Source organism: Lissotriton vulgaris, chromosome 3_2 (assembly GCF_964263255.1).
Source record: "Lissotriton vulgaris chromosome 3_2, aLisVul1.2, whole genome shotgun sequence".
NCBI classification, from domain to species: Eukaryota; Metazoa; Chordata; class Amphibia; order Caudata; family Salamandridae; genus Lissotriton; species Lissotriton vulgaris.
Genome location: NC_141690.1, coordinates 128,881,529 through 128,953,617, shown reverse-complemented (window position 1 = coordinate 128,953,617; position 72,089 = coordinate 128,881,529).

Genomic DNA, 72,089 nt, shown 5'->3' with positions numbered 1-72,089 from the left:
GAGACATCAATGCGGAAAAGTTCATCAGCGAGCGTAACTGGGTCGAAGATATCATCATCATCCCGTAAATCCTTGGTCCAGAGCAACATTAAAAAGATGTTGTTTACAGAAGCGCAATATGAACGCAACCACCCACTGACGCGTCTGTATAACACTAAGCTGGCTAAAATGCTAGCTCTGGACCTTCTCCCTTTTTCTTTTGTAGAAGGGGTTGGTTTTCTAGAATTAGTGGCAGAGCTCTGCCCTAAATGGAAGGTTCCTAGCCGGTTCTATTTTGCCCGAGTTGCGGTTCCAGCACTACATGAAGATGTTCTGAAGGTGATTGGGGCAGCTTTGCAGAAGAGTGGTGTTCACACTATACATCTGACAACAGACATGTGGACCAGTGGCGCAGGCGCTGATTACATGTGCATCACTGCACACTGGGTCTCTTTTTCAGGGGCTAAAGCAAAGCTAAACACAGGTGTTGACACGGACATTGTTTTTAAAGCTGCTCGGAAACATGCAACACTAGCCATGTTTGGTTTGGAGAAACGTCAAACAGCAGAAAACATTTTGGATGTCTTTAACACAAAGGTCCTTAACTGGCTGTCCCCACTAAAACGCCAGGTTGGTTATGTTTCCACGGACAATGGCGCCAATATAGTTAAGGCCATGAGGAAGGGTAACTATTTCAGAGTGCCGTGTTTGGCGCACTGTATAAACCTGGTTGTCCAAAAATTCTTGGGTAATAAAGGCAGTGCAGCGTACAGAGTATTGGACACCTGCCGAAAAATGTGCAACCATTTCAGCCATTCTTTTAAGGCCCGGAAGCAGCTGAGGAGCCTGCTATATCAACGTCAAATGCCAGTGAAAGCACTCATCCAGGAGGTGGTAACACTTTGGAACTCAACCTTCTACATGCTTGAGTGTCTGTATGAGCAGTATACAGTACTCGATCAATATTTCTTGACAGAGGGTACAGAGGACCTGAGGATGGGTGCGGCGCAATGGAACATAGTTCAAAGCCTGACACGCATGCTTCGTCCTTTTGAGTTCTTCACGCGTGCAGTCAGCAAGGAGGACTGTAATTTGGGAAAAGCTATCCCATTGTTGTACATGCTGGAGGACCAACTGAAGGAGGTGTGTTCTGTGTTTGAAAAAGATGTAAAAAACCAAGACTCTTTTGTTCTGGCTGAGAAATTATTAGCGCTCCTACAAGGTGATGAACGTCTTAAAACGATCCACTCAGAAGAGCATTACATTTGTGCTACTATTCTGGATCCACGCTACAAAAAGGCGCTGGCAGGCCAAGCATTCTTTCCTTTTGATGATGAACATGTTCCAAAGTACAAACATTGGCTAGCCTTGTCAGCCAAGAGGTTTGAAAGAGAACGGCTGAAAATTGAAGGAAATGGCAGTACATCAGCAGGCCATCCCCAGTCAAAACAATCCACTTCTGCACCTGTGGCTGTGGCACAAGTGACCTCTCAGCCGTTAAAGACACCGGCAACCGGATCATCTGCACCAGACACAACAGAAACATTGGAGGCTGAAGAGGATTGGCTAGCTCTGCGTGGGTTTGGTTCTCAAAAGGTCAGAGGCACAGCAAGAGCTAAGCAAAGTGGAGGAACCTTGGATGAGGACCTTGAGTCGATGGTGAAGGACTATCTGAATGACTCAACAGAGGTCTATGTTAATTCTGACCCATTGGCGTATTGGCATGCGAAAAAAGAATTGTGGCCACAGCTCACCAACCTGGCTTTAAACTACTTGTCTTGCCCACTCGCAAGCGTGTCTTCTGAACGTGTTTTCAGTGCTGCTGGTGGCATTGTAACTCCCAAACGGAGCCGCCTCTTGCCCAAAAATGTGGAGAGGTTAACAATGATCAAGATGAATCAGCACCTCATACCACCAGATTTCAGAGTACGAGAAATCACGCCGGGTGAAGACGAGGTGGCCAGCAACATAGATGAGGGAATTTCTACTCTGTCAGGTGACACTGAGCTCACCCTGCCTGAATTCGCAGAGTATGATGACGAAGGCTTATTCTCATTCCTGGACCGTGATACTGAGCCCTGAAAATGAGACAACGAATCAATAACTTTCTTTTTCGTCCTTATTCACTTTTATTCCTGTGTGTCTGTCTTTCTTTGTTGTGCACAGTTAATATATTTCAAACTTTAATCAGATAATCACAAAAACAAGCCCATCAGCAGAACTGTCTTCACTGGTTTGCTAATTGATTTGAAGTTTCCGCAGTCTGCATTCCTCAGGTTCACAAGTTCAGAAGAACATGCTCCTCTATCCTCCTCCTTCAGACTCCTATTTCCATCAAACCAGAGGGCTGGTTTACGCCCAATGAAGAAAGACTCAGCACTTGTGGGGGTGTTGTTCTACCTCTTTGCAGGTGAGTTGATGGCTCTGGGACCATTGTTGGGAAGCTCTAATACCGGATAAAAGTGTTTTGGACCAAATCCGAGGCGCAAATTTGTTAGTGTTTTTGCTGACTTGCTTGCCTTTGAGGTGCTCTTAGGGGGGTTCCGTCTGTTTGTGGGTGAGTTTTGGGGTCTGGGAGCACTGCTGGGACACTCTAATCTTGATTGCATTTGCTTTTCAGGAAATCCGTGGTGGCAACCCCGACTTATGGCCTAGCTACGCAGCGCGTTTGGACCGAAGGCCGAGAAATATTGCAAGTATGAGATTTTGCTTTTGGCCTGTTTGGGGGTGTTATGCTTCTTGGCATGTGGGTTGGCGGGTCTTGGGGCATTCCTGGGAAGGTCTAATACCAGTTAGAAGTGGTTGGGACAAAATCCAGGCCGATTTTTTTTTTGCTATTTCTGACATTTTGCTCAATGTAGCGTTTTCGGGGGCCTGTTTGTGGGGCTTCCTGGTGTTTGTGGGTGAGTTTCGGGGTCTGGGAGCACTGCTGGGACACTCTAATCTTGATTGCATTTGCTTTTCAGGAAATCCGTGGTGGCAACCCCGACTTATGGCCTAGCTACGCAGCGTGTTTGGACCGAAGGCCGAGAAATATTGCAAGTATGAGATTTTGCTTTTGGCCTGTTTGGGGGTGTTATGCTTCTTGACGGGTGGGTTGGTGGGTCTTGGGGCATTCCTGGGAAGGTCTAATACCGGGTAGAAGTGGTTGGGACAAAATCCAGGCCGGTTTTTTTTAGGCTATTTCTGACATTTTGCTCAATGTAGCGTTTTTGGGGGCCTGTTTGGGGGGATTCCTGGTGTTTGTGGGTGAGTTTCGGGGTCTGGGAGCACTGCTGGGACACTAATCTTGATTGCATTTGCTTTTCAGGCAATCCGTGGTGGCAACCCCGACTTATGGCCTAACTACGCAGTGCGTTTGGACCGAAGGCCGAGAAATATTGCAAGTATGAGATTTTGCTTTTGGCCTGTTTGGGGGTGTTATGCTTCTTGGCGGGTGGGTTGGTGGGTCTTGGGGCATTCCTGGGAAGGTCTAATACCGGGTAGAAGTGGTTGGGACAAAATCCTCGCGGAAAAGCCTTTTGGCACTTTTTGTAACTTAGGTTCGTTAGGGTTAGCCCTAGCAGCAGGATTGCATGTGTTTCGGGGTGTTCTAGATTTTTGAAACTGAGTTCTGGGGTCTTAGAGAACTCGTGAAAATGTGAAATTTTGGTTGCAAGTCATTTGAAGAAAATCCATGGTGGGAAAGGGGGGATTTGGCATAGTTAAATAAAGCCTTTGCCACTATTCTTAACTTAGGGTTCGTTAGGGTTAGCAGTATTTCTATTGCATGTGTTTGGGGGGGGGGGGGTTCGAGTCTTGGAGCGATGCTGGCTATGGATACTTTTGCTTGGTTGCTTGCAAGTGGTTTCAATGCAATCCACGGTGGGTAAGGGGGTACTTGGGCCTACTTTTACTTTCAAAGTACGTTTTGTCACCAGTTTTCTGCTAGGCCTAGTTTTTTGAGATTTGATTGGGGGTCTTCTACATTTTTGCGACTGGCTTTAGTAAGGGTCTGGGTGGGAGCACTGCTGGGAAGATCTAATTTTGTTCTAAAACACAGTTTACAGGACACCTAGCTTGAGGGGAAAGATCCGCTACATTAATTTGCCAATACTTATTTATCCTTCAAAAGGTGACTCTGACAGAGTACGCACTTTCAAAAATATAGTACTGTCTACTAGGAAAATCAAAGTGTGACTTTTTGCACTCCACAGCCTACATACCTTATATTTATTTATCAGTGGTGTTGTAATATTATATCACTTCCTGTTTTTCGTTGAATAATTACAGGCCGGGTTTCAGTCTGTGCAATGGGGAAAAAAGGATGGAGTCAGGCTTCACATTAGCGAGCCACAATTCAGCATCAGGCAGGCAGTGGACAGGGTGTCTTCTGGTCACCAACATCGATGGACGAAGCGTCAGCTGCAATGGAGGAGTGCCGCTAATAAGAGGATTTTTTTCCTGCAGGCAACTTACTTACCAAATTCAACAGGACAACTATAACAACATACAGATACAGTATCCTTTATCTTTTTCTCTGACTGTGACTGCATTTCTTGGATCTCTCTCTGCTTCTAAATTGATCCCTTAACACATCACTTAGTCCACTCCACTATCACATCTGCACCACACATAGTCATTTGTAAGTGCTCCTACGTAATTCGCAAGTCGCAGCACGCCCCAGCCCGTAGAGGACTGGGATGGCCCCAATGATGAAGCATGTCACCAAGGGGCAACCCTGGTGAGTGAGGGGACACCTAGAAAAAGAGCAATTTCTCCTTTTCTATCTACTATACCTTCCAGACCAACCCCATTGAGTGTTGTGAATGGATTTATAGTGACCAGCAAGGCTCTCAGGTATCTGGCAACAGAGACCTTATGTTGAATATAGTTATCAATAATTCCACACACGCCCTGTACTGTCGCATTCTTTCTTCCACAGTTGTCGAAAGTACTACTTACTTTTCACTGACATGCATCCAGTAGTGCATGCACTTTCAAAGATTGATGGATAGGTTTGTACCCAAAGATTTGTTTATGTTCAATTGTTTGTCCATGCTGTGCTTTTTTTACAGGGTGTCTTCTGGTGGTGACCAACATCGATGGACGAAGCGTCGGCTGCAATGGAGGAGTGCCACTAATAAGAGGATTTTTTTTCTGCAGGCAACTTACTTACCAAATTCAACAGGACAACTACAACAACATACAGATACAGTATCCTTTGTCTTTTTCTCTGACTGTGACTGCATTTCTTGGATCTCTCTCTGCTTCTAAATTGATCCCTTAACACATCACTTAGTCCACTCCACTATCACATCTGCACCACACATAGTCATTTGTAAGTGCTCCTACGTAATTCGCAAGTCGCAGCACGCCCCAGCCCGTAGAGGACTGGCATGGCCCCAATGATGAAGCGTGTCACCAAGGGGCAACCCTGGTGAGTGAGGGGACACCTAGAAAAAGAGCAATTTCTCCTTTTCTATCTACTATACCTTCCAGACCAACCCCATTGAGTGTTGTGAATGGATTTATAGTGACCAGCAAGGCTCTCAGGTATCTGGCAACAGAGACCTTATGTTGATTATAGTTATCAATAATTCCACACACGCCCTGTACTGTCGCATTCTTTCTTCCACAGTTGTCGAAAGTACTACTTACTTTTCACTGACATGCATCCAGTAGTGCATGCACTTTCAAAGATTGATGGATAGGTTTGTACCCAAAGATTTGTTTATGTTCACAATTGTTTGTCCATGCTGTGCTATTTTTTCTTGTCTCCCGAAACCTTTCCCAAAAACCCCCGTACCCATCCATTTTTCAAACCCTAACCCTCTTCCCCCGGGCTTTTGTGGTTTTCATTGATGTGTGACTAAATTACAGCAATAAATCCACACACTTGCTGGGGAGGATAAGGTGATAGCAACAGGCTGGTGAAGAAATCCGAGGATATATTCTTACTCTGATTGACAAAGACCCATGGCTAATGTCAAAGAACTTCAACCGAATTAGTTATACTTTAACATTTGTTAGGCTACAATGTGGCACTGTTCTAGTGTACTTCTGTCACCTGCTATATTCTCTATTGTACCGTTGTATTGCTCAGGAGGACAAACCAGATTTCATTTTCTTTTTTTTCATAGGCATGCAACTGCCACTGTGTCACACCACTAGTACCACCGCTATGAGGAAATTTTATCCGCCCAGGATTGCCAACCTTATTCGCTGTTTCCCGTGGAGCCAGCCCTGGGCCTAGCCCTACTTGCAAACAGAAATTACAGGTAAGATAGGCGTTTGGTTGGAGGTAGTATAATGGAGTATTAGGAGTGACGAGAGATTGGATTGACGGTAGTACTACTAAAGTCCTAGGACTATTCAGGAAAACAAACTTACTGTTAAACCCCCACCCACCAGACTCAAAAGCAGTAAAAAACAGGTATGGTCAGATAAAGTTTCAAAAAGTATATTTTTATAGCCCTAACAAAATAATCTCCCGCAAGACCCTCCCTAACCCCAACGATTGTCCTTCAAAAGTCCCCAAAAATCCCAACTCCCAATTCCCACCCCCCAAAAGTCTCTAAAAAAGGGGCAAGGGACACTATGGCAGGGTGCTGTTGGAATTAGCAGCCAGGGCATCATGCTCCTTGCGGAGGGTGGCAAGTTCAAAGCGGAGGCCCTCCACCACGTTCTTATAGTTATGGACCTCCTGCTCCAGGTAGGACAGTCTGAGGGATAAGCGGCGCCGGTGTGCCTTGCAAATCCTGTGAGGGGAAGCTGCTTTCTTTGCTGCTGGGCGGTGGCGTTTGGCTTTGGTAGCCCGGCTCCGTACCGCTGGAGCACTGCGCTGGCTGGCAGCCCGCACGGAGGAGGATGCAGCTGTCCCAGTGGACGTTGTTGTTGTACCAGACTGCGTCTACTCCTCCTCCAGGGCCACCAGCCGCCGATATTCAGCGACAGTGGCATCCAGCCTCCGTTGCCGGGCCATTCGAGCCAGCTCCTTCCTCCTTGATGGTGTCTTGGATTTGGAAGGAGCAACTACATGAAAAAAGAAAGACATAGTCTGTAACCAATGCTCCTTAAGATTAACACAAAATGATTGAGCAGAAAGTTGTCACAGTACAAGTAGCAAATTGAAAGCACAGTACATAACTATTGAGGACAGTATCTATGTAACCTCCGACTTCTTCATCCTTGCTCTAACATTAGTGGGAGTTTCAGGAACAAATTCTACTAGCACTATGGACTTCCATTACAGTCGACTATGACAGTACACCACTCTTATTCTTCTTCTTCTCTCTTGTTTAGGAAAATTGGTACGTTATCTTATGCAAGCCGGCATAATGCCAGCGCAGTGAACTTGCACCCGAGAAAAACAGACGCACACCATGGTGAGTGAGACAGACTTGCGTTACTGTACCGGTCCAGTACATGCAGGTGGTGAAGCTCTTACTTTTCTATTACGGGTGGCACTGAGAATACTCTGTTAAAAGGGCTACTGCTTAATTAATTTAGCTTTCACCCTACAGTGCAAATGAGTATTAGAAAAGGAAAATGAAGAAGCTAAATTATCTGATTATCTATCACTTCACATGGGATGTATTTGATGACATATGGGATGACTTTAGGTGCTTTGCTTATTATTGAGTGAACAGTGATACCCCCACACATGAATGACGTACTACTACTAAACTAAAGTTATTAAGAGAGGTAGGGAGTGTCCACCGTAATAACCGGATATATGCTGTGCTTGCAGTTGCAATACAAACTACTGCTACTATTCATGGTAGTATTTGGACAACGTTACAACTTCTTTTCCTTGCCTTTCCTACACTGGAACGGACGTGCGGGTGCGGTGTTACATGCTCTTCAAAGTAACACTTAGTTCATCCAGTGACCGTCTACTCTCTCTAGATACACATATGCTATCTAAGAGTCAGATAGTACCATGAATGATCCAGGCATCCATCCATTCAAAGTATATTGCACACATACAGTTTCTGTCTCACCCACCCAGGCTGTTCTCCTTCCACCCATCCTTGCTTCATCATTCACCCAGCCATGCACCATACCATTTTCTTACCTTCCCAGCAACCTCGGGGACCAAGCAAACACATATCATTCTTCTTTGCCAGTCATCATTACATTTCTCGTGCTTCCACACTTACTTACACCCTTCTTTCGCTTTTCGTTCATCCCATCCATCAAGTTCACCTCAGATCCGATTGGGATTCTTCTCGCCAAAAACTTCACAGCTAAGTCGAAGTACATTTAGAGGAGGCTACTACCTGCTTTTTTTATAATACACCCGTGCAGAAAGCACACTCTGCAGTCTTCAATCTTAATGACTAAGGAATGTATAGCTTACCTCTGCCCGCCACCACCGTGTGAACCCTCACAGGCATGTCCTTGTCCGGCACTTGCACCGCCTCCTCCCCAGAGTTGTCCTCCTCGTCCAATGCCACCACCACCTCCGCGCTGGCCCCGTCTCCAGATGTTCCACCTACAAAGTACATTTAATAATGTTAGAATACACCACTCACTACTATATAATATTTGGTCTAGGAGGAAGAAAGAAATGTGAAAAAAACAGTATACAATTTAATAATTTATGACTGTGTACTCTAGAGTAAAAATGTCCCTTTTTCCAGGGAAGGCTGTTGTCTTGCTGCACTTTTTGGCACAACTGATGAATGTTTGCTTTTTACTTTTTAACACTCACCACTTTTTCTCCTAACAGACAGAACCTTGACTTCCAAGAACACAAGCAGGATCAAGTTCAAACCAGGTGAGAGCTCGGCTCGACCACAAGAAATGTGTCCAATTAATCGTCAGCACTAAGCACTTTTCCATTTTCAGTTACACGTTCACTTTTATGACAAACTTGAATTTAATAAATGTGTTTACGTTTAATAAAGCTTTTAAACTTAAATAGACTCTGTGGTTTTTGGTCCTCCAGACTTTAGTGGATGAGCTAAAGGTTTTCGAATTTTTGCAAGCATGAGTCCGTGCCTCTGCCATCGGTGACTTTGGGAGCTAAATGACTCTGCCACACTATCTAGTCAGTAAGGAGATTGGGGGTTCAACTACAAAGTCTGTTATCACTGAGGTATGTGGAAAGTCTAACAGTTACAGCACCTATTATAATTGATAAGCAAAGCGATGCATTATTTAGTGTCCATAGTTCTGTTTGTGCAGATTTGTCCCTGCAACAGTAGTAGAATGGATTGTCCTCCTATCCAAACCAAAAGTAAAGTAGTATCTTATTCTTTCTTGGTGGTCATTCACCTTTTTATTGTTGGCAATGGTCAAAGCATAAACATTTAGAATACTTGAAAAGACATTATGGACAATCCCAGAGGACTGCACTCAGTGCATAGAGCTATTGCTGACTAGAATGGGAGTCCAATGGAAATGCCAAATGTGCAATCTTAGTTAGCTACACAGACAGACTAATGAGAATAATCTAGTAATACCACACGGAGTCATAGTCGAGGCAGGATAAGAATTTAGATCCTGTCTACAAGAAGATCAAAGACGATTTAGAAAAACCGAATGAGGAACGCTAGGAAAAAATAAGTACTCTATATTAAAATTAAAACTTACTGGGGCCAGCAAAGGAGCCCTCGCCTGCCCGGTCCTGGCCTGCATCGTCAACAGCACCCTCCTCCTCCTCCTCCTGTGTCCTCCTCTTGCCCCTGGGGGAAGCTGATGTACAACATGAAAGAAAGAAAAACAGAAAACATGGATGATATTTCTCAACCAAATCAAACATTTCAAAAGAACTAACAAAGTAACAAAATATTTTTGCGAAATAGCAAATAGGGAACGACTCCACGGGATATATTATTGACCAATCTCATGTGGTCGACTACGTCATTACTTTAGTATTGCTTGATTTGCGGACCGTCGAATTAGAAACTACCCTATGTAACTCACTAAACAAAGTACTAAAAAGGTTTGCCTAGGATTGGCAGGCAGCAGTCCGCAGCACGCAAAGTGACAGCCAAAGTCCATCGTGATTGAAGATCAGCGACAACACTAAAGTTTCCTACTACATTAACCAGTCATTAAAATACTCAAACTATTAATCCACCACCACTATTTCTTCTTATCGCCATGTGTACAAAGGAAGGACTGGACTTGAGTCTGTAGGGGCTGATTTAGAAGGCCCTTGCGGCTCTTTTGCTCCATTGTTGCGTGACTTTTGTGAAGCAGCGACAGCACAAAAGAGGCGCAATGGTGGGGCGTATATTAACAACGTGACGCATATGGGAGATGCATCACGTTGTAAAGCCCTGCGCCAATAGGGGGCGTTCCGGCGCAAGGGAGGGCGTTCCTGCGCAGGAACGCATCCTAAAAGTGGCTGAGGGAAATCTACAAGATTTCAATCAGTCACTTTGAGGACAATGATGTGTGACTCAAACCCTGCGCCTGCTTGAAGCACACGTACGGCTTGACGCAGCATTGGGGAGATAGGGCACCCCAGAGCATTGATGGAGCTGCACCATCGTTGCGACGCAACTCCAGCAGTGCGCCGCCTTTACGGCACAGATGCGTAACGCTTTGGTGACGTTTTGGGCCCATGGTGCGCCGCATTGTAAATACGGCGCACCATGGGTGATGGTGGCGTGACGCACAATTACTGGCGCATCCCTGCTACTTTGCAGGGATGCGCCGGTAATTAAAAATCTGAACCTTAGTGTGTAGCATTACGCAGTTCTTTCAACTACACTCATACATAATTTCACAGGCCAATGAAATGAACACAAAATCTAAAACAAATAAGCATAGTAGCAACACTACTGAGAAGAAGGAGAGCAGTGTACTTGAAATGCACAGAAGATTTTGAAATATAATTTACCTACAATGTAATGAGCAGCATTATTGCTCTTGGTAAAAAACAAAAATTTGCAATATAATAACACAGCAGGAGAAAACATAGTAGTAAAGACATAGCTACTACTACTCACCAAGCCCGGGGATCTCAAGGCCAAGGAGGTCGAGCAGATCTCGCTCAGGACAGGACGGGTCAGGACATCCGTCCAGCGGTGGGTGGCCTGGTTGTAGGTGCGCCAGACCCGAGAGTGGTGGTAAATGGCCTGGCACACCTTCTCCCACCGCTTCCGGCGCTCCCGGGCCCCGTACCCGGCACTGATCTTGCCGCCTCCCATGATGGTCCTGGGGAGGTGGCGCTGAACATAAAAAACGAGTTGGCCCACCTCCTCCGGGGTAAAGATCTCCCGTGGCATCACTAGCTCCCCCCTCAAACGCCCGCACGGGAGCCGGACACGGGGTGCGGGACCCTTCCCCTTCTCGGGATGCTTCCCGGCTCCCTTCACCACGGTCTGGGCGGAAAGGAATAAAGAAAATAGAATAGGGAAGAGAAGAAAAGAAAAGAGTTTACAAAAGTAGTTTAAAATTAACCAAAAGTAGCAGTAAACACAAAAATATAGGGCTAGAAAAATAGAGGGATAGATAATAAGTAAAATAGATTAAAAAAAACTTCAAACAAGCAAAGGATGGCAGAGATTGACAGAGGATACAAAGACCATGCCCAGAACCATAGCAATGAATGAGAAACAAGATGGCCGCGCCCGTTCACGACCGCGCGGGTAACTTCGCGCAAGATTTTCCTTGCGAACACATGCAAAACTGTACTGGCAAGCCGCAGACTTTGCGAGATTACACTTCGCGCCCGGAAACGGAAATACGTCAGGCAAACAAGATGGCTGCGCCCTTGAACGACCGCGAGGGTAACTTCGCGCCTTGCGCTACGAGCGGCTCGCAAAAACGCACAAAACCTTGCCAACTAACACGCCGCAAAAAAAACAAATTGCATATTCGCACGAATTTGCGGCTTCCGAATCCGATCTCGCGCGTGTTCGCGCCCCACGAACCCCGCGAAATTGCAGAACAACGAGTTTTTCAAAACTGAAAGCACTCGGCAGGGGCAAGAGTTCAAACTCATCATTAGTAACAATTCCCGGTAGTGCTTCCTGACTGGGGCCCCTCCAGAATTCAGTTGCTAGTTGCAACAATTGTATGACCCTGCTCTGACCCTCACAGCAGGCTCATAGAATAGCTACAAGTAGGCCACAAAGGTCCTGGGGAAAAAAAATGCACTGCAACAGAAAGCAAAATTACAGATAAGGAAGCAGGTGCCAGACTGGAATTTAAAAACAGTAACACATTAATAAACTAACCCCAAATTCATCTCAGTTGAAGCAGGGCTGGTGTGCTTGCTTTTCCCCCCCATAATCTACAGTAATGATGAACCAGAGGGTGGCATTGATGTAACAGAGGGTTGCAGTGGTGAAACAGAGGGTGCTGGGAACCTGTGATGATGAACCAGACGTAGAAACAACATAATTCGCGACCGTTGCGCGCCAAAATGTAAGTTCGCAATTGCGAACTGGTACGAAACCCTCGCGAACTGGCAGAAATCCTTGCGAACACAAAAAAAAAATCCGCAAATTCGCAAGAATTCGCGGATTTTGCGGATTGCGAGTTCGCAAATCCGCAAAATTCGCGAACGCGAGATTCGCAAAATTCGCCCATACTTAGTCTGTGGTTGCGAGGGTACCGCTGATTCTAGGTTTGTCAGTTGCTGCTCTGCAACCTGGCTTTGAGTGCATGAGCACGGGTTGCCTCTGACAGACTTAAAAAAATTTTTTTTTGCAAATGTAGGTAGTAAAGCGTGCAGCGCCTTTATTTTATTATTTGCAGTGCCGAATGCAGCAGTATGCATTTATTTTTCTGTTTATTATTTGACATTTTATTTTTCAATTGCGGCGCTATACGTTAGCTTTATACGTCTCAAGTTAAAACTGGGGTGCCGCGATTGCTTTAAAACTGGGGTGCCGCGATTTCTAAAGGGATAGAAAAATAAAATGTGCTTTTTTTCTATTTCTTTATTTTTAAATCAATTGTTTTACTTTTGTTACAAGTGCGGTACCTGCGCTTTAGCTTTTCACAGATTAAGCTAAAGCGTGGGTGCAACAATTGTTTCAAAAGTAAGGAAATAGAAAAAAACCAGATTTTTCTATTTATTTACTTTTGAAGAAATGACAGCCCCTGCGATTTAGCTTATGATGTATAAAGCTAAAGCATGAGTGCTGCGATGGCATTGCAACACAAGCATTTGCAATACAATAGGTCTATCATTTGCAAGAGTTTGAAATATTGGCATTGCAAATGCGAAACCTATTGCATTGCAAATTCATGTTTACTGGGCTGCTGCAGCAACTTAGAAACTTCAGAGACTATATGAAGTCAAAAGGAAGTGGTGCCTTACCTTCAGGACTGGTTTCTGGTAGGTTACAGAACCCTCATCCACCTCTCCCTCTTAGGCACACTAAGTCATCCATCTACCTTCCTGCAGAAATGTTCTCTTTTTTCAGACATCAAGGACCTTTTTTCACTGTATGGGCCTTCCTCTGTCTCTCCTGCATTTTGTGAAGTCAACATGGCCAGGCACACTCACAAGACATGTCATGGATCACCTTGGAGAAGTGTGGCTAAATGGTTAGAGCGGCAGACCCTGATGCAGAGGTCTAGCCCGGGACCAGGGTTCAATTCCCCGCCTCGGCGGGTCTTGGGCTCAAAATTCCAGGGACCTGATAATTCTCGCCTCTGTACCTATTCCAATCATGGAGTCCCACTCTGCAACTCTGGGCAATAGCTTGCTTAATCTCCACAACGGCCCCCACAACGCTAAGGATGCCTGGCCTTCACCCTGGGGGTGCCCAGGAGTGGACGCCTCACAGGGAAAGCCAGGACGGGTTCCACAGCGGTATTCGTACAAGCGCCTTGAGACCCTTGCGGGTGAGTAGTGCGCTATACAAGTATCAATTTACATTTACATTTAATTTACATTTCCTGTGTCCTTCATGGTGTTTGTGAGAGTCATAGGCACTATTCCTTTTCATTCTAGAATCTCAAGTCCAGTGCATGGTGAAAAAGATGTCTCGAGGCCTACAACAAACATCGTGGCAGGAGTCCTCCTATGATTTCTCCTACTGCTTTGTTGGCTTCTCCTTGATCTGTTTCTTCCCCCTCATCTGTAACTTCATGGGCCTCTCTAGAGTATGACGATGAGGTGGTAATTTTTCCTTTTGACTCTTCTTCTAGAGGAAAGTAAATCTTGAGGGAGGACGTGGAGCCAGTTGTTTCTTATCTTTTCTTTTAATCTTCAACTACCTAGCAATCATGTTGATCAGCCTAGTACGAGCGGGGAATGGTTCAGACAATTCCAGAGGTCTGCGATCCCTAACATTCCTGTTATTCCTGCCATTAAGAACTTGTTTAAGCAGAAATGGAGAGAAGCATTGAGAGTCTCTGTACCTAGTTTTATTGGGAGATTATATCAATTATCAAAAGAGACTGACTTGCCACAGGTTCTTACTCTTGATACTCTTCTCTCTAACCTTGCTAGAAAGCCTTCATTTCGGTCTAAAGACATTACCTTGAGTGACCCTGTGGATAGGAAGGTGGAGACAGCATTAAAGAGTGCCCTTACTGGTCTTAGCTTGTCCTTAAGATCAGAGAAATTGATGCTGTGTCTCAGTCTTTGGCCAAGGACTTCTACATGCTCTTTTTCTATCCAAGAGGGAGAGATTTTTTTTACAGCTGTTGGGGCATATGGAGGTCCAGGAAAAATGTCTTTCTGACATCACTTACATATTCTTAGAGCCTGAACTATTGCTTCCGCCAGTTCTGTAACTGCAAGAACCTGTTTACACCTGCAAGATTGGAAAGTGGAAGCGGGACAAAAGAATTATTTATTGAGAATGCCTTTTCCAGGCAAGAAACTTTTTTGATGAAAAAGTGCAGGAAGTACTTGAAAGGTCACTCAAAAGTCAGAAACATGTCCAACCTTTCCATCATAGACAGAAGTACTGGATGTCTGGCAGAGGTAGATCTGACCAGTTCAGAAGAAGGAAGACCAGTTTCAAGCAGCATCTGTCTCATTTTTCAGCAGCAATTGCAACTGTCAGAATCCTCTCGGCAACCTGCTACGAAAGATGATCCAAAGCAAGCTTCCTGACTAGGCATGCCCCTCCAACCTTCCTGTTGGGGGTCAACTCTTAGTATTTCAGGAGATATGGAAAGCTTACATTTGCGACAATTGGGTTTCTCAAGTTATATCACAAAGTTATGGACTTGATGTTTCTTCAGACTTTCAGGAACCTTGGTTTTTCCAGCCCTAGTGCCTCAGGGAGGAGACTTTAGAAAACTGCTGCAAAAGAAAACCATAGCAGAAGTTCCCTCTCGGGAGAGAGGTTACAGCTTTATTCTAGAGTATTCCTTGTAAAGAAGATCTCAGGCTATTTTCGAATGATATTAACCTTTCTTTTTAAAACAAGTTCCTTCAAACAGTACATTTCAAGAAAAGTCTCCAAAGCAAGTGATTGCGCTTGTGTCTCCAGGAGATTTTTTGACGAAAATTGACCTCTAGGATGCTTGTTCCAGTAGCTTTGATCTCACATAGGTTTTTCAGATTCTCTCTCAGAGCACACCACTGGCCGTTTCAGGTGCTCCCATTTTGACTCGAGATGTCTCCTTGGTTCTTTACAAAAGTTATTGTTCCAGTATTGAGTCTCTTGCACTTCCAGTCAATGATTGTTCATCCTTATCTGGATGGCTTGTTAATCCAATCTCCCTCTGCAGAAAACCCAGGATGCCACTTCTCAAACTCTGGGGAAGTTTGTTTTTCTGATCAACCAGGCAAAGTCCATTCTTCTCAGTGTTCAGAGATTCGAATATATAGGGGCTGTCTTCAACACTCTCCAAGGAATGGTCTTCCAGATTGCAAATGCTCTTGTACTCCCTTCTACTGGACTAAGAAGCTTCAGCAAGCAATTAGTTATAATGCCAAGGGCATTTGCTAAGCGGAGTACTTACCTTCCCTTTTATGTTGCTTTCTTTTTATCAGCTGTATGTTTTTTTTTCTGTCTTTCCTTTTAGGCAGCACCTGTGGACGTTGTTCCATGGTCTCATCGCCTGCTGGGACATGTGATTCAACATATACGTACCCATTGAAATGCAGTTCAGGAGAACTACAAGGAGATGATTCTGGTTTCTACATTAATCCATCAGGAGAGACTCTCCTCTTCTTCAAACACAACCTGTGATATGGTCTACTGATACCAGAAGTTGGGGGTCGGGTGTTTTGCTTGAGGGTCAGACAGATCATGGTCTAGACACTCTTTGAACTGGAAAGTGTTGAGTGCAGTTATAAAAGTTCTTCTTTTCTTTTCAACTCTCCTAAAGGGTTGGGCTGTGTTGGTTGGCATCGACAACAGTATGGCAATGACTTACATAAATCACCAGTTTCTCTGTCTTTTCTCAACACATAGCGTCTCCTTATCTTCAAATGGGCAGGGAACATCCTGCTGACTCTCTGGGCCATTCTCATTCAGAGGACTCTCATCATTCAAGCAGAACATTTAAACAGAGCATTTCACTCTTCTCAGGAGTTTGTTTTGAATCCCCAGGTATTTCAGCAGATCTGCCACAGGTAGGGCACTTTGGTAGTAGATGACTTTTCCTCACCTCAGAACACACAACTTTTAACATTTCCTTTCAAGGTCCCAGACTCAGGGGACATTAGGAGTTGATGCTTTAGCAAGCCCCTGGCCACCAGGCCTTCTGTACACCTTTCCTGCCATTTGCCCGATCCCCAGGTTCCTTCCTCGCCTTTCTAAGGAAACCTGTCAAAATAATTTTGATTCTTCTTCTTTGTCTCAGAAGACCTTGGTTTCCCCATCTTAAACTCATGTCCCTGGAACAGGAGTGTCTTTTTCCCTTGAATCGATCTTCCCTGAACAAGCCTGTTCTACCTACTTAGACTCTAATCAAGTAAAAACCATTGGGCTGGAGGTTAAGATGAAAGGTCTCTTTAAAAAGCGAATATTTCTGTCATTTTCCCACTTCCTTCAGTCTTCCAGAAGGCTTTCTTCTAATAAAGCATGTGATCATCATTGGGGTTCTTTTGATCGTTGGTGTAGGGAGAGATCATTATCTTCGGTCTCTGCTCCAATGCCTGATCTGATTTTTTTTAATTTTTACAGGAAGGGTTTGAGATGGGTCTTTCTGTTTTCACCCTTAAACTTCCATGGTTTTCCACCATGACTTTTCAATCCCGACGGGACAATCTATCTTCCATTCAGCAATTGGTCTCCAGATTATTTAAGGCTTTTCAGATTTTACCACCTAAGGTCCGTCCCTCTTTTCCTGCTGTGGATCTTCCTTTAGTCCTCTCACACCTTCAGAAGCATCTATACTGGGCAGGGAACCAATAGCCATAGCAGTACTTCCGTTGGAAAGTAACTGGTCCACATCAGGAAAACTTCCAATATCCTCTAGAGTTTTGCTAATCTTCTTTTCAAAGAAGATGGCCAAATCATCACACAGATTCTGCAAATATATTGTTTCTTGATTCAACAATGGGGGTTGGATAGGTCACAGAAAATGTCAAAGACCTTTTTTGCACTATTTGAAGCAGCTAAAATATAGTTTGTGTAAAAGCCTTTCCTTTACAGACCTCCTTTTTGTAATCATTCAAAGCAGTCTTAAGATATTGTTTATCTTCTACTTTATAATGCAGACACTATTTCCTTTCCAATTGCCTACACACTAACTATGCTGCTTTTAATAACTTGCTGTATCACAGGGCAGATGGTCTGTGGTGGGGATCCTTTAATCAAAATCTGCTGTCATTTCTCAACAAAGACAGTGAAGTTAGTTTCTACTGAATTCTTAGGATCAATAAAATTATAGATGTCAAAGAAAGGACCATTTGGAGCCCGAATGAGTTCATGCCATGCCTTTCTCTTTTTCCCAGAGAGTGAAGCCCTCGTTGGGGGGGAGTGCTTCCTGAATATGCAAGTGAAAGAATATTAGTGCATAGTCAGTTCTGCAAAGGGGTATGATCTCATTCACCAATATCTACCATCTGGGGCAAGTACAATGAGGATATAGTATGAGCTTTGAGAATTTATCTTATCAGGTCAACTGAATATCGTCAATCTTACAGTCTTTTTGTGAATTTTGGGCCTATGAAGAAAGGATAAAAGCCGTCTTCCTCAACCCTATCCAGATGGGTGTAGACTGTTGTTTTCAGCTTCCTTGGCATAGAATGAAGAGATACCTGGTGGAGTCAAGGCTTGCTCTACTAGATGGATGGCCGGGTCTTGTGCTGGCAGGTCTGGTGTCTCTATAAAAGACAATTGTTGAGCTGCAACTTTGTCTTCCCCTTTCACCTTTATTTGTAATTATAGGCTGAATATTGCCTAAGGGTCCAAACTGGATTTCGGTACGAGTGTCTTGAAAGTTTTCATGAATTCTTAGAGCATTTTTTTTGTGCTACTTTCTTTATTTTTGGAATTTTCTCTATTATGAGAACCTTTTGAGTTTGTCTTTTGCATTTTAACATTAGGGCTGTGTATGACAATAAAATGAATTATTTCTATGTGTTTGATATGCATGTTTCTTCTTTTGGCTGAATGAAGTTTTTATACAACATAAAGAAGGGGGGGACCAGGAGCTCGTTATGGTCCAGTGTCGGGGCTCCTCAAATGTTAGCTAGATCATAAGGGACACTGTTCCTGGTGTACGGTGCGGTATGTCACCCAACCTGAAAGAGGGGATAAAGTCTAGGATAGGGGAGAGGTATAGAAAAGGGGGTGAAAAAAGGAGAGAGGCAGAGGATCATCACCAGTATCAAGGATCCAATCCCGAAGGTGAGGGCCAGGTCTTGCCTCTTAGTTGTCCTCACACACCCAGAAGGATGTGATGCTTCATCATCTGGCTTTTTTTGCTCCATGCCGGGCCGGCGCTGCAATGCTTGACGGGCCCCCGAAGGGTCTCTTTTACGAAGATCTTTTAAAGAGAAAAGCTGTTTGGTGAGTGGGGGTGTGTGGGGGGGGGGATCCAGAGCGAAGGGATGATGAGGTGCGTGCGGAGGTGGATAAAATTACCTAGGGGTTTCCACTAGTGGGTTATTTATTTGTGTGGTACCCCTGGTAGTCTAAAAAAACAATGGTTAGTGAGTCACAATAAGGCATAATGTGCCAGTGTATCTAAACACAAGGTCAACATGTTTCACGCTATGTATGTCCTAGTGATCTGTAGCATTTCTTCAGGACCTAAAAAGGAAAGTGAAAGTGCATGTCAGAAAGAGGGGGATTCCGTGGTGGTAACCCCATTGCTGTATGAGGTAGCTTGGGTGAACCCTAGGAAGGTATACCTAGAGGGGTCTACAATCTCGGTGAGTAGATGTGTCCAAGAGGTACCTACAAAGCATTGAAACAAAGGGAAGAAAAAAGGAAACTCATGCGTCAGGTGCTTGTTGGCCCAGCGATGCTACTGATAAGATCACTGGAAAGAGGACTAGACAGCGTGACCAGACCAGAGTATATTTGAATACAAACACGTACATAACAGTTAATACAGCGTTGCAGTGGTAACGGCGTTGCAGTGAGAATACAGCACATACCAAGAGCCCAGAGGCCGGGAGATCAGGTCACATACTGTCATAGTATGGCGTGCTGAAGAAAGGACAGCAGTACCCCTGATTCCCCATCTGTGCACCTGTAAATGTTGCTAATTAGCCATAATTGCCTTCGCGGTAAGGGGCGCAGAGTGGTCAAGGGCACAGGGTGCCTTGCTTGCCCCCAGCCACAGCAGAGTGGCCACTGTTGATGCCACAGTGTGTAGCAGTCAAATCCCGAACTTCAGCTGCATCACCTGTTCCAGTGTACACCCCGAACTGCCCAGGTGGCAAACTTGCTAGACGTTAGACAGAACATGTTAAAAGTTAGAAAAGCCCCGTTCTTAGATGGGGGTGTGTTACTGCTTACCCTCTTACTACACGGAGAAGTATCGCACGGCTACGCATGGCTGGTTAAGCCCGTATCATAGAGTCTAAAGATAGGAGTAAAAAGACAATCCAGGCAATATTAAAATACAGGCTGGCCCCATAAATGCCAAGTTGTAATAGTCGAAGTTTGAGGAGTGCAGCAGGTGGCGCACCTATCCCAACCAAAAGGTTGTAGTTTACTCATTGTTATGACAAATGCCTGGTCCTGTGCACCTACCCTCGCCAGTGGCTGCCTGATTGTAAGGGTACTGGGGGTCTCCATATGCACTAAAATAGGAGGCTGGGATCGGAGCCGGAGGCGTCTCCTGCTTCCGGTTCTCACAAGATGTTTTGCCTCGTCATGCGTGAAAGACAGGTGTACATGTGCCAGAGAGTTACTCAACTACTCAGCGCATGCGCTGAGCTAGAACAGTGTGTGCAATAGTGGCAGCACCTGGTGCCCCCAGGGGACGGCCAGTGTTAGGTAGCCCGTGGTTGATAATACATTAATGCTCATATGTGAGCTAATGGCGAAAGTAAGATAGGTGTGCCCAGGGATAGGGCGTGACACGTTGGGAGGATGCTGCTATCATTGTGATTTGTGCACATTAATGGCCCTCTATGAGAGGCAGAGCATTTCAGTCCAAGATGTTAACCAGCAGATTGGCAATAACTCTACATGGGGGGGTGATTTGTGCTTGGCCTGCTTCCTTATACATACCAAGTGACCAATGTCCTTTCCTTGCAGGATGGATCCCACAAACGTGTTCACCATTGTGCAATCACCCCCCCATGTAGAGTTAATGCTAATCTGCTGGTTAACATCTTGGACTGAAGTTTACTGCCCCTCATACAGGGCCACTGAGGCAGCCCAGTGGTGAATAGAGAGATCTGCATCAAGATGGGAGGGAGGAGTTGAACCTGTGACCTGAATAGGGCTGGGCCTTCTCTCTACAATGCTGGCTTCACCTCCTGTGGCTTGTCTGATGTCTCTGTGAAAGGAGAGGAGGAATCATGTCAACAGAGTGCTCCAGAGCTGTATCTTCCCTCCCCTGTGCTGGCTCCACCTCCTGTGGGACTCCAGTCACTTACGTGCCGCTGGGACCTGGAAGGGCGACGCATCGAGAAGAAGCGTGTTGCCGCCACAGCTGAAATCATCGCAACGCCGGAGAAGCGAGCCTTCGTCGCATCTCCCTGAAAGCGTGTGTTCATCGAAGCTGCCTGCTGTCGCATCACCGGAGAAGCAGGATGCCATCGTGAGAGTCGCTATCGCATCACTGGAGAAGCGTGTCTCAGGGTCTGTCGCGGCTCCAATGTAAAAAGTCATCGCAAGGCTGCCAGGGCGTCATTGCATCGTCATCGCATCACCGCATCAAGGGCGCCATCTTCTCGCATCGCAACCGGATCATCGCATCGCATCAAGGTGCCATCTTGCGCACCACAACGGGCCCGCAGACTAAATCTACGCATCACCTCCGCACTGGTAAGGCTCACGACGAGTCCCCTACTCTGCGCAAGCATTGAGAAAGGACGCAACGATTCCCCTGGGTCACGGAACTGACGCATCTCACCTTTTGCAAGCCTTTTATTCACTTTGTGTTACGCATCCAGGTACTTTGTTGAGAACTTTGTCGCATTTACTGAACTAAGAGACTTTAATCATCTTTTAAGTGTAGTATTGTGGATTTTTGTAGTTTGTGGTCTTGTGTTTAAGTCTATATAAAGAATACTTTTTTTTTTACGAACCTGTGTTGTGTCCTTCTGCAGTGTTATCACTGTTTTACTGTGTATATTCACAAATGCTTAACACACTGCCTCTAATATAAGCCTGTCTGCTCGTGCCAAGCTACCAAGGGGGTGAGCAGGGGTTATTAAGGAGTGTAGTCCCCTTATCCTGACTTAGAAGTAAGGGTCCCTATTTGGACAAAGGTGTATACCATTGCCAACTAGAGACCCCCAAATCTAACATTGGTGGTCAGCAGTAAGGATTTGGACTTTGCATTTGTGTTTCATATACAGCGATTGGTGTACACTACTAGTGAGTGCAGACCAAACGCGACCACATACTTTTTTTTAGAATCCTTTTTCCTTGGACTGTTAGTTTTTCCTGAAAACTCCCATTTTTTATTACCATGAGTAAATCAGCATCTGTTACAGCTATGGATCTTGATTTTGAGGAAGAGAGGTTGGAAACCTACACTGTAAAACAGCTCAAGTATCTCTCCAGGAAATTGAAAGTTGCTACACCAGGCATTTCTAATAAGGAAGACTACCAAACGGTGTGAGGGCCTGGGAAGAAGCTAGACATGTCCCTGATCTTGTGGTGGAGCCTGTTGGGGATACAGATGGGCAAATTGATGGGCCAGAATTACCAGCGAGGGGAGGGGTGCCATCTCCGCCTGGCAGCAGCATCCCTTCCAAAGACCTGTCACCCAGACAATTGGAAGACAGGGAGAGAAATAGGGGCACTTAAGCTGGAGTTGGCTAAGCTTTAAATGGAGAGTTAGAGGGAAACAGAAAATAATAGGTTGTCCTTGGAAAGGGAGAGAATGAGAATGGAGCATGAGAGAATGTTGAGGGAGTTAGAAATCAATCCGTCTGGTGGCAGCGCATCATCTGTGCCTTCAGAAGGCAGGGTAGATATTCTCAAGGATGTCATCAAAAATTTCCACAAAGGTGTAGACATTGGACAGTGGTTTGCAGCCTATGCAATAGCAATGTCGGCCCACCAGGTCCCTGAGAAGGATTGGGGAGCGGGGTTGTGGGGCCGCTTTTTAACTGAAGGTAGGGATACTTTGTTAGACTTGCCCAGTACTCATAGGATGTCTTATGCCCACATGAAAGAAGCACTGATGACAAGGTATGGGTTAACTCCAGAACTATATAGACAGAGGTTCAGGAATTGTATGTGTCTTTCTTTTGCAGAGCTACAGACCACCGGTCCATGCCCCCAATTCAGCTAACACATTGCCGACTTCGTCAGCACGCACACCCTTGCCACCACAGCCTACATCCTCCTGGGGGACCTGAACTTCCACCTGGAGAACAACAACAACAACACCACCACTCTGCTCAACAATCTCTCCAGATTCGGAGTGAAGCAACTAGTGAACACCCCGATGCACCACGCAGGCCACACGCTAGACCCCATCTTCTCCGCCAGCATCAACTTCACGATCAGCAACACCACCACTCTCCACTGGACCGACCACTGATGCATCCACTTCTCCTACAAGACACTCACTGCACACATCCAACCGCTGCAGATCCTCCAAAGATGCTGTAGCAAAGTCACCACTGACCAGCTGACCACCTCCCTCCCCCAGGGCCCCCCGGCCAATGCCTCGGACACCAACACCGCCGCCCCAAACCTCACACAGTGGATCAGCAACTGCGCCGACACCCTCGCCCCTATCAAGAACCCTCCGAACAAGCACAACAGCAGGAGAATGACATGGTTCACCACAGACCTCAAGGACTCCAAAAAATCCTGCTGCACTCTAGAGAAAGCCTAGCGCCAAGAACGGACAGCGGAAAACCTCTAGGCCCTTAAGACTGCCACACGCAGACACCACCAGCTCATCCGTATCACCAAGAGAACGGCCTTCAGAGAGCGCCTAGACAACAAAGCACACAACAGCAAGGACCTCTTCAGCATCGTGAAGGAACTCTCCAACCCAAGCTCCAACTCCAATGACATCCTCCCTCACAGGACCTCTGTGACTCCCTCGCAGCCTTCTTCCACCGCAAGATCACGACATACAGGACAGCTTCGCAAACCAAACGCCTCCACCAGCCGCAGTACCAATGCGCCCCCGCCCTCCTCAGTCGATGGACCTCCATCAACACCGAAGACGTCACCCAGATCATGAACACCATCCACTTCGGCTCTCCATCCGAACCCTGCCCTCACCACATCTTCAACAAAGCAGACACCATCATCGCACCCCACCTCCGAGACATCATCAACAGCTCCTTCGAATCTGCCACCTTCCCTTAGAGTTTGAAACACGCTGAAATCAACGTCCTCCTTAAGAAGCCGACAGCAGACCCCAAGGACCTCAAGAATTTCCCGCCCATCTCCCTGCTCCCCCCCGGCGAAGGTCACAGAGAAAGCAGTCAACAAGCAACTGACCAAATTCCTCGGAACCAACGGCTCCCTCGACCCATCCCAGTCTGGCTTCCGCAGCAACCACAGCACAAGACTGCCCTCATCGCCGCCACCGACGACATCAGAACCCTGCTTGACAACGGAGAAACCGCAGCCCTCATCCTCCTAGACCTTTCAGCTGCCTTCGACACAGTCTGCCATTGCACCCTAAAAACACGTCTCCACAACACAGGGATCCAGGGAAAGGCCCTGAACGGGATCTCCTCCTTCCTTACCGACAGAACCCAGAGAGTCCGCCTACCCCTGTTCCACTCAGAGGCCACCAAGATCAGCTGCGGCGTACCCCAAGGCTCTTCACTCAGCCCAACGCTCTTCAACATCTACATGAGCCCCCTCGCCGACATCGTCCGCGCACACGACCTCAACATCATCTCCTACGCCGATGACACCCAGCTGATCCTCTCCCTGACCAAAGACCCAGTTACCGCCAAATCCAACTTACAAGAAGGAATGAGTTCCGTCAACGAATGGATGAAGATCAGCCGCCTATAACTGAACACAGACAAGACGGAGGTCCTCGTCGTTGGACAATCCCCCTCCGCTTAGAACGACTCCTGGTGGCCCGCCGCCCTGGGCACAGCACCAACTCCGACACACCACGCAAGCAACCTTGGGTTCGTCCTGGACTCATCGCTCACTATGACCAAGCAAGTCAATGCCATCTCCTCCCCTGATTCAACACCCTCCACATGCTACAAAAGATCTTATATGGATTTCCACAGAAACAAGAAGGACTGTCACCCAAGCCCTCGTCACAAGCCGGCTGGACTATGGCAACGCACTCTATGCAGGGACAACGGCCAAGCTACAGAAAAGACTACAACACATACAGAATGCCGCTGCACGCCTCATCCTGGACATCCCCCACCACAGCCACATCACCACCCACCTGAGAGACCTACACTGTCTCCCCGTCAACAAGAGGATCGCGTTCAAGCTCCTCACCCGTGCACACAAAGCGCTCCCCATCGCCGGACCCGAATACCTCAACAAACTACTCTCGTTCTACACTTGACTCACCAAGTCCGCTCGGCCAGCCTCGCCCTCGCCATCGTACCACGCACCAGAAGAACAATAGGTGGCAGATCTTTCTCCTACCTCGCCGCCAAGACCTGGAACTCCCTCCCCACCCACCTCCGACTGATCCCAAGAACTTCTCACCTTCAGGAGACACCTCAAGACTCGAGCAGCAGCAGCACCCCCCCCCCCCCACCCTCAGCGCCTTGAAATCCTCACGGGTGAGTAGTGTGCTCTATAGATGTACTGATTGATTGATGGTTGGGTGAGGGGTAGCAATGTTGATAATTTTCAATCGCTCTATGATTTGATTGCTATGGAGCACTTGTCTGCTAATTGTTTTCCAGAGCTAAGCCAGCACCTTATTGATAGCAAGTTGACTAACCCTAGAAAGCTTGCTGAAGAGGTGGACCGCTGGGTCAGTACCAGGGTCCACAAGGGTCTTGTGGGAGACTTCGTCAAGGGTGGGCAGGGTCCCCAGCAGAAGTGTGGGGGGGACAAGGGTAATCAGAGGGAGTTCCAAAAAGGTACCCAACATAATTCCCAAGGGAACCAAGTTAAGGCTTCCCAGCCACCCCCTGAAAAGATGTCAGGACCCCTGACAGGTAAACCTGTTCATAGGGGACCTGTTACCTGCTTTCAGTGTAAGCAGGTGGGACACCGTTGGTATGATCCCCAGTATCCTCCGAAAGGACAGTATGTGCCACCCCATGCACCACCCCGTCAGATGGCCAGTGTAGCCCTGGGTGGGGAGGAAATGGGTGCCCAAGGTGAGTGGGGTCCCGCAGAAATGTCCCTTGTCTCATTAGTAGACTTTGAGATGGTCCCTAAAACTCAGCTGCCTGCTAACACTAAGAAATAGTGGCGAGGCGAGGTACAGGAGCTGAAGTGCAGTGTTCGCGGACCCGGAAATGCAGAAAAATCGCTGCACCGCGTCTGGAAAGAGACGCTGACTGCTGGGAGTGTAGCACTGCCCAGGAGACGGGTGGCAGAAAGCTACAGTGTGGTAGCTCGTCCGATCTCTCATGGACCTTCTCGCCACTCTCTATGTTTGTAGCGGCTTGAGGCTTGGAGCAGCCTGTGGCCAAACTCTATTGCCACGTTTTGTGAAGAGCACAGAGTGGGGAGAGCGAGAGTGAGCTCTGAGAGGCTGCCGCCTGCGTTTGAGCAACGAGCACCATAGAAAGGCTGGAGGCAACGCGGACTGGTCTGGCCCCCACCTGCCCCCCCAATCGGTCCACAGTTCTCTGTGCCTCTCTGTGCAGCGCCTGAGTACTTGAACATTGAGCGCCAGGGCAGGAGCGGGGAGGAGAAGGAGTGGGAGAGAGATGGCTCTACAGATCTACGGCTTTTGATTCTGCCGTGATACCACGGTGTGTGGTACAGCCTACAGCCCTACCGCTCCGTGCCTGCCTGCGTGCCTTGCTTGCCACTTGTTGCTGCGAGGGGAGCAAACAACGGATAAGGAGGGAAGTCGGACAACGTGGGCGGCTACAGTGATACATCGACAGCGAGGTGAGCTGCTGGGTGCGCTTATGGGATCCTACTTCATCTCTTTATGCTAAACCAGGAGAAACATCTGGTCTAATGACTCCCCTAACCCCGCAAAAGATATCGCAGTGGGTAAATCAGGGGAGGATGGATATAAACAGAAAAACTAACCCAACAGAATCAGCAGAAATCTCAAATCTAAACCTCATTGAGACATTAGATACATTAGACCTAAGCCAACTAAAGGAAGCAGAACTCCGAGACATCAAAGATGCGGCTGCTATTCACCTTACAAGTAATACCATCCTAACAACAGTAACAGTGCACGTAAATGGAAGTGGTACCAGCAATACTCATACAAATTTGGAATATCTACATTATGCCTCACCGATGGCTCCAAAAACAATGTACGGCGAAAGCACTCCCTATAGCACAGCCATAAAGATAAGCAATGACCCTACAATTGTAGTAGAGCACGTCAAGAAACCAGCACACATGACTTGCATCTAAAAACAGATGAATCGGTGCATCAATGGTCAAGAATTGAGCAAGCGATAGTCAATTCGGAGGACTCAAGTCTGGGTACACGTGTGGAAACTACACATGCTAGGAAACTGGAAATTGATGGGAAGGAAGATGAGGTACTATTCACGTCATGGGAGAGAATACCGATGGTAGACCTATATGCGGAAACCGATAAGGGACAGGGGCAAGAGAAAAGAGATGAGCAATTACTAAGATCAAATGATACGGAAGGAAAAGGCATGATCCTAAATCAGAAAATAAAAACCAAATCAACTACAGTGGATAAACCAGGACAAACATCAGAAACAGAGACAAGAAACTTTGAAAGTAACAAGAATGAACAAACTGAAATAATCTCGAAAACTCTGCAGGCACTTCAAATGTCCTCAGCAACATTGATAATGCAGTCAGATAAGCTGGACATACAGATAGATCGAATGAACGTCATCGCATCATACATAGCGGTAATAAACACAAAACTTGAAGATTTAACCAAATTAATTAAAAGGGTACAATCAGTTTATACCCCGCAGGAATCAACTTGTACATGTGGTCCTATAATAGATAAATTAGGTTTTCTACCTAAAATAATGGAACAGTTGCTCTGTTTAAATAAGGGCTTGGTCCTACCTGGTGAGAACCTGGAGCCCACGTTTACATCAGTAATTGAGGAAGACACAATTCAAAACAACGTCCAGGGACCAGTAAAAACTGACCAGGACCAAACGAAAGATCTTCAAACTAACACCTGTGAGATGGGGACAGCAAACCAATCAGAGTGCCAGCACCACACAACCTGGGAAACCAAGGCTACAGTCTTGACGACAAAAAAAGAAAGACAGAAAGGCAAGAAATAGGCTTAATGAACTTAACACTAATGCAGATAAGAAGGTATTTCCCATCTTTGCCATAACAACAGCAAAAGAACATCAAAAGGAACAGTCTCCAGAATTAATTCAGGATACCGACACAAGAGATGAAATCCCTGTCTTTAACAAAAATAAGGAGACTGTTAAAGACATAGTTGAAGCCTCCGGGAATGATACTAATAAAACCACCACACGGGAACCTACTGATTCTAATGACCGGAAGTCAAAAGCAAGGAGAATTGCATATGCTGAGAAAGCAAATTTGAGGCCCATAAAAGGCCATATAACAAAAGAAGAGGACATCCAATGTTTTCTAGGAGTGCCTCAAAATCCTGTACAAACCAGGGATGATAATTCAGAAGGCAGTCAACTTAGTGTCTGCATCCCTAACCAAGTCAGAACCCAGATTAAGGAAGTGTAGGATAAAGATACTGTAACAGGAAGAACAATCAAAGACCAGGTAGATCATCAGTTGATATGGACACCGGAATATGAAGCGCAGGGAAGCTGTGATATTCTAAACAGAGGCAACATCCTGAAGCTCCTGGCTGAAATAGAGGAACTAAAACACATAAGCACGTCAGACCTAGTTGCAGTGCAATTTCTCCCAGGAGAGATCTACATATTAAAAGAACGAACATTGATAACGTGGCAGACGCCGGAATTAGCACAGCTAACACTAAGTAGTTCTAAACAATTCTCAGCCTGGGGCATTCAATTAAAAAAACCTGCAAGACCGTGTTATCCACTCCCATCGAGAGAAACGGAGCGGCAGGATATATACAGGATAACAAATTATAAAAAACACATGGAAAAGACATATTTGGTTCTACGTAATGCAAAAGGCATGAGTGATACAGCTCAGACCTCGGCAATGTCAATAAAAAGAGAATATGGGTTAAGAGACACAAAGCAAGAAGAATGGAACTGGCTACCAAGTATATTGAACAATCAAGGTGTATGACATTATGGAACTGAAGTCTCTATTTCGGAGTCAAATGCAATACACATGATATCTTGGAATATAGCAGTAGCCAGGCGATTACTTGAAGATGACATCCCACTCAAGGAGTGGGCAGACTGTGACATTATAGCCCTGCAAGAGACTTGGTCGCAAGAAGTCATTCCAATAGCTGGCTACGTTCACTACACAGTACCTGCGTAAAAAATCAAGCTCTACGGTAGGACTATAGGAGGTTTGTCTGCGTACGTATCGACAGCATTAAAAATAGCAAGCGAACAGTTGAAATCTCCAGACCCCAACATACAAATTGTAAAATTCTCAGATCGAAATTTAAATACAACTAAAACGATAATATTAATTAATTACTATACACAACCAAAAGCTCAAATAAAAAGGAAGAAAAACACCCTTTTAATTAAAACAATATCGAGAATACGTTGTGAAGACCCGACATGGAATATAATTGTAACAGGCGATTTTAATTCAAACTTGATATTCACGCCAGATGATGATGATATTCTAAGTGCAGAGAACTCATTTTGGTGTGTACCACAGCAAGACAGCACTGGGAACAACCGTAAGGATCGTATTGGACAACAACTAGTTACAGATATTGAATTTCAAGGAATGCGAGTCCTCAATGGAAGAAATGATGAAGATCGCCCCCCTGAAAAAACATATTATGGTTCAAGGGCTCATTCAACGTTAGACTTCACACTTGTAACTCTTCCCTTATTATTGGTATTAGCTCGTTTCTACATAGAGTTTACCCCTTTGAGTGATCTCTCAATACAGCATGCCATCTTCAATCAAGACACACCAAGACATCAACCCACCAACTTGCCTGAGGGCGAACTTACCTCTGCTAATCTAAGACGCCTGAAATGGACAAACGTATTCTTAACAATAAAGAGCATCCTGGCCGTGTTAACCACAGAACCCATTAGCAGAATAAAAGTCTTGTCGCTATTTCTAGATAAACTAGCGAAAACTATGAAAGTGGTAGAAATCGGGGTCCATAGAAATGACCAGACAAGAAATCTAACAAAAGATCTGCAAGCATTAAAAAAAGAACTAAGAAGAGCTCAAAGGAAATTGTGGCAGGATTAATCCAAGGGTGTAGGCTGGATAGCATTCCAACAAAAGAGAATACAATTCAAAAGAAGAATATGGAAATTTAACAAAGAGAAAGCAGAGAGTTTCTGGACAAAACTAATTTATGACTTAAGACACTCAAATTTAAATAAATTCTGGCAGTCAATAAACAACTTGAAGAGACCTCTAAATACCCTAACATCGCATATACAGGAGCAGGAGTGGGTTAAATTCCTTAAGGAAGAACAACCCCATGACATGGACAACTTTTATTTTCCAACTGAGAGGTCCACTAGTGAAAAAGGAATGAAATTGCAGATCACTGGAGTAAACTATTCAACAGAAGAAATAACCAACATAATAAAGAAAGGCAAAAGCGATGGTGCCCCCGGTCCAAATGGCATTCCCCAGGCTACTTTTAAATATGACTCGGAGTACTGGAGCCCAATACTCGGGAAACTATATTCTGATGTAGAATTACTCAATCAAATTCCAGAAAGTTGGCAAGGATCAAACATCATCCCAATTTACAAAGGAGGATATAGATCGAATCTCAAAAATTATAGGCTAATTGCATTATAGGATGTTGAAGCCAAATATTTTGCTTCATTAATCCTTAAAGATCTAGCTGAATGGTCTAGTGTTCGTAACCTAATAGGAAAACTACATTTATCGCATCTGGCTTATGCAGATGATATTGTTCTCCTAAGTCTGACTCAGGTAGGCCTGACAAGACTACTAAACGAACTCTCAGAATTTCTGGCGGCAAATGACCTGGAGTTAAATCTCACAAAAAACAAAACTATGCTTATTACAAATCGCACAGCCATGACTCAGCAAATTAGATTAAAGGGAAATCTATTGGAGAAGGTATCATGCTATAAATATTTGGGCTTTTATATTGACGACAAACTTTTGTTTCGCGATCAGAAAAAATACATGAAACAACAAGAAGGGGCCCTAACATTCACCCTCAAAACCCTTGCAAAGAAGTCGGAAGATCCGTCTATGAAACCATTGTTAACGGTAATGTCAGCCAAAGCACTGCCAACACTATCCTACGCCAGTGCTGCAATGCATAGAAATGACGCATAAACTCTAAACAGTCTAATTACGCGCATTTACAAAAAGGTTCTTCTACTTCTGAAGACTGCCTCGCCAGCTCAAATGCACTTGGAGTTTGGGCTAATGAATGAAATATTGGGAAGGCTCACACATACATTAAAGAATGGTATCAAATAAAACAAAACGTAGAAAAAAACAGCCTTAACAAATCCTTATGGCAGGAAATGGATCAAGATAAACATTTGCCTGCACACAAATTTCTTGAACACTCCTTAAAGATGACATATACAAGGGAGCTGTGGAGGAAACAAATGCATTACCAAGCATTCAAATTAATAATAAATAAAGCTGCAAAGTTCCACTCATCATTGACCGATAAACATTTTTTTCAAACAAGAAGTCACTCGTGGACACTGATTAATACTTATAAAACCTTGAATTAATCGGCCTATCTAGACTCCACCTATTTCATTTACGTAGAGAGGAAATTAATAACGTTAATGTTCGGACAGTTCCCTACTCTTGGGGAAGCCCCTCACTGGAAATAAAAAAAATATGATAATTGCCGGAATTGTCGTTATAAAAAAGAAGACTTCATTCATCTTGTATGTCACTGTAAGACATTGCAACTTGTGCGAACCACAATATTGCGGCGAGCATTTCAGGACAGAGGCATAAGATTGTGCAGGAGAGCTATCATATGTGGACTAGACTCCAATGACCACCAAATGAATTGTACATTTATTACATTTCTGCGAATTCATGAGCATGCACTGAATGTCAAATCATGATAATAATATGAAAAGTATTTTACAATTGAATAATCTTCTAAGATGTTATGTTTTTATAGAGACACAATTTTTTATGTGTAGCAGACTTTTAATATTATAATTTGGTATATTGTTATGGTTTTAACTAACTAAACAATAATATAAACAATTCAATTCACTAAGAAATACAGGCAGTGAGTAACCATCAATGGCCATCGAGTGGAGGCTCTCAGAGGCACAGGAGCAAGTGTGACAGGTGTCAAGTGTCACTTGGTCTCTGAAGAGCAGGTAGTCCCTCATGCATTCTTCCCAGTTGATGCCGCTGACAACACAGAAAGCCATTGCAAGTTGGCTCAAGTTACCTTTGAATGGGGGGTCTCTGGTACTCTTCAAGTAGCTGTGAGGCCATCCATGCCTGTTGATTGTCTGTTAGGCAATGATTTAGAAAGCTCCCCTTGGTCTAAGGTGGAGAGGAAGGCGCATTTGGAAATGTTGGGTCTGCCTGAGTGGGCATGTGTGACCACTCGGTCTATGGCAGCTAAGGGTGTTCAAGAGATCCTGGAGCCTGAAAGTATGGCCCAGGGACCTGCCTTAAAGAGAAGAGGTAGGGGCGGGGGAAACCAGCCCCCATTATCCCACAGTCCAGGAGGAGGCAGACCTTGAGGGGGATGCCTTGGAACCTAGAGGGGAGCAAGTTTCTGAACCGAGGAACCTTCCTGCGCTGACCCATTTGCAGCAAGAAGGGGGTCCCTCCAGGGAGGAATTTTGTGAAGAGTAGCAGAAGTGCCCTTCTCTTGTTGGTTTGAGGCAACAGGCCACAAACCAGGCAGCAGGTGATCAGTCTGGAACACTTGGATCTACTGGGAGAATGGTCTCCTGTATAGCGGGCCTAAGGTTGCTGAGCCTGGGTCAGCCCGTGTGCTGGTGGTACCCCAGCGCTTCAGAGCCTTCCTACTGGGTTTGGCTCATGATGTTCATTTAGCTGGTCATCTGGGGCAGAACAAGACCTTTGAAAGGCTTGTCTCCCACTTTTATTGGCCCCAGATGTGGAAGAGTTCAGATACTTATTGTGGGGCCTGTCAAACTTGCCAGGCAAGTGGGAAAAGTGGAAGGAGGCACAAGGCCCCTCTCCAACCTTTCCCTGTAGTCCGTACCCCCTTTGAACGGGCGGGGATTGACATTGTGGGCCACTGGACCCCAAGACAGCCATGGGCAACAGGTTTATCCTGGTCTTGGTGGACCATGCTACCCGGTACCCGGAAGCCATTCCGCTCAGGACAGTGACGGCCCCCGTGGTGGGACGTGCTCTGATGGGGATCTTCTTCCGTGTAGGGTTCCCCAGAGAGGTGTCTGACCAAAGTACAAACCTAATTTCCAATTATATGAAGTCTCTGTGGATGGAGTGTGGTGTTAGCTACAATAAGGGAAGGAGTGCAATCACAATTCCATTTCTATTTACCTACAAGTTCACCACTCCTTACACCCACAAGGAAATGGGCTGGTTGAAAGATTCAACTGGACCCTTAAGGGCATGATCATGGGTTTTGAAGAACCAATGAGGCGTAAGTGGGATGTCCTCTTGCCATGCCTTCTGTTTGCCTACCGTGAGGTGCCACAAAAGTCTCTTGGGTTCAGCCCCTTTGAGCTTTTGTATGGTCACCCGGTAAGAGGACCTTTCGAGTTTGGTCAAGGAAAGCTGGGAGCAATCTCCCAGGAAAACTCCCCAGGATGTATATAGCTATATGCTGGCCTTCAGGAACCACACTCGGCGTTTCAGAGATCTCAGGCGAATCTGGAAGCCAGCCAGGAGGAAATGAAGCGGTGGTACGATCAGAATGCCACTCTGATTGAGCTTCTGCCTGCACAGAAAGTTTGGGCCATGGCCCCTGTGGAGCCTTGTGCACTCCAGGACAGGTGGACCGCTCCATATGAGGTGGTGGAGCGCAAGAGTGATGTCACCTATCTGGTGAACTTGCAGACTCCCAGGAACCCCTTGCAGATCCTGCATGTGAACCTCCTGAAGCCCCACTTAGAAAGTTCCAAAGTGGGCATGCTCCTAGCGACAGATGATGAAATGGAGGAGGATACCGAGCCTCTTCCTGACCTCCTGTCTGCAACAGAGCAAGATGGGTCAGTGGATGGTGTCAGCCTCTCTGCCACACTGACCCCTGATCAGCAGCAAGATTGTCGCCAGCTGTTGGGGCAATTCTCTGGATGTATGACGGTACAACGCGTACCGTCACAATGCATCCCTTTACCACGCATCCCTTACAACGCAAGTCGTTACCACGGACTTGCGTTGGGGGTGCGGATTTCGAATAGTATAATTTACTATTCTAACACCAGTCCCCGTGGACCCTAGGGAAGGTGTTGGGATAGTAAATTTACTATTTTTAATCCTTTAGCGCCCTCCAGCGCAAGTTGTGGTAACGACTTGCGTTGTAAGGGATGCGTGCTAAAGGTACTGCGTTCTAAAAACTTTGTGGTAAACGATGTTTACCAATTCTCTGATCTATTTTCCTTTGTTCCTGGTGTCACAGAGTGGTGCGTCCATGATGTGGACAGTCCTCCTGTGAAGCACACAGCTTCCAGAGTGACTGACAGGGTTAGGGCTTACATTAAGGTGGAAATCTCCAAGATGTTTTCTTTAGGGGTCATTGAGTCCTCCAACATTCCTTAGGCCAGCCAAGTGGTCTTGGTCCCAAGGCTGCCTTCCCGGGTGCCACACCCGAACTCCGGTTCTGTGTGGACTACAGAGGGTTCAATTCAGTCACCAGGACTGATACACACCCCATCTCCAGAGCTGATGAGCTCATAGAATGGTTAGAGGCTGCCCGGTACCTCAGTACATTTGATTTGACATCTGGGTAGTGGCAGATCGCCTTGACTGATGGGGCTAAGGAGAGGTCAGCATTCTCCACACCAGATGGGCACTACCAATTCCGGGTTATGCATTTTGTGATGAAGAATGCACCTGCCACCTTTCAGAGGGTGATCAACCATGTGTTGGCTGGGCTGGAGGATTTCAGTGCCGCCTACCAGGATGACATTGCAGTGTTCAGCGCCAGTTGGGAAGAACACTTGCAGCACCTCTTGGAAGTGTTGATGGCACTGCGAAAGGCAGGCCTCACGATCAAAGCAAGTAAGTGCCAGAACGGGCAGGGTTCCGTTGTGTAGTTGCGTCACCAGATAGGAAGCGGCCAGGTGGCACCCCTACAACCCAAGATTGATACCATCCTGGCATGGGAACCCCCTAAGACTCAGACACAGGTGAGAGCCTTTTTAGGACTCACGGGGTACTACAGGAGGTTTGTCAAGGGGTATGGCAACATTGTTGCACCCTTGACTGAACTGACATCCAGGAAGCAGCCCAAGAAAGTGAACTGGACTGACACCTTCAGAAGGCTTTTGATGCCCTGAAGACTGCCTTGTGCACAGCATCCATGCTTCAGGCGCCCAACTTCTCAGAAGAGTTCATTGTACAGACGGATGCTTCAGAGCATGGTGTGGGGGCTGTTCTACCACAGATTAATGAAGAGGGCTTAGACCAACCTGTAGCCTTCATTAGTAGGAGGTTACTTCCACGGGAACAGAGTTGAAGTGCAATTGAGCTTGAGGCATTTGCTGTGGTCTGTGCACTGAAGAAGTTGAGACCATACTTGTTTGTGACTCACTTCCGAGTTCAGACCGACCACAGGCCCCTCAGATAGCTGATGCAGATGAGGGGTGAGAACCCAAAGTTGTTGAGATGGTCCATTTCCCTACTGGGTATGACTTTACGGTGGAACACGTCAATGCTGATGGTCGGTCCAGGTTTTTCCGCCTTAGTGAAGAGAATTTCCAAGGAGAAGGGTAGTTCTCCCCACATTTCAGCTGGAAGGGACACGTGTTAGACCATGCAACATTGGCGTGAGTCTCCCTTCCATTTTTTGACAGATTGCTTCCTCTGTTTTGATATGTTTTTGCTGGATTTATGCTTTGGGTACTGTGTCTCTGCTAATCAGTGCCACAGTGCAAGTGCTCCCTATGGTAAATTAATGAACTAATTGGTTATTCCATGATTGGGTTATTTGATTTATCTGTCAGCCCCTAGTACAGTGCACCATGTGTGCGCAGGGCTTGTAAATCAAATGCTGCTGGTGGGCATGCAGCACTGGTTGTGCCACCCACAGAAGCAGCTTGTAAAGTGTGTCTCAGGCCTGCCATTGCAAAGCCTGTGTGCAGTCTAGCACTGCCATGTCGACTTGGCCAGTGCACCCACTTGCCAGTCCCTAAACCTTCCCTTTGCTTCGTATTAGACACCCCTATGGTAGGTCCAAAGGCAGGGTGTATTGTACATATAAGGTAGGACATGCTCTGATGTGTGTAGTGAATTACAGCCATTTTCGTTTTTCATCTTTGAAGGCTACCTGTTCTCCATAGGCCAGAATGCACAGCTAGATTATTACATTCTTATAATCCTAACTGACTCAGGGAACACTGTAGAAATTCTAATTTAGTATGCATGAACTCAGAATAATAAAATACATCTTTTAGTGTAGGTTATTTTAATATTCTGTGTTTGCAAATACCACTTTTAGAAAGTAGGCACTTGCTTGCCTAACCATTTGAGCCTGCCTCTGCTGGGTTGTGTATTCCTTGTCTGGGTTTGTGAGTGACAGGACTGGGGGATTCCAGGAGACAGGCTGGGGCAGCCCAGTGGTGAATAGAGAGATCTGCATCTAGATGGGAGGGAGGAGTTGCACCTGGGACCTGAATAGGGCTGGGCCTTCCCTCTACAATGCTAGCTCCACCTCCTGTGGCTTGTCTGATGTCTCTGCTCTGCACTGTGAAAGGAGAGGAGGAATCATGTCAACAGAGTGCTCCAGAGCTGTATCTTCCCTCCCCTGTGCTGGCTCCACCTCCTGTGGGGTGGCTGATGTCTCTGCCCTGCACAGTGAAAGGAAGTAGAAAGTCATGTAAACAAAGTGCTCAGGAACTGGTTTGGACTAGCAGAGGCCTCTCTGCCTTGAGAGAACAAATGATTTTGGGGTATAAATATTGGGACCCTGATCCCAAGAAATTAGATAACTTCTGGACAAGAAACCTTTCTGCCAAGGAGAAGATCCAAGGAAGCTGCAGGAGTTGTACTGCCCCTCTGCCAGTGTGCTGTTTGCTGGGTTGGCCTGCAGTGGTTGCTTCATTGCCATGGGAAATGAGAAGAAACTTTGTAAGGACTTTCATCTACAGAATATTCTCTGAGGGCTTGAACTGTGCTTGCCTCCTGCTGAAGCCTCAGGGACAAAAGACTTCACCTCCAGCTCCCTCCTGTCACTTGCGTGCCACTGGGAGCTGGAAGTGTGACGCATCGAGAAGAAGCGTGTCGCCGCCGCAGCTGGAATCATTGCAACGCCAGATAAGCGTGCCTTTGTCGCATCTCCCTGGAAGCGTGTGTTCATCGAAGCTGCCTGCTGTCTCATCACGAGAGAAGCAAGGACGCCATCGTGAGAGTTGCCATCGCATCACCGTAGAAGCGCGTTGCAGGGCCTGTTGCGGCTCCAAAGTACAGAGCCGTCGCAAGGCTGCCAGGGCATCATTGCATCGTCATCGCATCGCCGCATCAAGGGTGCCATCTTCTCGCATTGCAGCCGGATCATCGCATCGCATCAAGGCGCCATCTTGCGCACCTCAACGGGCCCGCAGGCCGAGAATCGACACATCACCTCCGCACCGGTAAGGCTCAGGATGAGTCTCCTACTCTGCGAAAGCATTGAGGAAGGACGCAACCATTACCCCGGGTCACGAAACTGACGCATCTCTCCTTTTGCGAGCCTTTTGTTCACTTTGCGTTACGCATCCAGGTACTTTGTTGAGATTTTTTTCGCATTTACCAACAACTTGAACTAAGAGACTTTAATCATCTTTTAAGTAATCTTAAGTGTAGTATTGTGGATTTTTGTCGTTTGTGGTCTTGTGTATAAGTCTATATAAAGAATACTTATTTTTATAAAACCTGTGTTGTGTCCATCTGTAGTGTTATCACTGTATTACTGTGTATATTCACAAATGCTAAACACACTGCCTCTGAGAAAAGCCTGTCTGCTCTTGCCAAGCAACCAAGGGTGTGAAGAGGGGTTATTAAGGAGTGACTTAGAAGTAAGGGTCCCTGTTTGGACAAAGGTGAATATCATTGCCAACTAGAGACCCCCAGATCTAACACCACTGCAACGCTGTATTAACTGTTATGTACGTGTTTGTAGTCAAATATACTCTGGTCTAGTCACGCTGTCACGTCCGCTATCCAGTGATCCTATCAGTAGCATCGCTGGGCCAACAGGCACTTGACGCATGAGGTTCCTTTTTTCTTCCCTTTGTTTCATGCCTTTGTAGGTACAGCTTGGACACATCTACTTACAGAGATTGTGGACCCCTCTAGGTATACCTTCCTAGGGTTCATCCCAAGCTACCTCTCACAGCTACGGGGTTACCACCATGGAACCCCCCTCTTTCTGATGTGCACTTTCACTTTCCTTTTAGGTCCTGAAGAAACGCTACAGATCACTAGGACATACATAGCGTGAAACATGTTGACCTTGTGTTTAGTTACACTGGCACATTATGCCTTATTGTGATTCACTAACCCTTTGGTTTTTTAACCTAACAGGGGTACCACACAACTAAATAACTCACTAGTGGAAACCCCTAGGTAATTTTATCCACCTCCGCACGCACCTCACCATCACTTCTCTCTGGATACCCCACCCCATCACACCCACACTCACCAAACTGCTTTTCTCTTTAAAAGATCTCTGTGAAAGAGACCATTCGGGGGCCCATCAGGCATTGCAGCGCTGGCCCATCGAGGAGCAAAAAAAGCCTGATGATGAAGCATGACCTCCTTCGGGGTCTGTGAGGGCAACTAAGAGGCAAGACCTGGCCCTCCCCTTCAGGATTGGATCCTTGATAATGGGGATGAACTTCTGCCTCTCTCTCTTTTTTCACCCCCTTGTCTCTACCTCTTCCCTATCCTAGACTTTATCTCCTCTTTCAGGTTGGGTGACATACTACACCCTACACCAGGAACAGTGTCCCTTATGATCTAGCTGAAGATTTTATACCTCAACAAGTAATAAATGGGACGAGGATAGGAAAATGAGGAGGTAATGCTCAGATTTCTTACCAGTGATTACTCCAAATCTTCCTTACTCGTCCCATTCCTTGCATTCCCGCCCAGCCATCCCTATTCTTTCTTCAGCCTTTTCTTAAAGTTTAAATAAAAACAGGAAGAGATAGAGTAGGGAAGGGATTTTACAGAAGTTCCTTTCCCTTTCATTGAAAGGGAATACAGCTTTTTCACAGGTGTGATTTGCGGAGTGATTGTGCACACTCACTCAACAAGTTAGGAATGGGACAAGGAAGGAAGAATTGCAGTAATGAAGTTTACAAGTAAATAATCTGAGCATTAAAAGCACAGTTCTTAGAAGTACTTATTAAAACATGAAACATCTGTAAACTAAAAGAGGAGGCAATTGTCATGAAAACCCTGTAAGTGGCCCATGTTATAATAGAGTGTAGAATGCCTCTTTTGATATGGTTAGCTCCAACTCTTTGGCTGATGCATGATGTAATATCGAACTGTAAGTGCACTGGGTCCCTGCTAACCAAGTTCCTAGGGCCATATCTTCCTAAAACTGTACCCTACCACAATAAACACTACTTTAGCCACCCCTGTGAGTCCCTAGTAAATGGTAACCCTGGTATCTAGGGCATGGGTACTGAAGATGATCCTCTGAGGCTGCTCACATATTGTGCCACCTCAGGGACCCCTTACCAAAACGAGGCAGACTTCCATTGCAGGCTGCATGTCTTGGTCTAGAAAAAAACGAGAAGTCCACATGGCATACAGCCCAGCATGAAGTATAGGTAAGTCACCCCTACTGCAGGCCTTATATCCTGGAGTTAGGGTGCACTCCATGTGTGGACATATCTGCATGAGCACATATGAACCTGCAGTATCCATTCTTTAATATTTTAAGTGCCCAGGGATGCCATAGAGAGTACATGGGCTGGCTATTGTCATTACACGTTTCCTAGCTCCATGATGGCTTTACTGATGGCTTGGTACCAAACATCTCCTCATAATAAATCCTCAATGATGCCAGTGTTGGAATTAATAATACATCTACACAGGAGACCCTTTAAAGGATCCTTTAAAAACCTTCTAAGCACTGGTGTGGTCTCTGACTAGTCTTAGCCAGCCTGCCATCAGAAGACATGTTTCTTACTTCATGGGATGAGTGCCTGTGCTGTCAGAGGCAAGGAACAAAGCTGGATCTGGGCGGAGGTGCTTCACACCTCCTCCGGTCCAGAGTGGCACCTTGAGGCGGGAAGCTTCAAAGGTGGTGCTGCCTTAGATATTCAAGCCTGGCATCTATTGGAGGATGCCAACCAGCCCCCCCTTTCCTGCTCTACTTTTGGCGGGAGAAAAGGCAGGAAAATTAGTTCAATGAGGAGGAGTGCCCACTTAGCCTGCACCACAACTAAGGTGTGGCAGGTGATGTCAACACTATTGTTGCAAATCTTCCATCATGAGAAGGTAGGAAATCAACATATTAGGGCTAGGGGGGAAACATCACTTACAACGCAAGCATTACAACGCACTACCATTACATCGCAACCATTACAACGCAAACCATTACAACGCATTGCGCTGGGGGGCGCTCTAGGATAGGGAATATATTTAATTTACTATCCAACACCTTCCCTACTATCCACGGGGACTGGAGTTGGAATAGTAAATTAAATAATTCACTATCCAGCGCCTAAAAGCACTATGCGTTGTAATGGTATGCGATGTAAAAACCGCGTTGTAACAGCAGGCGTTGTAATAGCCTGCGTTGTAACGTCATAGATCCGGGCTAGGGTGGTGCCCCTATTTACAGGAAGTGGTCACTTAGAGGGTGTAGACATCATACAGGTAGGTAGCCCATTGGCTACTACCTGTCATCCCCTTTAACTCTCCTACATTTAGTATCTAGGTGGCATCCCACATCTCGTGATTGTCCAGTGGCAGCTTCACCACAGTGGCATTGGTAAGCATGGTGATCAATCTGTAACTCTCCTGGCTCCATCTGGTGCCCATCACCGGGCAATAAATGCAGGTTGAAATACAGACACACTGTTGTTGCTCCTATTTACATTTTCCGTTTTACTTCCTCTTGCATTTTCAGTATTTGCTGTTACGGGATGTTGTTTCTGTAGTTTTTTTACTCGTTTACAGTATAAACTGTCTGTATAATTTACATTTCATGGCTTCCCATTGTAGGTGGTTAAAAAAAGCCCCTATGTTTTTTTTGGCTCAATCCTCTGAAAGGTCTATAAGAGTCATATTCAAGTACACAATTTGCCAGTTCAGATGTATCCCAAACCAGCGGAAAGTAATAAGTTGAGGTTGTAAAACAAATGCATCAACTCTGCAATTTAGAAGCACATTGGAAACGAGCAATACATATTCATAGTAAAGATATGGTCTGTATTGTCTGAAATGATACAGTCCTTTCTGAATGTTTGGACATGTTTTGTAAAATTATTTACGTTTTTGGACCTTCAATGTAAAGGAACATACAGCTAGATGCATCAAGCAAAATACTGTTTGCAAAGGGGCAGATTCTCAGAATCTGCCCCTCTGCGGCCGGTCTTTATGCATTTGGGATGCATCATCCCAAATGCATAAATCGCTATTTGCGATTGCATAAGGAATCTCAAATTGAGATTCCTTAAATGCAATGCATGAATGTAAAATAGCTAGCGATTTCGCTGATAGGGGTCGCTATTTACTGTTAAATCAAACTTCATGGTAAATAGCGAAAACTGTGAAAAATGCACTAAAGTGCATCTTTCAACGTTGTATGTTACACACACACCTGTCCTTGGGACATGTGTGTGCGCAATACCAGTGTCCATGTCAATTTAAGGGGTGCAACAGGGTGTCCTTTGGACACCCGTCACCCTTGAGATTGCATTCTCAAATTGTGATTAGCTTTTTGCTAATCGTAAATTGAGAATTCCTCCCTATTCATTCTTTTGGGCCTCTTGGCCCATAGGAATCAATGTGATGTCATTCCTTATTTGCGAATCGCACCCTGCGAGTCGCAGATAAGGAATATTTAGGAATTGCTAATATTTTAGCAAATCCAACATGCATCTGATTTTGCGAGTCCCTAAATGCGAATCCTTAAACTTCACAATTTCCCGTTCCCAACACCCAGTGATTGAGATTGACCACTGGAGGGAGCTCACGAGCTGCAGCACGATCGTCAGAACGCCATACTTTCAAGCGAAGCGAGACACGGACGCTCCCGCTCCCGCTCCTGCTCCTGCTACCATCATCACCGAGGGGGGCCAAGGGGGCTGCAGGGGAGTGAAACGGAGAAAGGATAAAGGGTTCACCGCGCCCGTTTTTTTCGGATCTGCCTGCAGCTCCATTCACGGCGGACAGCCCGACTGCCTAACCTGCTGCAAACAGTGAGTGAGGGAGGAGTGGCTGCGGCGGCGGCGTGCAGGTGTGGGTAGGTGCGAGCGCTGCCTGAGCTGGGCCAAGGGCCGAGGGCTGAGCGCTGTGACAACAGCACCCCACTGCCACCTCCACTGCAAGCCTGCTCCTCTGTAAGCCACAAGACTGGAAAGGAACAAGACTCCGAGGTCCGAGCAGCCCAAGTTTCTGTGGAGCGCAGAGCAGAGCATGTGGCCAGATTGTCGCTGAGGGCAGAGCGGAGTGGAGCAGTTACGGTACAGGGCTGAGCAGTGTGGTGATCTCAGCCACCAACGGGAGTCAGCAGCGGCAAACCGACAACCCGGCTATAGCACAGTAGTTCAAAACTTGCACGGACCAGCCCGTGAAGCTACTGACTGCGCCAAAAGCACTAGACCATCCCGGGAGGGACCGGATATACACCTGGACTAAACCGGTGAGTGGTGTGTGGGCGTATTGGTGTGGGGTGTGCAGGGGGGGCGCAAAAGGACTAGTGTTTTGCCACTGAGACAGCAAAATCAAAATCACGGCCAGTGTGCACCCTAAGCCTCCCCAGCTCCTCACTTTCCACCTTCCACCTTCCACCGTCTGTTGATCGGTTGCAACCTAGGGTCAACAGCCTAACATGAGATCTGGCAAGATTCGAGGGGGCCAAATGAATAAAGGAGGGCCAAACAAGCGAAAACAAAGGACTAAGCCATCTAAGGGGGAGATTGAGGCTCAGACAGACGTGTCCACAGCTATAGAGAAGAGCCCCCTACCAGAAACAATTGACCTAACAGTCTCAAGTGAGTTAACGGAGCAAAAACAGGGCCAAATTGCCACGACCAAACAAACAAGAAAAACGACGAATAAAGAAGGGGGGAATAAAATGAACATAACTTTGATCCAGCCTAAAATCTATACAAAATTCTGTTTTCTAAAGAATCCAGGGGACGTTTTATTCTCAAAGATTAATAAAGTATCAGGCCTTCAACCACCTCTTGAACCATTCCAATCCAGCTTAAACCACCATCCCAGAGATAAGCGGCCCCGATTGGACGACAGCTACAGTAATAGCATCGGCAATAGCAGAGGAGACAAAAGTATATCATCTATAACACCACCCCAAAAAACTTCAACACCTCAGCGCAATAATATCAAAATGGGGCAAAAATTCGAGATGGCAGGTACCCCGGCAGGACGGAAAACGACCATAGACGCCAATTTAATACAAATACATCATCCAAAGGACGCCATGGAAATGCTGCCATTAAAATTGGGAAGAAGATCTCTAACATCAACAGTAACATCGAGAATGTCAGCATGAGCAAAGCGGGAACTGCAACCCCACCAGCACGGTCATTAGAGATGGAACCCTCATTAGTAGTCCTTGATACAACAAACAACGAACCCACACTAGCACCCAAGGCGTCAGAAGGGACCCGGAATATAGATGTAAGCCAGAAGAATTGCTCTCCAGAGGTGATCGAAATCTCTTCTTATCTAAGGAAAGAGGAGTGGGAGGAACTCATGGCGGCCTACCCAAAAGACCTGAGCACAAGTAGGACGGCCAGTGAGACATCAAAAAGCGGAATGGCCCACCTGCAGACAAATATAGCAGGAATGGTGGGGCCAGAAATAGCACAACCCTTCAAAATGCCCCCCGTGCCCCAGGAAGCGGGGCTCAAAGAGTGTCATGGAAACCAGGATGCAACTCCAGCTCAGGCCAGGCAAGAAAGCGCATGGCCCAGTCTCCTTAATACAGTACAACTTCTGGTGGACGCAGCACACTACCAATCAGAGAAAATGGACGCCCAATTAACATTGTTAGACACGCTGGCAGTATTTGTAGTTGCAATAGATGGGAAGCTGGGCACGTTAAATTCGCTTCTTCAGAGTAAACTTAACCAACTTGAGGATACCAAAAGGAGAAATGGCAATGAGTGCGAATGTGGCCCAATCATTGACAAACTGGCCACCCTGCCAACATTAATGTCAGACTTATGCGGACATCTCAAACGATCTGCCGAACATAGCCAGAAGATCAGCAGCGACATACTGGGTTGCCCAAAATTAAATGGACCCGGCAAAGAGCCTACTGCACAAACAGGGGCTGATGTTGACGCCACCCTCAGCAAGGATACTGTTGCCAAACGGCATGATCAAACATCGAAGACCAGTGGCCATGATCACTCAAGGACGGAAGAGAAAACCCAGGACACAGGGGAGAACAGGATGAAGCCAATAACGCCTCTATCAGCAGGTTTCAAAGACGATGCAGACACAAACCATAAATTAAATGCCAGAGGAGAGCAAAAAAACGCAAAGGGAGAAAACATAAGCTCTGCTCTAAACGTGAAGGCTTTAGGCAACTTTTTGGGCAAACTAAGACCGCAGAACAAAGCACGAGCAACTTGGTGGAAGGAATATCCCCAAATCGTGAATACGATGAAACAGGCGGCACATCTGAAGACATTGCCCAACCAGCAAATAAAAGCTAAGTGAAAATAGCAGCTGATTCACTAAGTAATCAAGCCGTGGTGCCCCAACATTCTGGGTCCATCACTTCACTGGCCGACCCTGGGTCACGGAACCAGCTAACGCACAATATCCAGCCTTGCACAAAACCCATGGGAAGCCCAAAAGCTTTCACAAGCCCAAGGGGAGAAAAAACAGGAAGACAAGATCTAGGACTCACTGAAAACCAAATATCAGCTATCACTAAAGAAACGGTGTCAACTTATCTACAAGTGGACCAGCCAATGTCAACAATCGCCCCTGTAGCCCTGACTTTAAAAATGCAGCTTCCACGCTGTGAAATCTCTGATCCAACTGAACGTGCAAGGGATCAAAGCTCAGCATGGGAGCACAATCGAGAGGGCTTTCGGGCATCAGTAAATACAATAAGCAATACGAAGCGGACAGCAACACTAAATACGGACAACGTATTTGGAGGTGCTACCAACCAAGGGGAAGTTTCGGAAGCCATATGGTTCACCCCTGATTTTACCTCCAAAGGAAGTCATGATATCCTTAACAGAGGCAACATCTTGCGATTATTGGCCCATATCCCTTCACTGGCATTTGTGGCAAGCTCTGACCTGAAGTCTATTGAATTTATAGCTGCGGAAGGCACAGGAAAAGAAGCGACGAAGGCAATTTGGGCTTCGGTAGACCTGGCACAGAAGATCCTTATGGAATCCGAGACTTTTAAAAACTGGGGCATCACGTTGAAACCCTTTACAAAGCCACGATACCCGAACATACTGTGCTCAGAGAGAAGCCTGAACCTGAGGGAGTACGCAGAAGGCAGTAAAATCTCGGTTCTAAGGGGTGCTGTTGGGCCAAGCCGCACTGACAGGGAAGGGTTCATTGGATTCACTCACGGGGAACGACATGGAAAACAAGCCCTTAATGGGTGGCAGGAACAAAGACGGTTCGTGAGAACCATAACAAACAGTAATTGACAAGTGCAGCGGACAACAACGGAGCACCTACAAGATCAATTGCGTTTATGTTCCTGGAATATAAATGGGCAAGCATCCAAAATGCTTGACTCGGACTTCATAGCTTATATTCGATCCTTTGATCTAATTGCGCTACAAGAAACCTGGCTTGCCGAGCCCCCGCACCTTCAGGGGTACCTACGCTTTTTCTCCGGCGCAAAGCGCTTAGCCAAGTACGGTCACTTAAGAGGAGGTTTGGTAATATATGTAGCTACAACTAGCTTTGCGATGGCTAAAGAAATCGGGCCCTCGGCGACAGCTGCACTTGCAGTTAACCTGTCTCTGACAACAGGACAAGGCAAAACAATTAATAACTGCATCCTGGTCAATGCTTATATTCACCCCAAAGGAAAGAAAAAAGCAGCGGAGGAGTTATATGCATACATAGAAGAGTGCATTATGGGGGAAAAAACAGCGAACTTAGTACTCACTGAGGATTTCAACCTCAATCTTATGGGAACAACACAAGAGGAGGGTATCATGGCACAAAATACATTCTGGGCCCTGCCACAACAAGGCAAGCCACGAACAGCCAATCAATCAAAACTGGGAAAGAAGGTACTCGAAGCACTAGAAAACTTCAACATCAGGGCATTAAATGGCAGGTTTGCAGGGGATAACCCGCCAGCCTCAACTTTTCACTCAAGAATAGCGAATAGTACGCTAGATTATACATTCATGTCACTTTCACTCTTCCAATTTACAATATCTTATCGGATAGGGAACCAGACAGATAGTGATCATTGTCCTCAGGAAATCACTATGGACCTTGCAAAACCAGTTTACGAGTATTCGACGGCTCCTAAAGAGTCCATCTACACCGTAAATTTTAAAAAGATCAAGTATTCGGCCGCAATGGGTGAATTTTTGATTGGCCTGGCAAAGCAACATTATATGGAGCGCACAGGCCCCAATGAAGTAGCGAAATGGGTGCAGTTTACTACTACCCTGGGACAATATGCAACAAAGCCAAAAGGGCGCACAAGGACGAACAAGCTGGGCACCCTTCCCCAAGCATATAGAGGGAAAATAAAAGAAATGAAACACTCAATCTCTAAGTTAACTAGAGCAGTACAGCAGGATGAAAATAACAAAGGGAAGCTGCATCAACTCTCTAAATTAAAAGCTTCATTAAAAAAACTAAAGTGGGAAGCAAACAGAACTATAGAGGAACAACTCTGGGCAATACTTCATGAGGACATAAAAAAGAATGACGGTGCAAGTTTTTGGAAAACAATAAATTCATTAACGCACCCTGCAAAAATGGAGATTACATCAAACATCATAGAGGCAACTTGGGCAGTATATCTCGAAAATCACTTTAACCGTGATCTGGCGGCCAATCAGAATATGAGCAAACCTCTCCCTGTACGAGCCCATGACGTTGGTAATAGGTTACAAAGGTGCCCAATTGACGAGGACACGCCAGGGGACGCAGATCATATATTATTGGAACCCATAATAAAGCGGCAAATAAAGAAAGGAAGAAGGGAAGGCGCGCCGGGTCCAAACGGGATTCCGCCTGTCCTCTTCAAACAAGATATGGACTATTGGGCAGTGGCACTTGAACCCCTTTTTCGGGAGATCAGGCACACTAACATCTTACCAGACACTTGGAAGGGTTCCATCATTGCCCCCATATATAAAGCAGGGGATAGAGGCCTTCCTCAAAATTACCGGCTAGTTGCCCTAATCGATAATGATGCTAAGTATTTTGCAGGTCTAATACTGGAAGAACTAAAGGCATGGGCCATGAGGAAGTCTCTTATACCTGTTAATCAAACAGGCTTCGTTAAAGCAGTGGGGACAACAACAAACATACTGACTATGGGTATGCTTATAGATAAGGCAGAGATGAAAAAAATGCCCCTGCACCTCTGCTATATTGACTATAAGGCGGCATTCGACAACATTAACCGCAATCTACTATGGACAAAACTCAATGATTGGGGTATCCCAAAAGGGTTGTTGGAGCTGTTAATTAATTTACATACAGACACTTGGATTCAGATTAAGGTGGGGAACGGCTCAATGCTGTCAAGGCGTATACAAACAAACAACGGCCTTAAACAGGGCTGCGTGTTGGCCCCCACACGGATATATGATGTTACAACGCATACTGTTACAACGCATACCGTTACAACGCGGATGTTACAACGCTAATACTACTACAACGCATCTTTTTACAACGAGTACTATTACAACGCAAAATAGTACTTTAATAGGAAAAATACCATTACAACGCAACATTTAACAACGTGTACCATTACAACGCATATATATATTAAAAATTTTTCTTTGTAAAATAAAACCTGGCACGGGATGCAGGGAAAATAGGGGTTTTGGGTGGGTAAGTGTATTAAAAAACGGCATAAAAAACTACCATATTATTACTAATTCCATTTATTTATTTATTAAATAATTACTCGAGTATTATTTTTCATTATTATTTAATAAATTCTTACTCGTCCTTTTTAAAAATTCACATATAAATATATATTTTTTATTTCTTTTGTAAAATAAAACCTGGCAACGGGATGCAGGGAAAATAGGGGTTTTGGGTGGGTAAGTGTTTTAAAAAACGGCATGAAAAACTACCATATTATTACGAATTCCATTTATTTATTTATTAAATAATTACTCGAGTATTAATTTCCATTATTATTTAATAAATTAGTACTCGTACTTTTTATAAAATCACATATTATGTATTATTTCTTTTATAAAATAAAACCTGACCACAGGATCCAGGGAAAATAGGGGTTTTGGGTGGGTAAGTATTTTTAAAAAAACGGCATGAAAAAGTAACATATTATTACGATTACCATTTATTTATTTATTAAATAATTACTCGAGTATTAAAATTCATAGTCGAGTACTTTCTACAGTATTTCGAGAAGTAAAAATGAAAACAATTAACTTACTGCCTTTCTATGAATCAAAAATATACTCATTCTTATTCTTTTACACGATATGTAAGTATTCGGATAAAACAAACATATATATAGTATTCATGGACGCCATTTTGCATAAGTATCACAATAATGAGTCCTACTATTATTTCAATGATTTCAAACCACAACATAATACCCAAAATGGATGCCAAAACGGCAAACATAACGGGTTATAAACGTCTTTTAATGGATTTTTAAATTATATGTTCTCAGAGAAATAAATGTAAAATTTAAAACGATTTCCAACGCATATTTTTACGATTATTTTTGCTATACTACACCAAACTTATAAATAGTACTGAGACACCATTTTGAAATTAGTTGATCCTCAACTACCCGAGAGAGCAGACGTGAGATTGCACTCTGTGAACTTTTCACCCTGTCATCCCATCGATATTTCTTAATCTACATAATAGTACGAATACCAACTATTTTCAAGTAAGTAAAGTGTTCGGAAAACGATAACACCATAAATAATAGTCATGTTAAATAAATAACTACTATATTAATATTAAGTATATTTTTTTTTAAGGAAATGTTAGAAAAATAATTCTGTGAATAAATAAATATAAATAAACAATAATGCCATGTTTTAAAAATACGTCCAAAATAAAATAAAACATAAATTTTTTAATTAATAATTTCAAGAATAAAACGTGATTTTAATATAATACAATAGTATTAATATGTTGGTTATTTATTATATTTCTCTTAGAGATCTATTCAGAAGGGTTACAAACGAAATCCGTGTATATTTCATTCATTTTTGAAAGCGACCCGTTTTCGAGAAATAAAATAAGGTACATCATTATTTCTATGAAAATTTGTTTATTATTTATTAAATGTAAAACTCCGCATTAGGAGTAAACTTTAAAAAAAAAATTTCCTGACAGAGATACTACATATAAATTATTTCTTGATACATAATTGGACTGAAAAAAAATTTCAACACCGATTTAAAAGATAATCTAACTATTTCAAAAAAAACTAAACACTGCAATTCAAAGGCAAAAAATAAATCAGTTTACACGGGTTAAAAAAAAAATATTATTTCTTTTTTAAAATATTTCAGAAAAACACACCAATCCAAGTAAGAAATAAATCGTTCAGCAAGTGGAAGGACACATTTCTACTATTCAAAAAACCAAACCGAAAAGTAAGTGAAAAACAGATTGCGAAATAGATGTATTAATTGTACATAAACAATAAATAATGCGAGTGATATCAAACTGCTTAAACATCTACAAAACTGTAGCAAATTGCAGCAAGGAAAAAAAATGTAGAACAGTGCTACAGTATGAAAAATGCAGCTATACATAAAGTGCAGAGAAAGTGTTAAAGTATGCTTCAATATATGAGCGCATCATATGAAGAAAACATGTTATTCACTCTCGTCAGAAATTATATGTCACACATTTTCACACATACTTTTTTTTTCAAAGGACTCCATCTACTCAAGCGTAGAACAACCTCGAAAAGACCCGACTACAATTACAAGGACACAATTCTAAATAGCAAACTTCAATAACTAATAGTAAGTATAAAACTGTTTTCATTATACATAGGTAAATGCTACAGTAGATAAAGTGCTAGATTTTCTAGAGGTATAAATTACTATTACAAACCCTGGTAAGAGCAACAGTAGTAAAAGTGCAGGATACTCTAAAAGCTATTCCTGGTAAGTGCTATAGTAGTGAAAGTGCAGGAAATTCTAGAGTTGTCATTTGCTATCCCAGATACATGTAAATGCTACAATACACAAAGGACTGTGAAATCCAGAGACCAAAATTGCATTTCTCTCTTTACATGAGTACTGCTATAAATAAAGTGCAGAGAAAGTGGTAAAGTAAACTTCAATAAGATGCATCATGTCTGTGAAGAAAACATGAAAATAAGTCTCCTCAAAAATTATGTGTCACACATTTTCACACATACTTTTCTTTGTTTAAGGACTCCATCTAACCAAAACTTGAGCAACCTCGAGGAAAACCGACACAAGGACACCAGGACACATTTCTTCAAAGTAAAGATCAAAAACACTAATAGTAAGTGAAATACAGTTTTCCAGATACATATATAAGTCATGCATAAGCAGTAATGAATAACACATGGTATATATGAACAGCTACAAATTTCTGAGCTAAATAAACACAGCACTGAATAAAGTTTTGTGAAATGTACAAGTGTAAATTATTATCACAACTCCTAGTAAGTGCTACAGTAAGGAAAGTGCTGGATAGTGTAGAGGTGTAAATTAATATTCCAATTCCTGGTAAGTGCAACAGCAGGGAAAGTGCTTGATAGTCTAGAGGCCTAAATTACTATTCCAACTCCAACTAAGTGCTACAGTACAAAAAGTGCTGGATAATTTAAAGGTATAAATTACTATTCCAACTCCGACTAAGTGCTACAGTAGGGAAAGTGCTGGATAGTCTTCAGGTGTAAATTACTATTCCAACTCCGAGTAAGTGCTACAGTAGGGAAAGTGCTGGATAGTCTACAGGTGTAAATTACTATTCCAACTCCTGGAAAGTGCAACAGTAGGGAAAGTGCAGGATAGTCTAGAGGTGTAAATTACTATTCCATCTCCAACTAAGTGCTACAGTAGGGAAAGTGCTAGATTTTCTAGAGGTATAAATTACTATTCCAGACCCTCGTAAGTGCAACAGTAGTGAAAGTGCAGGATAGTCTAGAAGCTTAAATTATCATTGCTTTTCCTGGTAAGTGCTACAGTAGTGAAAGAGTAGGAAACTGTAAAGTTGTCATGTGCTATCTCAGATACATGTAAATACTACAATACACAAAGGACTGTGGAATCCAGAGGCCAAAATTGCATTTCTCTCTTTACATGAGTACTGCTATAAATAAAGTGCAGAGAAAGTGGTAAAGTAAACTTCAATATGATACCTCATGCCTGTGAAGAAAACATGAAAATCAGTCTCCTCAAAAATTATGTGTCACACATTTTCACACATACTTTTCTTTGTTTAAGGACTCCATCTAACCAAAACTTGAGCAACATCGAGTAAAACCGACACAAGGACACCAGGACACATTTCTTCAAAGTAAAGATCAAAAAGACTAAGAGTAAGTGAAATGTAGTTTTCCAGATACATATATAAGTCATGCATAAGCAGTAATGAATAACACATGGTATATATGAACAGCTACAAATTTCTGAGCTAACTAAACACAGCACTGAATAAAGTTTTGTGAAATGTACAAGTATAAATTATTATCACAACTCCTAGTAAGTGCTACAGTAAGGAAAGTGCTGGATAGTGTAGAGGTGTAAATTAATATTCCAACTCCTGGTCAGTGCAACAGCAGGGAAAGTGCTGGATAGTCTAGAGGCCTAAATTACTATTCCAACTCCTACTAAGTGCTACAGTAGAAAAAGTGCTAGATAATTTAAAGGTATAAATTACTATTCCAACTCCGACTAAGTGCTACAGTAGGGAAAGTGCTGGATAGTCTTCAGGTGTAAATTACTATTCCAACTCCGAGTAAGTGCTATAGTAGGGAAAGTGCTGGATAGTCTACAGGTGTAAATTACTATTCCAACTCCTGTAAAGTGCAACAGTAGGGAAAGTTCAGGATAGTCTAGCGGTGTACATTACTATTCCATCTCCGACTAAGTGCTACAGTAGGGAAAGTGCTAGATTTTCTAGAGTTATAAATTACTATTCCAAACACTGGTAAGTGCAACAGTAATGAAAGTGCAGGATAATCTAGAAGCTTACATTATCATTGCTAAAACTGATAAGTGCTATAGTAGTGAAAGTGCAGGAAATTCGAGAGTTGTCATTTGCTATCCCAGATACATGTAAATGCTACAATACACAAAGGACTGTGGAATCCAGAGGCCAAAATTGCATTTCTCTCTTTACATGAGTACTGCTATAAATAAAGTGCAGAGAAAATGGTAAAGTAAACTTCAATATGATACCTCATGCCTGTGAAGAAAACATGAAAATCAGTCTCCTCAAAAATTATGTGTCACACATTTTCACACATACTTTTCTTTGTTTAAGGACTCCATCTAACCAAAACTTGAGCAACCTCGAGGAAAACCGACACAAGGAAAGCAAGACACATTTCTTCAAAGTAAAGATCAAAAACACTAATAGTAAGTGAAATACAATTTTCCTGATACATATATAAGTCATGCATAAGCAGTAATGAATAACACATGGTATATATGAACAGCTACAAATTTCACCTCTAGGTAAACACAGCACTGAATAAAGTTTTGTGAAATGTACAAGTGCAAATTATTATCACAACTCCTAGTAAGTGCTACAGTAGGGAAAGTGCAGGATATTAAAGAGGCGTAAATTACTATTCCAACCCCTGGAAAGTGCAACAGAAGGGAAAGTGCTGGATAGTCAAGAGGTGTAAATTACTATTCCAACTCCAACCAAGTGCTACAGTAGGGAAAGTGCCGGATAGTGTAGAGGTGTAAATTAATATTCCAACTCCTGGTAAGTGCAACAATAGGGAAAGTGCTGGATAGTCTAGAGGTGTAAATTACTATTCCAACTCCTGGAAAGTGCAACAGTAGGGAAAGTGCAGAATACTCAACAGATGTAAATTACTATTCCAACTCCGACTAAGTGCAACAATAGGGAAAGTGCTGGATAGTGTAGAGGTGTAAATGACTATTCCAACTCCTGGAAAGTGCAACAGTAGGGAAAGTGCTGGATAGTCTAGAGGTGTAAATTACTATTCCAACTCCTGGAAAGTGCAACATTAGGGAAAGTGCAGGATACTCAACAGATGTAAATTACTATTCCAACTCCAGGAAAGTGCAACAGTAGGGAAAGTGCAGGATAATCTAGAGGTGTAAATTACTATTCCATCTCCGACTAAGTGCTACAGTAGGGAAAGTGCTGGATAGTGTAGAGGTGTAAATTAATAATCCAACTCCTGGTAAGTGCAACAGTAGGGAAAGTGCTTGATAGTCTAGAGGTATAAATTACTATTCCAAATCCTGGAAAGTGCAACAGTAGGGAATTACTATTCCAACTCCGACTAAGTGCAACAATAGGGAAAGTGCTGGATAGTGTAGAGGTGTAAATTACTATTCCAACTCCTGGAAAGTGCAACAGTAGGGAAAGTGCAGGATACTCAACAGATGTAAATTACTATTCCAACTCCTGGTAAGTGCTACAGTAGGGAAAGTGCTGGATAGTCTACAGGTATAAATTACTATTCCAACTCCAGGAAAGTGCAACAGTAGGGAAAGTGCAGGATAGTCTAGAGGTGTAAATTACTATTCCATCTCCGACTAAGTGCTACAGTAGGGAAAGTGCTGGATAGTGTAGAGGTGTAAATTAATATTCCAACTCCTGGTAAGTGCAACAGTAGGGAAAGTGCTTGATAGTCTAGAGGTATAAATTACTAATCCAAATCCTGGAAAGTGCAACAGTAGGGAAAGTGCTGGATAGTGTAGAGGTGTAAATTACTATTCCAACTCCTGGTAAGTGCAACAGTAGGGAAAGTGCTGGATAGTCTAGAGGTGTAAATTACTATTCCAACTCCTGGAAAGTGCAACAGTAGGGAAAGTGCAGGATACTCAACAGATGTAAATTACTATTCCAACTCCGACTAAGTGCTACAGTAGGGAAAGTGCAGGATACTCAACAGATATAAATTACTATTCCAACTCCTGGTAAGTGCAACAATAGGGAAAGTGCTGGATAGTCTAGAAGCTTAAATTATCATTGCTTTTCCTGGTAAGTGCTACAGTAGTGAAAGAGTAGGAAACTGTAAAGTTGTCATGTGCTATCTCAGATACATGTAAATACTACAATACACAAAGGACTGTGGAATCCAGAGGCCAAAATTGCATTTCTCTCTTTACATGAGTACTGCTATAAATAAAGTGCAGAGAAAGTGGTAAAGTAAACTTCAATATGATACCTCATGCCTGTGAAGAAAACATGAAAATCAGTCTACTCAAAAATTATGTGTCACACATTTTCACACATACTTTTCTTTGTTTAAGGACTCCATCTAACCAAAACTTGAGCAACATCGAGTAAAACCGACACAAGGACACCAGGACACATTTCTTCAAAGTAAAGATCAAAAAGACTAAGAGTAAGTGAAATGTAGTTTTCCAGATACATATATAAGTCATGCATAAGCAGTAATGAATAACACATGGTATATATGAACAGCTACAAATTTCTGAGCTAACTAAACACAGCACTGAATAAAGTTTTGTGAAATGTACAAGTATAAATTATTATCACAACTCCTAGTAAGTGCTACAGTAAGGAAAGTGCTGGATAGTGTAGAGGTGTAAATTAATATTCCAACTCCTGGTCAGTGCAACAGCAGGGAAAGTGCTGGATAGTCTAGAGGCCTAAATTACTATTCCAACTCCTACTAAGTGCTACAGTAGAAAAAGTGCTAGATAATTTAAAGGTATAAATTACTATTCCAACTCCGACTAAGTGCTACAGTAGGGAAAGTGCTGGATAGTCTTCAGGTGTAAATTACTATTCCAACTCCGAGTAAGTGCTATAGTAGGGAAAGTGCTGGATAGTCTACAGGTGTAAATTACTATTCCAACTCCTGTAAAGTGCAACAGTAGGGAAAGTTCAGGATAGTCTAGCGGTGTACATTACTATTCCATCTCCGACTAAGTGCTACAGTAGGGAAAGTGCTAGATTTTCTAGAGTTATAAATTACTATTCCAAACACTGGTAAGTGCAACAGTAATGAAAGTGCAGGATAATCTAGAAGCTTACATTATCATTGCTAAAACTGATAAGTGCTATAGTAGTGAAAGTGCAGGAAATTCGAGAGTTGTCATTTGCTATCCCAGATACATGTAAATGCTACAATACACAAAGGACTGTGGAATCCAGAGGCCAAAATTGCATTTCTCTCTTTACATGAGTACTGCTATAAATAAAGTGCAGAGAAAATGGTAAAGTAAACTTCAATATGATACCTCATGCCTGTGAAGAAAACATGAAAATCAGTCTCCTCAAAAATTATGTGTCACACATTTTCACACATACTTTTCTTTGTTTAAGGACTCCATCTAACCAAAACTTGAGCAACCTCGAGGAAAACCGACACAAGGAAACCAAGACACATTTCTTCAAAGTAAAGATCAAAAACACTAATAGTAAGTGAAATACAATTTTCCTGATACATATATAAGTCATGCATAAGCAGTAATGAATAACACATGGTATATATGAACAGCTACAAATTTCACCTCTAGGTAAACACAGCACTGAATAAAGTTTTGTGAAATGTACAAGTGCAAATTATTATCACAACTCCTAGTAAGTGCTACAGTAGGGAAAGTGCAGGATATTAAAGAGGCGTAAATTACTATTCCAACCCCTGGAAAGTGCAACAGAAGGGAAAGTGCTGGATAGTCAAGAGGTGTAAATTACTATTCCAACTCCAACCAAGTGCTACAGTAGGGAAAGTGCCGGATAGTGTAGAGGTGTAAATTAATATTCCAACTCCTGGTAAGTGCAACAATAGGGAAAGTGCTGGATAGTCTAGAGGTGTAAATTACTATTCCAACTCCTGGAAAGTGCAACAGTAGGGAAAGTGCAGAATACTCAACAGATGTAAATTACTATTCCAACTCCGACTAAGTGCAACAATAGGGAAAGTGCTGGATAGTGTAGAGGTGTAAATGACTATTCCAACTCCTGGAAAGTGCAACAGTAGGGAAAGTGCTGGATAGTCTAGAGGTGTAAATTACTATTCCAACTCCTGGAAAGTGCAACATTAGGGAAAGTGCAGGATACTCAACAGATGTAAATTACTATTCCAACTCCAGGAAAGTGCAACAGTAGGGAAAGTGCAGGATAATCTAGAGGTGTAAATTACTATTCCATCTCCGACTAAGTGCTACAGTAGGGAAAGTGCTGGATAGTGTAGAGGTGTAAATTAATAATCCAACTCCTGGTAAGTGCAACAGTAGGGAAAGTGCTTGATAGTCTAGAGGTATAAATTACTATTCCAAATCCTGGAAAGTGCAACAGTAGGGAATTACTATTCCAACTCCGACTAAGTGCAACAATAGGGAAAGTGCTGGATAGTGTAGAGGTGTAAATTACTATTCCAACTCCTGGAAAGTGCAACAGTAGGGAAAGTGCAGGATACTCAACAGATGTAAATTACTATTCCAACTCCTGGTAAGTGCTACAGTAGGGAAAGTGCTGGATAGTCTACAGGTATAAATTACTATTCCAACTCCAGGAAAGTGCAACAGTAGGGAAAGTGCAGGATAGTCTAGAGGTGTAAATTACTATTCCATCTCCGACTAAGTGCTACAGTAGGGAAAGTGCTGGATAGTGTAGAGGTGTAAATTAATATTCCAACTCCTGGTAAGTGCAACAGTAGGGAAAGTGCTTGATAGTCTAGAGGTATAAATTACTAATCCAAATCCTGGAAAGTGCAACAGTAGGGAAAGTGCTGGATAGTGTAGAGGTGTAAATTACTATTCCAACTCCTGGTAAGTGCAACAGTAGGGAAAGTGCTGGATAGTCTAGAGGTGTAAATTACTATTCCAACTCCTGGAAAGTGCAACAGTAGGGAAAGTGCAGGATACTCAACAGATGTAAATTACTATTCCAACTCCGACTAAGTGCTACAGTAGGGAAAGTGCAGGATACTCAACAGATATAAATTACTATTCCAACTCCTGGTAAGTGCAACAATAGGGAAAGTGCTGGATAGTCTACAGGTGTAAATTACTATTCCAACTCCTGGAAAGTGCAACAGTAGGGAAAGTGCAGAATACTCAACAGATGTAAATTACTATTCCAACTCCGACTAAGTGCAACAATAAGGAAAGTGCTGGATAGTGTAGAGGTGTAAATTACTATTCCAACTCCTGGAAACTGCAACAGTAGGGAAAGTGCAGGATACTCAACAGATGTAAATTACTATTCCAACTCCTGGTAAGTGCTACAGTAGGGAAAGTGCTGGATAGTCTACAGGTATAAATTACTATTCCAACTCCAGGAAAGTGCAACAGTAGGGAAAGTGCAGAATAGTCTAGAAGTGTAAATTACTATTCCTTCTCCGACTAAGTGCTACAGTAGGGAAAGTGCTGGATAGTGTAGAGGTGTAAATTAATATTCCAACTCCTGGTAAGTGCAACAGTAGGGAAAGTGCTTGATAGTCTAGAGGTATAAATTACTATTCCAAATCCTGGAAAGTGCAACAGTAGGGAATTACTATTCCAACTCCGACTAAGTGCAACAATAGGGAAAGTGCTGGATAGTGTAGAGGTGTAAATGACTATTCCAACTCCTGGAAAGTGCAACAGTAGGGAAAGTGCAGGATACTCAACAGATGTAAATTACTATTCCAACTCCTGGTAAGTACTACAGTAGGGAAAGTGCTGGATAGTCTACAGGTATAAATTACTATTCCAACTCCAGGAAAGTGCAACAGTAGGGAAAGTGCAGGATAGTCTAGAGGTGTAAATTACTATTCCATCTCCGACTAAGTGCTACAGTAGGGAAAGTGCTGGATAGTGTAGAGGTGTAAATTAATATTCCAACTCCTGGTAAGTGCAACAGTAGGGAAAGTGCAGGATAGTCTAGAGGTGTAAATTACTATTCCATCTCCGACTAAGTGCTACAGTAGGGAAAGTGCTGGATAGTGTAGAGGTGTAAATTACTATTCCAACTCCTGGTAAGTGCAACAGTAGGGAAAGTGCTGGATAGTCTAGAGGTGTAAATTACTATTCCAACTCCTGGAAAATGCAACATTAGGGAAAGTGCAGGATACTCAACAGATGTAAATTACTATTCCAACTCCGACTAAGTGCTACAGTAGGGAAAGTGCAGGATACTCAACAGATATAAATTACTATTCCAACTCCGACTAAGTGCTACAATAGGGAAAGTGCTGGATAGTCAAGAGGCCTAAATTACTATCCCAACTACCGATAACTGCAACAGAAGAGAAAGTGCACGATAGTCAAAATGCCTAACTTAGTATTCAAACTACTGGTAATCACAGCAATAAGTAAAGTGCTAGCAAGTGAAGAAACATGTAAAATGTGCTAGATACAATACAAATAAACAATAATCAGAGTTTAGCAAAATGAAAACTGCATACAAATTCTTTGTTTTCAATTTCTATATTTCAAATATTAAAACAATCATTTTTTCTTTTCAGAAAATGTCTTCACAACAACAAACTGCTAAATATATCCCATCCAGAAAAGGAAAACAATTACTAGCTCATCAAGGTTACATTTATTGTAAGGATAGGTTAAGTAATCCACGGATTCATTGGAGATGCGTGCAATACCATACAACTCGTTGCAGCGGCAGAGCGGTTACGGTCAATGATATTATTGTAAGGACAACTGACCATAACCACTCTGCCTCTGCAATGGAAGTTGATGTTAGAGAAACTGTGAATGAGATGAAAGCTATCGCAAGCACCTCCAATGAATCCACTGGATCAATTTTGAGACAGGTTGCACAACATGTCCCTACTCATATTGCTAGCAATATTCCCAACGTTCATAATTTGCGAAGAATTATACAAAGACAAAAGCAGGCAAGTAATACTCAAACAAACACACCTCATACCTTTTCTGATATCAATATTCCTCCTGAACTTACTATTACTTTTTCTAATGAACCTTTCCTCCTGCATGACAACGAAAACCCTCTTAAGCGCATCTTAATTTTTAGTACCCCACGCAACCTTGTTAAACTTGAATCAAGTGAAATTTGGATGATGGATGGGACGTTTAAAAGCACGCCCCATCCATTCACCCAAGTTTATACTATTCATGGCAAAATTAATAATAGTGTAATACCCCTAGTATATAGTTTGCTGCCTGATAAGACTTCAGCAACTTACACAGAATTATTATCTATGATTAAATCCAAAACAAACCAAAGTCCTAGGAAAATTATTATCGATTTTGAATTGAGTATGATCAATGTGATCACCAAACTGTACACGGATACCCAAATTCAAGGGTGTTTTTTCCACTTTTCCCAGGCATTCTGGCGTAAATTACAAAAAACACCCTTAGTTACTGAATACTCAACGGACAGCAAACTACAAGTCGAATTAAAAAAATTAACTGCTCTTTGTTTTGTCCCTCCCGAAAGTGTAGACGAGTACTACACTGCAATTACAGAATCAGATTATTATTTAACAAACGAAGATAAATTGGCACCCATTTTAAATTATATGGAAGACACATGGATTGGACACCTAGGCAGATCGGGTCGCAGGAGGAAGCCACGTTTCCATGTGCAGTGGTGGAACTGTTATTCGAGTTGCCTAGAGGGAGAGGCAAAAACAAATAATGCCATTGAGGGATGGCATAACTCCTTCAATCATGTAATTGGTAAACCCCACCCTAATTTCTATTCATTTCTGGAAACTTTGAAGAAGGAGCAAAGTTTCCAAGAAATGAGACTTTCACAAACTCTCACTGGTAGTCTAAACTCACGGATTACCCAAAGAACTAAGGATATGTCTGAACGACTATTGGCACTATTACAACAATTTTCGTTGTGTGTGGCTTTAGATTACCTTGAGAATCTAGCTAACATCCTTTCTTTTTAAACTATTATTTACATTACTTTCTTGCTTCTACCAAAATTAAACATTTTTCTAATTTGAATTCGTTAAAACATTTTTCCTAAAACATTTTTTAATATTTGATGTTGGGTCATTTTTCCTCGTTTTTATTTTTTAAACATTTTTTTCAAAAATAAATCCCTTACATGAGATATGTTTTTAATTTTTGAATCACATAAGACTTTAGAAGAAATAGCAGAACCAATATTTTCCCAAAAAATAAATTTTGGGTCTGCATTTTTAAATAATAGAAAATTACAGAGCAAATAAAAAAAAATGCATTTTCAATTTTTCCGAAAACTCTTCTATCAAAGCCACACCATAAAATGAATGATTAAAATATTTATGTATTCAAAATATTGATATTTCCATATTTCCACATCAAGTGCTAATTCCTACAACATTTGACCAAACATAAAAAAATTTTTTTAATTTTTCTTTGTTGGCTTCAGAAAGTGACAAACAATCTAACCTTGTCATCTTTATTAATTTACATAACCTATTTTTATAAATTCAAAATTCTCTACTCCTCCTGATACCAAAAATACAGACTTCTACTTAATTAAATACAAATCAATAAACATCAATTGTGCCTTTAAAACTAATTAAGCAGAATATACAAAGGCTCCAAAATTTTGGCTTTCATATTTTCTAACAAAAAACAAAGCTATAATTTTTCCAAAATGTATACAAAACAACTAAAATGTAACCAATATAATCAATCAGACAATCAATTATTCGCAAATAAACCCTAGATCAAAATCTACTGAAAATACATTTTTGTTTCAAAAAAGCACCAAGAAAACATTGGAAATATCTTTATTAACATTCATATAATATTTTAACAACATAGCAACTAACTTTCTCAAACTCCATATTTCCAAACTGTAATATCACTCGAAAATGCATTTTAATACTTTGCATACATAAATACATTTTGAAATATTTGTTATACTTTTCTAAACCCTTTTTCAAGTTTTCATGCTAGCAATTCAACTAAATCTTACTTTAATTATATTTACCGATGTTCCCCACGCCCACCGACCCAACATCGGCATATTCTAATAATACGAGTAGCGACATGTTTTTTTTTTAACATTTTTTTTATTTCGAGCAACCTCTACTTAACTTATCCTTACAATAAATGTAAATCTTTTATTATTTAACTTTATTAGTTAGTATTAAATTGTTTTCCTACCTGATCGTAGTTCAGCGTCCTGCTGCTTCCTGCTGCTTCCAGCTCCGGTTACCCACAAAATGGCCGACGACGCACGCGTATACGTAATAACGTCAGGATATGCTGCAACAATAAACAAAGGACTACTGTACATTGTAATATAATACAATTTGTAAATAAATATTATTTTTATATATGATTACATGTATATGTTAAAATTTTCAAAAATATACATAAAATGTAAAAAAAACTGATGAATTTTTTAATATATTTTATATGTAATAAAAACTTATTTTTACTGTCAAAAACATATCTCTTCGTTTTTATTTATTTCATATAATGTATCTTAGCTTTTATAATATAATGTAAAAAATATACTTCCTTACTATACCTGTTTTCTTCTTTCTGTTCCGCTTTTTTCCTCCTCTTTCCTTTTGTTTCCTTTGCTTTCATTCCGAACCGCTCTACATATCTAGATGTATCATGAAAATAAATGAAGGACAAATGTATCCATAGAAAACAATGGTAAAGCGTGGGAACGGAAACATTAATATAAGTATATCACAAACAAAATCAATTATAAATTAATTTTTTTTAAAAACATTATACTTAATAAAGTCTAAATGTAGAAAACATTTTATTTAAATTTAATTAAACTATAATAGAACGTAAACTTTTTCCAATATATTTTTAATGTCATAAATAAAAGAAAAATAAACATATATTCATATATAATAATTTATAAAATTCAAAATAAAACAAAAGTAATATTATTTAAATATTTTTCAAATATATTTAAACCATTTATTATTATTAATATATAAATATTAATTAATACTTCAATACAAAAAATAATAATAAACAAAATACTAAAGTAATCAATAAAACAAATACTAAAATAAAATATATATCTTATAATAATTAAATTTTTTACTACCCAAATTTATACTAAAATAGATATATAATTATTTACAAAAAAACTTTGCATTTGTTTAATACATTATTTTACAATAATTAAATATACATTCCTATATTTATATTATACAATATTAAATTTCAATGAACATATAAATTATTAATACCAAAATAAATGTAATAAACAAATTCCTAAAATAATCAATAAAATAAATACTATATTAAAATATATATCTTATAATTATTAAAATTTATAATACCCAAATTTTTACTAAAATAGATATATAATTATCTATATATAATTATTTACAAAAATACTTTTCTTTTGATTAATACATTATTTTACAATTATTAAATATACATTTTAATATTTTAATATTACTACAATCTAACCTATTTTAAAATAAAATATATATAAAAATTATATTTAAATACATACATATACACAAATTTTTACTAAAATAGATATATAATTATCTATATATAATTATTTACAAAAATACTTTTCTTTTGATTAATACATTATTTTACAATAATTAAATATACATTTTAATATTTTAATATTACTACAATCTAACCTATTTTAAAATAAAATATATATAAAAATTATATTTATATACATACATATACATATATATATATGCGTTGTAAAAGTACCTGCGTTGTAACTGTACCTGCGTTGTAACAGTATAAGTTGTAAATGTATGCGTTGTAACAGTACCTGCGTTGTAAAAGATGCGTTGTAACAGTACTGCGTTGTAAAAAATGCGTTGTAACAGGTGGATACCCCCCCACACTGTTCAACCTGTTCCTGGCGGATTTGGTGCCCCTATTAAACAACTGCAACTCACACTCGCCAAAATTAGGAGGCCTAAATCTACCATGCCTTTTATATGCAGACGACCTGGTGCTAATAAGCCATACAAGAGTAGGGCTCCAAAATCTCTTAAATACGACCCAGAGATATTCAGAGTTAAATGATTTAACAGTGAACCTCGAGAAAACACAAACAATGACAATCAGCAAGAACAAAAACAAGAAAGTCTTCTCGTGGTTCTGGAATAACACCCGCATTAAAGACACGTCGTCGTACAAATATCTAGGTGTGAAAATTGACAGTGGTGGCCAATTCAGCGAACAAAGGGCCAGCATAAGAGGCAAAGGCCTCGCTCTGGCAATCTCTTTAAAAACACTAAACAACAACCTCTCCGGCCCTTCTTTGACCCCTTTACTGAATGTGATACGTGCCAAACTGCTACCAACGCTGACTTATGGGAGTGAGGCCCACCGAGGCAGAGATGCCGTAACACTTGACAGTACAATCGTGTCGGCATATAGAATCATCTTCAGCCTACCAAAGCGAACCTCCCCAGCACAGATCAGATTGGAGTTTGGTATTCGGTCACAGTTTTTGGCACGACAGGGGGCATATATCTGCTCATGGGACAAAGTAAGGAAAACGACTGAAGGAACGTTGAACGAATATTTATGGAAAGAGCTAGAGCAGACCCAAAACTCACCAGCAGCAAAATATCTGGAAAAGAGCATAGTGAACACTGGGCTGGCAGAACTCTGGGCGTCCCCTGCAGATCACAAATCACTAAATAAATTGGTGAAGAAATCGATCAAGCTTCAGTCATGGGTCGAGGATAAAGCCACCTTATCAAAAAGATCTCATGCATGGATGGTATTAAACACATACCTGACACAAGCCCCCCAGCCTTATCTCGGTCTAGGCTATACGAAAAAAACCAAACTGTCCTTTTTAAGATACAGACTGGGCCTGCTACCATGCATCCTACACCTCCCTCACTGGCTGAGATCGAAAGCAGGAACACTATGCAGGCTATGTGGCATTGGGGCTGAAGACATGATGCATCTGCTATGCTCGTGTAAAGAACTGCAAGAAGAAAGGAAGCTCCTGCTGAAACGCCATTTTATTCTACAGGGTGTACGCACACGAAGGAGTGCAGTGCTAACCTGCTTCTCAGCACAGGACCCTCAGCTGAGCTGCAGCTTCGTGAAATTTTTAAAAGCAGTGGAAAAAAAACTACCAAAAACTGACCCATGAACAATCTACAAACAGGACATATGATTTAATTTACATTGATGAATCATCTATGTTGTAAACTTTAATGAATTTTACGGGACATACGAATAGGCTAACAGGCCTACAAAGTGGATGAGAAGTACAGAACGGCCTATTGTGGGCGGCAGGCAAAATATATTTTTTTATGTTGAATAGCTTATGCATATCGCTCTATAGTATAGAATTGATCTTAAACGCATGTTTTTTTTTATGAGCATTTTAACTTTCTTATTGTGTACTGTATTGCATTGGTTTTAATTAACTGCGCAATAAACTATAAACTGTAAACTTAAACTTCACAATTAAGGACTCGCAAAATCGAACGTTGATGCATCTAGCATTAAGTGCTGATTTTGTTCAATAAAAATTTCGCAAAAATGTTAATGGTTTACCTTAAAGGTATTGCTTTTGTTTTCATCAAGAACAATTTGTCAAGGTCAAATCCAGAGCCTCCTTTAACTTAAGGGAGGAAATTGGGCTGAGCAACGTAATGCCATTTTTCCTTGTGCACTGGTTTGCCTGATTCGACCAGAATACAGCAATAAAGCTGAACTCGATATTGCATTTTAAAGTGCCCTGTTTGTGAAAAGCTAACATTTCTGTAAAGTCGATTTCTTCTACCCTTTATAAAAGTTTCTATTTGTAATCTTGTTTTAGACCAAAGAGTAAAATGAAACGTCGTAGGACGTGTCTGCTCTTTTCTAGGACGTGAATACAATATTCATGCTGAGGCAGATGAAAGAAGCACACACTTGTCTGGCAGGAAACACCAGGGAGTTCACAGTCTGAACTGGGACACTGACAGGATGCAAGATATCCCTTGGAGTGACTGCAGGATGCATTGCGTCTCAACCCCACGTTTATTGTTCAGAGTGCACGTGTACTTCTGCTCTTCCTGTACTCTCACTCGGTAAAGTAATACAGGTTTTAAATATTGACAAATCCTACCTTTTTTTGTGGCTGCCTTTTTTGAGGGCAGTTGCTGCAGAGTGACCTTTTTATCACAATTGAGTCCTATCTAGCAGCAGGCACGTCTCTGTGTGGGAGTTTGAGAAGGTGCTGTGCTATGCAGTAGTGTGAGAAGAAGTCAAGAACTAACTCGGCGATTTGTTGACATTCATCACGGTTGGCATCCGCACTTTTGAATTCATCGCCAGGGCCTTAATGCTCTCCAAACAGAACTACTTTGCATTTAGAATTCAAGACTTCAGCCGTGTCTTGAAACTAGACTATAAGACATTTCTTCTCTGTTCAAGCTCGTGGTATATGGAATAGTTTGAACAATTTATAGTTAAATGTATTTATATATTTCACAAATGTCCTTCGAATTTATTTATTTTGTGATCTAATCCTATATGGTCTTCAGTGCATGTTTTTTTCAAGTATGTTTTTTTTTTTAGGTTAAGTTAGGTTACAATAAGAGAAAGGAAAAACTCATACTGTTACAATATATATATTGTTATGAATACATGCTGAGTCTTGACCCATTGCCTGTGATATTTATGTATGTTGTAATTATTTAAATCTGGTAAGCCACTTCCGTTACTTTATTAGTATTGAGGTTGTACCTAATGCTACCTTTTCATTTCCTTTCTTTCTTTCAAATCAAAACATTGTAAACTCAAAAGCAAGTCTCTTTTCATCAGCACAGAGGAATATCTTTTACCCAATTGTTGCTGAAGTTAATTTTATTTATAAGAAGAAAGTTTAAAAGCACTGGAGCGCATGTCATCAAATGTTTACATCTAAGAATGCAGCTAATTAGATTTTATAAAAATACAATCAATGCGTGCTGGTGGGTTTGGGTGCATCTAAAACTTCCCATCTATATAAAGATAATCGGGTTTTGTTCAAGTTTTAAAACTAAAATGCCACAATTGTTATTATCCTGGGTGTTTCTTAGGTTAAGAATTCGACAGGTGATCTGATTGATCTGAAAATGCAAACAGATACCTTTGGACGTTTGAAAAATAGTTTTGTGAACTTCTAGAATATTTTGCATCTTACACAAAATGTTCAAACGTTTTAACACAGCTGTGATATTTCAAACCACTCAATACTGTTTCCACGCTACGTATAAGCGGGTATCTCGATGGAGTTTACTACTCCTGAGTGTCCTGCAATGTATATTTGATTGAGCTTGGTGCATTCTCCGTTTAACATATATTTCTATAGATAAAGAGTGTTATCGCTTTTACCTCCTGTGTGTCTATGTTAGATAGCTGAAAAGACAATAGGGGTGCTTCTTAAAGATGAGCATGTGCAAGTCCGTCTTTCCAAATCACTTAGAGCAGTATCCCCAGAGGAAAAGTGTCAAACGACTCAAAGGTGCCTGAGAGTTTTCAGTTGTGATTTTACTGAACCAAGTAATCGGCACGGTGAGCATCACAGGAGCAGGAAGGAATACTGGATTCACCTCCCAAAGCCAAGTGACCGACATTGGATTCCATGATCCCATTTACCTCTTGCCTGTGTTTAATTCAGAGGTCTTCAAACTTTTTTAATCTGAGCCCCCCTGAGAAAAATGTTTTGAGGTCGGGCCCCCTCCTAAACTTAATGGCAAGGCTTGGGGAAGCGGGAGTGACATGGCTGCCTGAAGGACTTGTGAGTTGGTTTCAGGAGTACTTCTTCTATAGCTTACAAACCTCACTAAATATAATGCTTATAAACCATCAAAAGCATGAAACAAAAACATGTACTATCCCAAACATACCGCTCTTCATAATTGAGGGGTTGTGAGCTCCTCTTGCTTGCAACTACACCTGCTGCACTAATGATAACTGCAGTCCTGCGTAGAAGGCTATCTCTTCTGCATCTTTTACCTCTTCACCACGATGGACCATCACCTCAGTCCTAATTCTAGAAAGAAAAATAAGCTCACAGGCCCCTTTTTTAAAGGTAGCAAATCATAGTTGTGATGCAGTGGGCCCCTCAAATCCCTGGGCCCCAGTCCAGCTGCATATGCTTTCCTAATGATAACCAGCAGTGGCCACTTACACACCCGGCACATATTCGGGTTACAGTGAGCAGCATCCAAACAAAGGGGTGCGGCCAACATTAAAGTGAATGCGCTTATGGAGCTTTCACCCAAAGTGAAAAAAATTAAAATAATTTTAAACGCTTCTGTAGCGCAACCGCTAAAGTGAAAGCGAACCAAGCCTTATATTAAATAAATAAGCACAGCCGCTATAGTTAAAGCAGACCTCATTGCAATTCGAATAAGGGGGAGTTCGCCGTGGAGACGGCCCAACTCTGTCTTTCTTCAGTTTTTCACTGGTTGGCCTCGGCCCAGCTGAAATGCAATGAGGGCAAGTCTGAGGTTCTACTGTTTGGCTCCTTTCCCCCGGATTTTAGAGAAAGGTTCTGGCCGCCAGGCTTCCCATGTCCCGCTGAAAGTACTGGAGCCGTAATAAATCTTGGCGTCTGGTTTGACGAAAATTTGAACTTTTTAACGTATGTGAAGAAACTCTCTGGAACCTGCTTTGGCTTGCTTAAGAGTCTGAGTAAGCTCCTCCCTTTCCTGTCTAGCACCTCCAGAGAAACTTTGGTCCGTGCGTTAATTCTATCCCGTCTGGGCTATGCCAATGCTCTTTTGGTCGGTGGCCCAGGCTCCCAGGTAAAAAAATTACAAGTGGTCCAAAACTCTGCTGGTAGACTTCTTGTGGGCCTGTCTCCCAGGGGCAGGGTTGGGCCACATTTGCGTGCCCTGCACTGGATTCCAGTGGAAGCGCGCCTGAAATTCAAAATGCTTACCATAGCGCATTGGGACCTTATGGCACTGGACCAATCTACCTGCAGAATAGATTTTCCTTCTACGTACCAGGGAGACAGCTTCGGTCCTATGCTCTTTTGTTGATGCAGACCCCGAAGTTTAAACGTCAGCGTCTGGGAGGCAATTCCTTTGTGCGCAGGGCAGGTCTGGCTTGGAATTTGTGGCCTCTTGCCATGATTAGCACCCAAGACCCACTGCTGTTTAGGAAGAAACTTAAAACTCTGCTCTTTTAAATCAGTGGTGCGGGCATTTTCCCTTTTTCTGGAAGTTAGCGCCGGGACACTCCCAAGTAGCTGTGCGCTCTACAAATTAAATATAACATAACATAACATAAATACATTACTATTAGAATAAAAGCGGGTGGGTGCTGTGATGTTGTGGATGGAATAGGGGAAGAGCATTAAAGAAAATAGTGCTTACCGACTTATAAAGCAGACTGTTAGAATTTCCAAGATACCTGGTTGGCTAAGGTAGGTACTGCAGGCCAAGCAGGGACCTGTGAACCCCAACGTTAGGGAAAAGAAAGGTCCCCTCCAGAGATAGCTCCCGCTCCACCCCCTTGGTAGCTTGGCACGAGCAGCCAGGCTTATCTTCAAGGCTTAATGTGTAAAGTGTTTGCAACTACGCTCACAGCAATCTAATGATGACACCACAAATAGACTCCACACAAGTTTTATAGAAAACAAGTATATGTTTATAAACGATATACAATGCGACCACACAATACAAAGCCAACATATACATCGGGGTAATGTTCCCCCAGTGTGGTTCTGAAAATTATGGACCCTGCTATAAGGTGGTACGCAAGCCCAACACTCGTGTCAGAAAATATCATCATACCATGACGAATTTGGTATTGGCAGACCGGTAATAATTAGGACATTACAACTGTGCATTTGCGTCACGATTAAATGACGAGAACACCCCTAAATCACCCTTTATGTCTTGAACCCTCGATCGCCATTTTGTGAGCGGCATCCATCTTGTGGTTGCCCTCATATAGTCAATTGACCAAGGCCGAATTCGTGCTGAAAGGACACGTCCTCCTTCCCTGACTCCTCTCTGACCTGGGCGAGCTGCCTTCACTGCCTCCAGCCAAACCTGTTCGGGCAGTCCCCAACCCACTGGCCGAGCGAGATTAGCATCAAGGCACAACATGTCATAAACCATTCACTGCATACAAACCATGCTCTATCATACACACACCTGTCCCTGTTTTCTTCTTTATGGCTAGTTTTACGATGAGGAGGTGCCCGATTTTATTGGGGTTTCATCGATATCTGATGGGAGTTCTGGGCCTGGCTGGGTAATCCATCACCAACTGGACATACGAAAATGTAGGCTGGCCATCATGACTTTGCTTTTTCATTGTTGTGAAAATATGTATATGACCGTACAGTAAACCAAAGAATTTTGCCTGAAGTGTAATATTATGTATAAAAGGAGAAGGCTGGTTCTGTAAAAACGAACAGTCTCCTGAGAATATACAAACCGTGCTGTTGTACTTCTAGGACACTTGTTACTTGGTTGCAGCCAATAAAACTCGATCCTTGACATCACCTAGAAGACTCTGTGTTTCTGTGGTCCAGAACAGGAAGAACTCAAGAGGTCTCTGGGTGTTCCCCTGGCACCACGGGTTCCTAAAAACCCGGCACCTCAGTTGGCGCCCAATGTGGGGCGGTATCAAGCAGTGTCGGTCCAAGCCAGATGTTCGTGAGGAGCTTCGTGTGAAAATTCCAGAGGACGGCCAGCCACTTCAGTGACCCCTGTATGTCGACGTGGTTCCGAAGGTCTTTGCTGCGAGGTTCCCCACGTCCCGACGGCTACGAAGGACTGCTGCCCTGACTATCGCCCTGTTTTGGACCCATTGATGCTTGGTAGAGCGAAACGATAGACGAGTCTTCTAGTGACGTCATCGATCATCAATACTTCAGTTAAGTATAAGTGGAGCGTCTCCCAGTCCTTAGTTTGATTCTTAGTTTTGGTATCCTTGAGATACACTTTGATTTGGAACTTGCAAGCGCCAAAGCCGAGGGACTCGTGTATTCACGAGAATATCGTATTCGATAATCCTTTGAAGTTTGAAGCTAGACTAGTGAGCGAAGATGCCTGGTTTTAGCAGACTTGGAAACTTGTTTTGTCTTGGTTGTAGTAGGGACTCCCGATTAGAGGATTCGTGTCCGGTTCCTCCAATTGGAACTCCAACATATGAGCTCTATGTGAAGCACGGCGTAGGCCCTATCACATATAATGAAGTGTGGATAAAATACACCAGAAAAGATGGTGTTTTAAAATGGCCCCAATATGGTAGCTTTGATACAGAAATCTTAGATAATCTAGAGGTGAAACTGTTCAAGAAGAAAGCCCGGCCGGCGATGTTTGACTCTTTTCGCCTATGGTGCAAGGAAGCCAAACAGAAAGAAATGAAATTAGCAAAGAAAAATAAAAGAGGTATGTCAATGGTACAAGCTGCCGTTGCATACAGGGATAATGAGGAAGAGCAGGAGAGTGAACAAATGCTTAGAAGCAAGAAGTTAGCAGTAAATAAATGCTACCCAATGTTGCCACATGAAGGACAAGGATCAAGAGGGACATCTGAGAAGTATCCTCTAATGTCCCACTTGCTGAGTTCACCACCCCCCTATGCACAAGATGCTACTGCACCCCCGCGACGCTTTGTTATACCGCGCCCCGGTGCACGAACTCCAGTTCTTACACAAGCACCAGCTCCTCTTCAGCTGGTCTCTACTCCTCCGGCGCAGCCCTCTCAAGGGCCGCCGCCTTTGCTACATACTCCATCTGCTTTTCCTATGACTTTGCCAACTGCTCCAACCATGTCTTCTGATACTTCTTCTGCTATTGCCTCGACTTCTACTGTACATCAGCCTGTCTTTTCTGACGTTTCTGCCTTTCCACCTGTTTCTCCTTCTGTTCGACAGAGAGTGACAAACACTGTCACTGGTCTTTTCTCACCTTTCTTTGGGTCGCCTAAGACGACCCCTAATACAGGACGTAGACAGTTACGAAGTCGACTGCCTGATTATCAGGAAAGAGAAGTGCTGAATGAGTTAGCACGTAAATGGGTTACTGATACTGTGAAATATGACGTTGAGTCTGTTATGGAAGTCTTCCGTCAGTGGGAAGCACCCACACAGAGATATGTATTCGAAGAGATGTGTGTATATCTCTGCGAAGATTTGGAGGGAAATGATAGAGAGTACAACAAGAGTGAATTATTCCGTGTAAGGTTCAAGTTCGCAGAAGGCATGATTGTAGGTGCCGATGTTGAACAAGCAATAGAGATGTTATTGTCATATAGGAGTAAAGGAAGCAATTCTAGATCGCTGTATGAGCATGACACGCCAGGTAGGAAGAAGGCGCGACAGTACCCCATGAGAGAAGTTCCTCCAGTAGGGAGGGAAGGTGATGCGAATGCGAATCCAGCAATCCCGCCGCATTTCCAGCGCGTATGGGTACATGTCCCCTGGAAAAGATCTGAAGTTTTGGCTCTAAAACAGACATTACCTGATCCTCGCAAAAATCCTGCAGGGTATTATAAGGAGTTATCACAAACTGCCAGTTCATGTATCATGAATCTAGCAGATGTAGACATGTTGTTTGGGAATGTTGTTCCACAGCCCTTATGGGGAAAGATTCGTCATACAGACCATGATCAAGAGTTAGGTGATACATGGGTTAATATTGCTGCTGCTGATGCTAGACAAGTTGGTGGTTCTAAACCCGAGCCTTTGGTAGCAGAACCTCCTGGTAGGATTATTGCATAC